This window comes from Solanum lycopersicum, chromosome 6 (genome assembly GCF_036512215.1).
Source record: "Solanum lycopersicum chromosome 6, SLM_r2.1".
NCBI classification, from domain to species: Eukaryota; Viridiplantae; Streptophyta; class Magnoliopsida; order Solanales; family Solanaceae; genus Solanum; species Solanum lycopersicum.
The window spans coordinates 30,325,810-30,397,898 of NC_090805.1; the positions used below are offsets into that span (position 1 = coordinate 30,325,810).

At 36.1% G+C, this 72,089-nt stretch overlaps 2 protein-coding genes and 1 long non-coding RNA gene across 3 annotated transcripts; all 3 read left to right on the top strand.

Moving 5' to 3' along the window:
* Nucleotides 1–5,952: 5,952 nt before the first annotated feature.
* LOC101255104 (probable magnesium transporter NIPA9) lies at nt 5,953–22,951 on the top strand. The gene is made up of 9 exons (XM_004240654.5): nt 5,953–6,188; nt 8,372–8,470; nt 8,635–8,764; nt 16,097–16,185; nt 17,234–17,290; nt 17,370–17,428; nt 19,049–19,169; nt 19,429–19,577; nt 22,513–22,951. Exons 1-9 carry the CDS (start codon nt 6,078–6,080, stop codon nt 22,730–22,732), a joined length of 1,035 nt encoding a protein of 344 aa, XP_004240702.1. The 5' UTR covers nt 5,953–6,077; the 3' UTR covers nt 22,733–22,951.
* Nucleotides 22,952–27,825: 4,874 nt separating this feature from the next.
* On the top strand, nt 27,826–33,252 carry LOC101254803 (uncharacterized). Its single transcript, XR_741862.4, has 2 exons — nt 27,826–28,529; nt 31,831–33,252. It is a non-coding gene; the product is annotated as an uncharacterized lncRNA (long non-coding RNA).
* A 26,404-nt stretch (nt 33,253–59,656) lies between these two features.
* Nucleotides 59,657–63,147, top strand: LOC138349128 (uncharacterized). Its single transcript, XM_069299147.1, has one exon. It carries the CDS (start codon nt 59,781–59,783, stop codon nt 62,790–62,792), a length of 3,012 nt encoding a protein of 1,003 aa, XP_069155248.1. The 5' UTR covers nt 59,657–59,780; the 3' UTR covers nt 62,793–63,147.
* Nucleotides 63,148–72,089: the final 8,942 nt, after the last annotated feature.

Genomic DNA, 72,089 nt, shown 5'->3' on the forward strand with positions numbered 1-72,089 from the left:
AGGTTGGTCATTGGGGAGTCGCGCCCGGACGTTTCCAACTCAAATATTTTCGTATACAATTTAGTAAACTCTAACATCAATTTCAACCAAAACAAACACGTAAAACATGCAAAGGCACAACTAAACATACAAGCACATCTCAAGGCAAATCTTTCAAACGTCATGGACATTCTTGGACGTTTGACCTCCAAACATCACCAAACTTTAGAAAATACCTCAAAACATCATTATAAACAATTTTAAGACTTTAAACCCTCATGAAACACATATTAGGATCTAACTTCACCTTAGAGGTATTACATGCAATTTATATGTTTTCTTACGAGATAGCTATGCAAATCTTAATAGTTACAATTTGCAGAAATTGACTTCATGTTTGCGAATGTAACATATACAAACTTGAAAATAAAGTCCTATAATAAAAAATAAAAAAGCAACAAAGGGATTGTCTAGATTCATTCTTGGGCGAATGCTCATAAGGGGGGCAAAACGTAAGATCCCGTACCTTTTCCCTATTCTTGCATAATATATGTGGCGTAGTCTAGCATGGTTATATGAGATGTATATGACTTTGTATCTTATATTGGATATTAAGATTGAAAATAGGTGGAAATGTCAAGGAAACATACTAAAGATTTAGGTCAAAGGGACCCATCAAACAAAGTCAATGATTAAAGAAATAGCTCGGGTAGTACTTCGCACGTTTGAAATGTTTAAATTGTCCCATACCTTGTGGACAAGCCAATGTGTGTACAACATAATAAGAATAGGTTTTTATGAGGTATTATAATAATACAAGGGTTGTCTTTAAGTTTTGAAGTCAAAGAAATTAGTCAACTAAGGTCGGCAAAAGTTATAGAAGTTTCTCTAGAAATATTTTCTTAATTTTGGGTCAAATGTCATGGATGTTTTCTCCCAATATATAAGAATTTAGAAGGCCTACCACCCATTAAATCGAAGGTCTACGAGTCTAGTTTGTAAACCACAAAACCTCATGTCAAATTGACATGGGAATAAAGAGTTATGAGGGTTTTACTATGGACTGTCGGGATAGAATCCGGGCCGCACATTACTAGAAAATAGGTCTGTTGATAATCATTGTCATAGACTCAAAAAGTGTTTCAATTGCATTATGGCAACGGAAACCGGTGTGTTGCATATAAGCCTGTTGCGATATGTCTATAGTAACGGTTTTATATCAACAGTTGTAAACTGTTGCAACACACTATCTATAGCAACAATTACTCTTTAGTCCAGGACGAGACTTTCTATGTTGCTACAACAGTTGCGAACCGTTGCAAAAAACCTATAGCAACAACTTTATTATACAACTCGGTGTACTCTATTACAACAGTTCTTCTAAACTATTGCAACAATGTTATTAAGCTATTGCAATAGACTTTTTAAATGGTAAACTATAATATAATGATAGAAAATATTAAACCAATATGTACTTCAACTAATCGTCCATATATTAAAGATAAGTACACATGATCTTGATTTACAATTCAAGAGTTAACATACATTGATGTTCACAAAAATTAAGCCTAAACATAAAAATATTCCTAGAATGTTCAAGAATTGGCATTCATTCAAGTTCACAAAATTAGGCCAAAAAGAAGAAAGCGCTGAAGCCTTTAGTTTGCTCTTGAGTTTCATGGTCAATCTCATACCCCTGTATATCTTCTGCACTTCACTTGTATATGCTCTACCTTCAGTCAGTGGTGTAGATTTCTTAAAATCTAAACCACCAAAAACAAACAAAAAATTCCATGAAAGAAAATATACTTGAGAAAAAATATACTTGCTAAAGGGGGTATTTTACAAACTACTTCCAAAATAGTTTAAAATGCAAAAACTTTGACTACCAAGTTCAACTCAGCCAAAAATTAGGATAGAAATATTGATAGTCATGCCTGATAGAAATTGCCTTTTTGAAGGAGAAAATGGCTGCATCGGAGCTACTTCCTCGTAGCTCGTTGATCGGAGAATGGAAAAGAGAAGACTAGACACTGGCCATCTCCATGCTGCTACTGGTCATCGCCGGAGCTGCTGGAAAAGAGAAAAAAAGAATAGAGGGAGGCGCTAAGGATATCGCTGGCTGCTGATGTTGTTGTTCTCTCGTCTTTGCCGGAAGAGTGAAAGAGGTGACGCTGCCTTGAGCTTGTTGTTTTCGTCGATGGAGATTGCTCGCTGGAGCTTCTGGCTATTGTTTCTCGTTGGGGGAGAAAAGGGAAGCAACAATGAGGAGGGAAGGAGAAGAGATAGCGGGCGCCGCTGCTATGCTAAAGGGTTGGGAGTGAAATTTTTTTTAGGGTTCTGCTCTTGATAGATTAAAAATAGGTAAACCAATTACTTTGATCTATATTGTTGATTTTTAAATAGATGTAAGGCTGAGATTGAATACTAGAGATCAACGGTTTGGATTTAAAATGAGGCTCTTTTATTTTAATTTTACAATTAATTTTAAAAAAAAACAACTCTTTTGACGGGTGTAGTGAAATAAGTGGAGGGAAATAATAGAGGGAAAATAATTGGCGGAACTGTTGCCATAGAGTACCTAAGGCGATAGTTTGTACAAACGGTTACAATATAAAGATACTATGATAACGGTTGCAGAACTAATGTAATGATTTAACTCTCAAAGTGTTTAATTAGGTCTAATTTTCTATTGCAAAGGTTATAACCATTGCGAATGAGTAAATATTGCAACACATATTTAATTGTTGCTAAATAATTGTTGCTACAGGCATGTTTTCTAGTAGTGGCGATTCGGGCCAGGTCAACAATATGGCATATCGACTTGACTCAATGTTTTAAGCCATGAAAATATTTCATTCTCTTCCAAACCAGAAAGAGAGATAGTTCCTATGGAGTTCTTGCATGATGAAGGATAGTTTTGGACGATTTCTACTATTAAAAGTTGTCCCGCGCCTAGAAATGAGATCTCTACACGTGGCAATCATTTTCCCCTTCTATTAATCGCATTTGGAGCTATTTTTTGATGATATAAATTTGTAGTTATTGGTGTTTATTCAAGTTTTACACTGGGTTAACTAAGGCAATCATCACATGCTTGTTTTTATGAAGTTCTACGAACATTTCGTCAACTAAAGGCCATTTGGCATATTTGCCAATTTAAGATCAATTTTGAACTGTTAGGTTCATACCAGTTGTGTATATATGGAGTTTGCAAAGCTTAGGACATAAGGAACAATTTTCGTGAATAAACTACAGTCATTTGAGCGTTCATTGGAAAGATATCTTAAGGCTAAGCTACGTCCCTCATTTTAGCACCACTCCTCAAAAATTCCTAAAACACCGAATGTGATATTTTCCTATTCTCTAGCTAGAAATACCTTCAGTGAAAGGCATTGGGATCTCAGCTGGATTATTTTCATGATTCTGTTATTTTGATATTCCATTCTTTCAAATAAGTAGAGTATTCGACAAACGTCGTTTATATCCTTGATTATATGTCCACATATATGAATTCTTATTCTTTTTATTGATTGATGTGACTTAAAATATCACTTGAGTAACCAACCCTCTTTCCCCACTAAAGTCATTATGAAATTTTTAAAAGTAACCCACGGTCTTCAAAACTCTCTAATATAACTTAAATGTTTAAACTATTAAAACACTTGTTTTTTGGAGTACCTCTTTTATGAATTATGTAGGAATCAAGTTAGGAACTAAGTAAATCACCTTAAACTTGTTAGGAATATCTGCAAGGTTAGGTTATCTTCAAAAATTTGAGTTAACTTTTCAAGCTTTTTTTGGAATAACATACGAGGCTCCACGAGATTGTTATATAATATACGAGAGTTATTACGAGGTTATGGGAATAAGACTACAAACATACCAAGATTGACAACATGAAAACAATAACTTATAAATGTTATAAATCCATGACATAACATGCTATGCATTCTACTCTCGAACTATAATTGGGAGGTATTGGACCTGTTGCCTATATACGTGTGTGTAAGTAAGCATGTCTTCAGTTGTAACCTCATCGACTAGATAATATATCTTTATTTTTTTGGCTTGTCTACCATTGTTTGTTTATCTGTTCTCATTTAGGTCGTGATCTTCAGGGTGCATGCTTCACTTTTTAGAGGTTGTACTGCCCAATCTTGTTGTCACACACTTTGGTTTATCTAGTATGTTTTATTGGGTAACTCTATCTTATAGGGTATCGAGTGTCAGTTGCTCCCCCTATTTCGGGATGTGACATATATGAACCACTTTAAGAATATATAGTTTAGATGGTAAAATTGAGGTTATATTTAGGGGTGTGATGGGTCAGTTTGGATCGGTTATTGGTCAAGACCAAAACCAAACTAACTTTATCGGTTTTAAAATTATCAAAACCAAACCAAACCAAATATAATATATATTTATCGAATTGGTGGCTATCAATTTCGATTTGATTTGGTTTGGTTATTTGGTATATACAAAAATAAAAGAAACAATTCATTCAAAATGTGAAAAGTGATAGTTTGAATGACTTAAATTACTAAACTTTCGATCACTAAATTTACTATTAATACAACTTTAAAATTCATTGCATTGGCCTAGAAAGAAGAGACAATAATATTTTCAATTTCACAAAGAATTGTCATAGACATTCATCCACATGAAATCAATAAGACAATGTTTTCATCTTGGTCATTTTTACTTTCACTAAGTAGATTGTAATGAAAATTTAATGCAAAAATATATAATATCTTTAAAAATTGTTTATAATAACATTATATTAAGTATGTATATTAATATAATCTATGTACATGATCATTAGTTACGTTCGGTTATTTCTTTGATTTTTCGAATAAAATCGTAACAAACCAAATACTATTGGTTTTCAAAAATCTAAAAATACCAAACTAAACTCACATCAAATCGATTTTATTTTATCAATTTGGTTCGATTGTTCGGTTTGGATCAATTTTTATCTAAAGCGTAAACACCCTAGGTATATTATACCCTTTTCTATTTATTCTATTTGGTATTGACAAAGGATATTTGATTTTTTTAAAATAAATAAATAAATAAATAAAAATGAGTAAGGGTAGGAGGTATGTTATTATTATAAGGCTTAAGTCATCTGCAGCCACTTAAAGTTGTCCGCATAATTCATTTAGACACCTCAACTAATCCTTGTGCCAATTGAACACTTTATTTGTTCAAAAGTCATTCCTATTAGACACAAAATGCTGACATGGCAAAAGACGTGTAATTCACTTTCTTTGAGCGCGTTAATTTATTAAAAATAATATTTTTCCTTTTTTTTCTTAATTTATCCCCCAAGTTAATTTTAAAAAAATTAACTAACAAAAAAGAAGAAGGATAGTTGTCTTCTTCCCTCTTTCTATCATATTATTCTTTCCCATTTTTATCTCTTTTTTTTACACAGCACTATCTTTCTCTCACCCTCATTGTTCTTTCCTGCTTTCTTCTTTTTTCTTATATCAATTTTCGTCTCAAATATCTCGAAGAAGTTTCATTTATAATGATAAAAAAAATATGAATAGATTTTTTTGGGCAAAAGTCTGTTAATTTTTTTTCAATTCTAATAAATAATTTCTAATGTATAAAAGATGAAGACAATGAGTGAAAATTTTAATGCTATCGAAATGAAAGAGAATGCATATTTAGCTTGAATAGACAACAATGGTGTGTCATTGTAGCTCCATTGAAGAGAAGAAAGAGATGGAGCGACACCAACACCATGAAAAATCAGAATTGGGTTTCTGAAGGAGGAGGAAGAAAGTGGGGAGGGTGGACGCTTTAATTAAAAATATTTTTTAAAAAAATTTTTAAAATACTTTATGAATTAATTATATAGAGGTTTTAAAAAATTAAATGTAATGTCACGTGCCATCATATTATTGGTAAAATTAATATGAATTTGTGTTTAAAATACACCCGTTTTTAACAGGCTTATTGTCTTAATTATTATTGTGGCAATATGCCTTGAAACTGAAGCAAATTAGGACGAAGTGAGATCTATTGGCAATTGACAGAACTCGAACCAAATAGAGCAAGCAGGAGAGGGAAATCGCGGGGCTGAGATGTGGGAATCGATTTTCCTGACCGTCGCCGCAACCGCCGGTAACAATATAGGCAAAGTTCTGCAGAAGAAAGGGACCCTCATTCTGCCTCCTTTATCTTTCAAGCTCAAGGTATATGGTATACTTGCCGCTTTCAATTCTCTATTTTGGTCATTCAATATATATATATATGTATTCTTTTTTTTTTTTTATGTTCCTCTGTTAACAAAATTGATTTTCATGAATGTACATTTTCTTTGGTGGACTGGTTTATCTGATTGTAATTAGACAGCTGATTTTTTTGGAAGGATGTTGGTTGTGGGTGACTGGTTATGTTATCCTATATTGTGTATGAATTAGTGTTTCGAATGTCTGGTGATGCTTCTGTTTCTTGGATTGTAATGTGAATGCGTTAGTGCACATATGTTAGTTGGTTTTTGCAGGGAGATTTTTTTATTTTTATTTTTATTTTTTTTTTGTGGTGAGGGGTTAGAGATTTGTCTATTAATGTAAAGCAAACTCGACTAGTTTAGGATTGAAGCATAGTTGTTGGTGTTATGATGCTGGAATGTCATTTGTGTTACCACCATTTATCATGTGATTCTGATATGAGAGATTGCTTATTGCTAACAGAAAGTGGATTATCCACATGGATTTTATGTTTACATATATAAAGTGCTTTGTTATATGTACAACACATTAACAAGCACTGAAGTTAATTGTCTAGCTTTCTTTTTATATGAAAAAGATTTTGCTCTTTCAGTTTGAATTATTTTTAATTAACTAGGATTTCATATTGCTGGTATAAACATGTGTATGTAACAAGTTTTTTCAGTAGTCTTTTTAAGTTGCTAAAGCTTTTGCCCAGTTTGTAGTCAGATGGTAACACAGATTTAGGAAGGACTCCCAAAATTTTGCAATGAATAAAAAGGTGATTGACTGATTCCACATCCTCTTCACAGAGATGACATTTATTAGTTAACATGCCTCTCTTCACAGGGCTAAACATGCTTCTCTAATGACACCCCATCCGAAATACTCTGGCTGCTTTCTTTACACTGTTTAGAAAGATAAAAAAGTTAATTTGAGTAAACTAGCCACTACTTGGATATTTGATGATGAGAATTGAAACTGAGGAACTTCATGACATAAGTTGATCAAGGATAAGTCTTGAAATTCATAATCACTGAAAAGAATAAGATAATGAATAAATTAGTAGCAAAAAGATAAATAGATATACCCTTCGGGGTGGCCCAGTGGTTTGAAATTGGGACTTCCAAGTTGGAGATCTCAAGTTCGAAACCCCTTGCCAGTGAAAGCAAGGGGTTTGCCTTCTGGGTCGAGCTCGTCTCACCAGGCTTGCCTAGTGCGAGTTACCTCTCCTATGTGGTTTGCGAGCTATTGCATAGGAGCGGGGGTTTTACCCTGTGGGCACCCGAAGGGTAGCAGCTGCGGATTTTCCTTGTAATCTAAAAAAGAAAGATAAATAGATATAGTTAGCAAAACGTTGTTAAGGAAACTTTATTAATAAATTTATTAGTGATCATGAATTGGACATCAGAAATTTAGTGTAAGAAAACTAGTTACTAGACCTAACAAAATAGAAAATAATAAAAATTAAATGTACAATAAATATACTAAATAAGAGAGAGATGGAACAAGTGTACCAAATTTCCGCAATAAGTTGAATACTTGAAAATTAGATGTTTAAATTGAATTTCAGAACTCAGACAGTAGTACAATTGCAATTGCTCACTTCTACTTTTGATTTATCAATTAAACCGTAAATAAAGAAAAAAGTAAAATTTAGAGAGCTTATTGTTGATAGCACTTTAAGAGAGAATTGAGATGGATGTTGGTAGAGAGCTGTGTGGGTAGAACGAAATGAAGAAAGAAGGGGTGGGGCATGGGTTGGGGGATGTTTATAGATTTTCTAAAGGTAAATGTGTAAATAGGGGAGGGGTTAGTTTTTAAATAAAAAAAGAAAAAAGGGGTTAATTTTGTCCGTTAGGCAACAGTGCTATTCAATTTGGACCGTTTGCCAATGGTCAGATTTTTTTTGTGAAGCTGAAAACATTATCATTATCGAGTGTGAATGCCAACTATTGTATTTGAAATAGCTGTAAATGTTCCTGTTTTTCACTATCTCTAGTATTAGGCAGACATCATCTCTTTCTTGCCCTTATATTCTTTGTTAAATTATGTTGGCCTCCATGAAGCTATCCTGCTTTCCTTTAATTTTATGAATTCGTCACATTTCTTCTCTGAAACACGTCTACTTGGAAACTGGAAAGCTTCATGATCTCTGTCTACAGGTGATTAAAGCATATGCTTTCAACAAGGCATGGATTTTTGGTTTACTTATGGATTTGTTTGGAGCAGTCTTGATGTTGCGAGCACTGTCTCTAGCCCCGGTAAGTGCATTTCCAGCAAGCTCTCTTTTATGCATATTTAGGGAATTGAACTTGATAGTTTGAAAGTAAATCAATTATTAGAGAGAACCCCATACAGAATGTTTCTTTCTTATATTGATAGCTAGAAGAATTATTCACACTTACATTTCAATGATATTCTCCAGGTATCGGTCATTCAACCAGTTTCTGGCTGTGGACTTGCTATACTTTCAGTCTTTTCCCATTTTTATCTAAAGGAGATCATGAATGCTATTGATTGGATAGGAATTACCTTGGCGGGCATTGGCACCATAGGTAATGTAAGTTCCTTAATGCTTTGCATTTTGTTAAAAGAACTAACAAGCTATGGAAAACAAAGAAGCAGTTTATTTTTCTCTGTATTGCTAAGCATGGTGTTACTGGGTAGATGGCCTTATGCATAGAGGGGGAATTCATCTATTAAGGGTGACTACTTTTGTTCCATTCGGAGGAAGTAGTTGACAAGACAATTGTGCGGCCTCACACCAGGTTTAGAATATCTGGTTCGTCAGGTTATCCTTGTTTAAGTTGGAGTGTTATTTTGTTAGAGTATTACTATTACTCGGTTTTTGCTTCTGTTGATATTTGGCATCTAAAGAATCTGTCCTTTTAAATCTGCTTTCATGTGCGTTACTTGAGCCGAGGGTCTTCCGGAAACAGTACCTCATAAGGTAGGCGTATGGTATTAACAAATTTGGCTTGGTCCAAAATTGATATGTATTATTGTTCTGGAAGGTCTTCACGTCTTATTGGTTGTAAGAAGATCATCAGTTTGTTTCTCTTTCAACTCCTTATAATGCTTTGACTAACGTGTTTATATCATCTTCTTAGTTGAATCAGTGGCTATATAGACTCAGGTTCACTCCTGTTTCCAGGGATTGAGTTATCAATATAATAGTCTTTTGTGGGATGTGGAAAGAACTCTGGCTCCCTATATGAATCTAGATGAAAGAAAGAAAAGTCAGGAGCAACTAGTGGAAAATAATGAAGAGGTGGAAGTAGTAAGAAGAAGGGGGAAAAATCCACTTTCAACTTATCAATGAAGGTCAAATTAATATCATGGAATGTTAGGGGCTTAACATGATTTCTAAAAGGGATCTCGTTAAGAGTCTAATGAGAAATGGAGTGCTGACTTGTATTGTTCTCGGGAAACAAATTAGAAAAGGACGTGGATATTATGGCAACTATGGGCATGTAGATGATGAGATGTGGATATCTTGAAGCTGAAGGTAGCAGTAGTAGCATTCTAATGCTATGGGACAGTAGAATGTGGAAGGGAAACTGATTGCAACACAATGTTATTGAATTGCCTATAGTTTTGAATCAGCGTTACAATCTTTCAAGTGGTGTCTAACAGAAGTGTATGCACCATACACCAGAAGGGAAAGGAAATTAAGCTAGGAAAAGATTTCATCATTCAGGGGTTTATGTGAGGGTCCATGGATATTCTGTGGTGATTTCAACACTAACATGCTTCTGTATGAAAGAAGGAAATGTATCACTAATTCAATGACTGACTTCTCAGACTGGATAGAAGACATGGAGCTATTCGATCCACCATTGTACAGGGGCTGATTTACCTGGTTGTTAGAGGTCAATCACTACAGTGCAGCTATGCTGGACAAATTCTTATTTTCAGTTGAATGAAAGGAAACTTCTAGGAGCACATAACAAAGGATATTTCCTAGTTTTGGATCACAACCCACTACTTTTTTTAAGTGTAGAAACTGAGAACAATAGAGCTTCTTTTATATTTGAAAAATTGGTGGTTAGGGGTCGAGGAATTTAATGATATGCCAGTCTCTGGACGGATAAGATTATCAAAGAATTCAAGTTTGATGGAAGAAAAAATTGTTGCAAATCCCTTATATTTTCTATAGAGGACATTTAATGTAATTAAGAGAATACTAAAATAATTAAAAAGTAAGCAACTGTTTGTTTGCAGTGTGGTCACAAGTGGGGCCTGAGGAGGGTGAGGTGTACGCAGACCTCACCAGTTGGGAGGTTGTTTCCTATAGATCCTTGGCTCAAAGAAATCATTTTTTAGAACATGTTCGAAAAAAGGGAGGGTGAAAAAAGCTTTAGTGAAAACATTAAAGAAATTAAAGTCTTCATAAATAAACATTGAAGAAATAGAAGTATGGAGAGCAGGAATAGTAAAGATAACTAAAGTAAACAAAACAACAGAAGTAGTAACTTTGAAGAATGATTAATGCTTATTATAATAATAAAATAGTGGTAAGGAAGCAGGAAGGTTCTCAAAACAAGAAACATGTTCTACCACTAGGACAAGAGGAATCTCGACTACTACTAACTGCCTACCCTAATCCTCGGCATCCATGCTCTTCTATCCAGGGCCTTGTCCTCCGTGAGCTGAAGATGTGCCATGTCTTGTCTAATCACCTCTCTCCTCCCTCTCCCTCTCCTTAGACCTATTACTGCCAACCTCTCAGTCTCTCTTACCTCACTGGCTATGCTCCTCCTCTTCACATCCCAAACTATCTCAACCTCGATTCCCCCATCTCATCCACCACGAATGCCACTCCCACCTTGCCCCAAACTATCTCAACCTCGATTCCCGCATCTCGTCCACCAGGAATGCCACTCCCACCTTGCCCCGTATGTATTCGTTGAAAAAAACAAAAATAAACACAAATATGATTCTAGAAGCTTCATGTTTTTCTTTGGTGAAAATAGAATTAAAACAATAACATCAAGCAGAATAAAAGAAGAATTGTGTTTCAGCCTTGTCTAGTACAAAGCAAATATAGATTCTCTCATCATAACATGGAAATTGATTCTCTTCCACTACTTCTTTCATGAACTTAGATGTAATTGTTTGTGTTGATTATTTGATTCACTTCTTATTTTTGAGTAATAAGGATATCTTTATTACTACTTAATCATGCAAAATATTGCAGTTTGTCCTTCAACAGTACTAAAACCCTATATAATCATTCTGTAGATGTCTCTTAGGACATTAAGATTGCCATAGTGGGCTTGGATACTAGTGTTTACATAAACATATTAAACAAAACGGTTTCCTCCTTTGCGGTCAACTTCTAGTTTTTCTTCAGCAAAATATGGAGGTCACACATAATACATAAACTTTATTTGTAGTGGACTAGGTGAGATCTTCCTTTGCAAGCACATGGGCTACTTCATTTCCTGTCAAAAGTTATGCCTGATCCCTGGGCTCATTAACTGCAGCATTAACAACCTGTGTTCATGGATAATATCAGCATAGGTAGTGTTGTTTTGGTCAATATATATAACTACCTCTGTGGAATCAGTTTCAATTTCCAAATTGGTTTGAGGTTTATGTATTTTTGCCATAACCAAACCTTCGTTTAGTGCCAGCAATTCTGCTTGTAGGGGGTGAATATGCACTCCCACACCTTTTGAATCCAATAATCCCAGTTTCACTGCTATTGTGAATTGGTCCTCCATTACGAATAAGCATCTTTGGCTGATTGTATCTTAGCATCCACATTTAGCTTATACCAGCCTGCGACTGGTTTATGCCAGGATACTTGGACAGCAAACTTAGCATTCTTTTTAGCCTCTTTTGCCGTTAAAGCTTATATTTTGCGCATTCAGCACAGTAGTTAAAGGCAAGGTTTGACAAGTATGAACATGATTGATATGGTATTTTGACAAAGATTCCATGTCACATATGGTAGTTATTCCATCTAATTAAGGCTTTGGGAAGGAACTTTAGGTTATTTGTTTAGCTTGATTATAGGAGATTTTGTCTGTTAGCTTATTTATGAGAGTTCTTCATCTGTTTTATTTTTGTTAATTGTATATTGTAATTAGCATCGATTGTCTTTCCTAAATTAGATATAGGACTTATTGTAATACTCTAGCTCATAGTTCATATATATATATATATATATATATAGAGAGAGAGAGAGAGGGGGGGGGGGTGAGGGAGAGAGAGAGAGGGAACTTATTTGTTTATTTTTTCTCTAAGTGATTGTACAAGATCATTTTTTTTTGGGAAAGGTAACATTTACTTCTATATATCCACAGGTATACTACATCAAAGTGTAGTTTCCCTCCAAAAATTTATACTTGCATCAGCCCTAATATCTTCTAGTTACAACCAGTCAATAACATTAAAAACATCTTCAGAATTTTCTGTTACTTCTTGCTTACACCAAAATTAATAAAGACCTAGGCAGTTTATCTTTATCTTCTGAATATTGTTGTACTTTCCTTCAAAACATCTTTGATTCCTTTTATTCCAAATTGTCCGCTAAAGGCATGCTGGGACAATCCTCCATCTCTCCTCCTCTTTTCCTGCATTTCCATTGCTGTTCCAGCATTTTAGAACTTCTGTGATTCTTCCTGCTTTTGCCCACTTGATCTTCCTCTTGTGAATGAACATCTGTCATAATTAATCTCTCCATTTGCAGTGTAAAAAGAGATGGTTGACTGTCTCCACCTGTTCTTCGCATAAATAACATCTAGAGCAAAGGTTGTGTTTCCTCTTGTTCAAGTTTTCATGTGTCAAGACTTCCACCTTTGCCAAAAGCCACGTGAAATAGTTCACCTTGTATGGGATTTTTGTTCTCCAGATCATCCTCTAAGGCCATCCTGCTTGCTGCTCTACAATGGGTCTCAATTCTCGATATGCAGATCTTACAGTGAACTCTCCCTTTCTCTCTCCTTCCCATATTCTTGCTCTTCTGTTAGATTAGTAGCCCTATCCATTGTGTCATGAAATCTTGCTATGGATGTTATTTCCCAGTCATTTAAGTTTCTTCTCAGATGTAAATTCCACTTTTGTCCTGTCCATAAGTCTGCCGCTGATGCTTCCTGTGCTTCACTTAGACTATGTAGCTCAGAAAATGCTTATTTGAGTGTCTCCTGTCCACACCAGATGACATTCCAGAAGGCCACTTTTTCTCCATTACCAACCTTACATTTTGTTCTATCTTTGACCAGTAGCCATATCCACACTACAATCATAAGGGTTGGTCACCCCTTCTGTCATCCACTTGTCCTCCATGCCATATTTTGTTGTTATTACTTCCTTCCATAAAGACTTCTGGTGAGGCAAATTTCCACAACCATTTCATCATCAAGCTCTTATTCTGCATACTCAGATCCCTGATGTTGAGTCCACCCCCTCTCTTGCTAACTAGAAACTCCTACCAATTGACCAAATGGTACTTCTTCTTATCTTCACTGCCTTTCCATAGAAAGTTCTCCTAATTGCATCTAACCTCTTGGTTACTTTGGCTGCTGTAGGAATATAGACATTATGTATGATGGCAAGGCATCAGGACACTCTTGACTAGAGTAAGTCTGTCCCCTGAGGATAGATATTTACACTTCCAATTCACGAGCTTCCTTTCACACTTTTCAATTACACCACTCCATATTCCACTTGATTTGCTCTTAGTCCCCAAAGGCATTCCCAAGTAGGTTGTTGGTAGTTCACCTACTTTCCCTCCAAGCTTGTAAGCTAAGTCCCCAATATTTGGTACTGTGTTTACAGGATAGATGAAACTTGTTAACACAGCCTCAAGAATATTTAAAATGACTCTCAAAATTAGCATGTGCTCCTTTACAGCTCCACAGAATACTAAAGTGTCATCGGCATACTGTAGATGAGTGATCTCTAGATTGTTTCTCGTATTCTCCCCCACTTTGAAACCTCTGATCCAACCATTTGCTCTTGCAGTCTGGAATAGGTTGCTCAACCCTTCCATAGCCATGATAAAAGAAAAGGAGATAGGGGGTCCCCTTGTCTCAAACCCATGTTTGATGGGAAAAACCCACATGGGTTTTTGTTGATCAGAATAGAGAATTTCTCTGAGCTTATGCAGTGTCCGATCCACTTTAACCATCTTTGACCAAAACCCATCCTTTGCATCATCTTCATCAAAAAGTTCCAATTGAGGTGATCATATGCCTTCTGGATATCCAGCTTGCATAGGATCCTGGGTTGTTTGTCCTTTTTCCTGGAATCAACACATTCATTGGCTATCAACACTGCATCCATGATCTGCCTGCTCTTGGTAAAGGCCATTTGTTGCTTGTTCACGAGCTTATGCATCACCTTCTTTAGTCTTTCAGCCAAAAGCTTATGCACCACCTTCTTACAAGATCATTTCCTGACTGCCAAAAGAAATTAGTAGCCTATGGAATCAATTTTTGTGTATGACCATCTTCAATCCACCGCTATTTTACTCTCCATTCTCTATATTTGGACAGTAAATGAATGAGCACTCCAACCCCTCTTTATTCTAGACTCTATTCTTCATTTTTAGAGAGTTGAATATTAGTTCTCCAAATTTGGGGAACTACTATTTGTTTATTTTTTTTCTTAAGTGATTGTACAAGATCAGTTTCCTGATTGCCAAAAGAAATTAGTAGCCTATGGAATCAATTTTTCTGTCCATCTCCAACCCAACTCTATTTTACTCTCCGTTCTCTATATTTGGAGCGTAAAATAGAGAATGAGCACTCCAACCCCTCTTTATTTTAGACCCTATTCTTCATTTTTAGAGGGTTGAATAGTTGGAGAACTACTATTCACTCTCTATTTCACTTTTTCAATATTTTATTATTATTTCTATTATTTTCTAATTAACATATATTATTTGCATACAATGGCATTAATTAAATATCTAACATTCAGAATTCTGTTTAAATTCAATTTAATATTTTTTAAATATATTATTTAATATATACTACTTTCATCCCGAACTAAAATATTTTAATTTTTTTCTAATTTCCATCAATAATATAATTTTATTTTTATTATTAATTTTCACTGGAAAGAATGCTCAAAATCAAAATGATAAGATGAAAATTTTAATTTAAAAATACAATACGTAACATAATAATCTAATTACAAGATAAAACACAATACAATACATAACATAATAATTAATTTATCACAACAGTAATTTAGTAATCCGGTAGGTCGGTTTCAAATTTAGCATTATTTGGAAAAAAAAATTAGGGTATGATGGTAGATGATGAAAATCTCTGGTTTGAACAATTTTTAGCTAGACATAAAAAAATTAAGGACCAAAATACTCATTTTGAACTCCGTAATGCATTAATAGAACATTTTTTGGAGTAACATAATAATTTTGAAAGTTGAGTGTTTATGTAATTGTACTTCACTTTTATTTGAATTTGTTATTAATTTGTATATTATATAATATTTTCTTGCAATTTATGTAATTTAGAAATTTAAAATAAAATATAATTTTATATTAAATAAAAAAATTAAAAAAATAAAATTTATATCACATGAAATTTATATTAAGTAATTATTTGGGGAAAAAATAGTAAGAAATGATTTATATTATGAAATAAGAAATCAAGAATGAAATAGAAATAATAATATAATATCGATGAGAGAGAAAAAGATTCATTTTTAGTGAGTAAAATAGAAAATTGGGTCGGAGTTGGTTGTCTGGAGAAACAGAGAACTCTATATTTGGAGTGTAAAATAGAGCTTAGGGTTGGAGATGCACTTCTCTTTTCTAATGGAACCTTATACCTTATATGCTGACATGTTCCATTGGGATGTGAATATCTGACAAACTTTAACTTACCACTTCTCTTTTATCTGTTCAGCTGTTGGTGCTGGAGGGGAGGAGCAGCAGGCTTCTGCTATCTCAATTTTTCACCTACCATGGCTGGCATGTGCTGTTGCAATCTTGTTTGTAGGTATCTTATTCTATGTGCAATACAAGACTTTAAGTTAGTTGCTTGAGAAGGTTTTCCCTGGTGCTATATCATTTATGTTTGGAGTGATTAGGTGCTGAGTTCCTTTTGTATATCGGTTCCTATATTGTTAATTTATAAAAAGTCCTCTGTCTACTTGTAGAATCAATCCTTTCAATGCACGTGTTTTCCTTAACCAAGAACACTTATAGTAAGCAGGCACCTAAAAAAGGGTCTAATAAATGTGGCAGTGGGAATCAACCACTGATAGTATTTTGCAGCTGATTATTTGATGATGTTGAACATCTTTAAGCATTCCCCATCATCACCCCTTCTACTCCCCCCCCCCTCCCCCCCCCCCCCCCTCTGCAGAACTCAATCCCAAACATTACTTTAGTTTGGGCGAGTTTAATAATGGTCCTTTTTCTTTACAAACGTCCTAGACATTGGTAAAGTTGATCCAAGAACTCATGCTCTCTAGAATTTTATGTGACTGATACAGATTGTTATAACAAATTTAGGACCAGTCGTGTCCTCTTTAATATTCTGATAGTTTTTCCAGCATGTGCCTATTTTAGGGACACAGGTTACCGTAATTTGTATACAATACAAATCATATTTTTCTGTCAGTTTCCTGGATAATTTGTCCTACATGAGCATGTATTTGGAATTTGATGAAGGGAGAAGATTTTATCTATCTAAATTTAGTGAAGGAGACTGCTTGGTGCTCTCTTTGGGGACCACTATTGCTGACCAACTGTTACAGGCTCATTTCTCTAATATCTTTAGAAGAGAACATTTAACTAGATTTGCCATACCCACTGGCCATTGCACTGCGTAATAACTTTCTTCATTTAAGTAAATATTCACTGTACTGCAAGGTTCTTACTTCTTGGGTTGTGTGGAATACTTTTGGATTGATTTGTACTTGTATTGTTCTTTTTATGAAATATCCACATATAGTTTTGAGCCATTAGGACTGAAGGGGTATTTAAATGCTTTTGTACCTTTTGAATTCCGAGATCTAATACTGTTCAATGGATACAGGTACTTCTTAATGGATGGCTTCGCATTTATAGACGGCAGCGTAGAGAACAAGAGCTGGTATGAGTTTTCCACTGAGTTCTTACATATGATGCTATTGAACATGCCTGATGCCATATGCAAATTTTCCCCAATGCAGATGCAATATGAAGTCATCGAGGAAATTATTTATGGACTGGAATCTGGAATTTTGTTTGGGTATACTTCTTCTCTTAAATTTATCTTTTGCTTTTTTTTGATAACAGGAGCAGCTTATTTCTTTTACATTGACCTGAAATGCAGCAGAGCCTAAGTTGCAGAAACCTCATACACTAAATGACCCTCTAATGACAGTCTCATCAATAGATGGAACTTTGTATTGATGCATACTAAATGAGAGTGGAATAGTACCAGACCCCTTAAATCACTGTAACGTCCAATAATGAGAACGGATAGGCTTGTATTAAATAATATTTGCAAATATGCCTCAGTCCCAAACAAGTTGGGATTGGCTATACGATTCCCTACTTCTTTAAGCTCATTTCATATCATCATCATATTAAATTAAAATAAAAGTAAAAAAATAAGTTAAATGATATAACAATATTAATATTTGCAGTTCCTACCAAGTCTAAAACTTATCCTCAACTAGTATATATTGCATATATGTTTTTTTTTCTTCCATTGTATCGTATGTTATAGCTAGGTCTGCATTGATCCCAAAGATTTATAGATCCTTCGAGACAAATTTATTCCATGTATTTTAAGGTCTACCCCGTCCTTTTTAGCACCTTTAATTACAATAGTTTGGCAAAAATAAGGCACCTAGGCCTTACTTAACCCCAAAAGCTAGCTAATGAGGGGAGGATTGCTCAGTCCATATAAGGAGACCTAGCCCATTCCCCAACCATTGTGGGACTTTTACCCACTCTAGCATCCCCCTTCATGCCTAGGCCCAATTGGAGCGTGAACCAGGAGCCCAAACGGGGATGAACCTGACTCTGATACCATGTAAAGATATGGCACTAGGCCTAACTCAACCTCCAATGCTAGCTCATGAGGGGAGGATTGTCGAAGTCCATATAAGGAGAACCGCCAGTCCATTCCCTAACCAATGTGGGACTTTTACCTACTGTAACAAGTTTCACACATACAGGCTGGTGCATCTGTATGTCGACTCAACACATATCCAAAACCATCTCAAGCAACCTACTTGTATCTTATCCTCAATGTGTGCTACTTACACTTTCTGGCGAATCTGGTCATTTTTAATGTTATGTAATTTGGTATGACAGTGCATCGTCTTAGCATCTGCAACACTCATCTTGGACTTTTATTAGCCCAACTTTTGCTTCCATATGACATTGTCAGTTTTATAGTTCTATAAAACTTACCTTTTGGTAGGCATCTTTCTACCACATAACACCTCGATAGCACTTCTCCACTTCAATTCAACCATCGGATTTTAATCCTAATAATACCATCTGGATCTATCATTCTGTTCTTTACATTCTCTTCAAATGGCAAGATATTATTTATTATTTAAAATCTCAAAATGCAAATTAACAACTGTCTACAGTTCTTTTTGTTGCTTGATTAGTTCTCTTATAGCTGGGTTGTTATTAACATCTATTGCAATCATATTAATTAACATGTATGTTTGATTGCGTTGAGTAAATTTCATTTGGTCTTCATGTAGTACATGCTTGCTAAGGTCATAAAGTTCCTATGTCATGTGTGGGTTGTTTATTTTCAATCTCAAAGTGTTGGTGGTTTATTAAGATGAGGATGCCCTCCCATCATAATACAGATAATGACTCTATAATATGGTTATCACAGGATTTCATCTGTGATATCAAAGATGGGATTTTTATTCTTGGAGCAGGGATTTTCCAAGTTGTTGGTGCCGATTTGTATTTCAATAAGCATTTGTTGTAGTGCTTCTGGTTTTGTATGTCAGGTACTCCTTGTAATCAACATTATTTATATCAGCTATAACCACTTACCGGTGTATATCAACATTATTATATTGTGACTCCAAACATAGCATAATCATGATCAAACACATTCTTCCCTTGTCTGATTTTGGTCAACATCACGTTAACTAGCAAACATAGATGAAGCCATGAAATCACTAAATTCTTTTTCCCTTCAAGAGAACTATCATCCATTCTATCTTATGAATGGTTTTCACCAAGTACTTCTATTCTTTCAAACAGACACGTGGCTTGAAGCATGGAAGGGCAATTGTAGTATCCACATGTGCGGCTGTTGCATCTATCGTAACAGGTGTCTTTGCTGGTATGTTTGCTTTGGGTGAACGCTTGCCTTCAGCACCAACATCTCGTCTCTGGCTCTTGCTTGGATGGTATGTATGACATGTTCATCTTCTTTGCCTTTTTGCCATTTATCGTTGGACTTATTACCATCCATTTTGCTCGTGAAGTTTCTTTGTTACAATAGAGGCAAGGCCCTCTCGTCTTGTCTCCTGATCCCATGAAAAATGGTTTTTCAAAACTTAATTACTTACTCGGGATAAAGAGGAAGATTCATTAGTTTTTGCTGAACTTGCATATGTATCTTTGTGAGAGCCTTTTCCCCCCTCTCTACTTGGATGACAAGTGGGTTTCATAACTTCACTGATCTTATCTTTATGATTACACATAGTAGTCCCTCCAATTGAATGTCTTGTTGCACTTAAAAGGATGTGGCCTAGTGGTTAACAAAGTAGGTTGAGAATCATGAGGTCTAGAATTCAAATTTGAGTGCAAGCAAAAACAGTAGGTGATTTTTTCTCCATTTGTTCAAGCCTTGTTGGATGTGCCTAGTGGCGTAGCTACATTGTCCCAAGGGTTATTAAGCGAACACCCTTGCTCGAAAAATTATATTATGTATATAGAGGTCAGATGTCACCTTATGCAAGTGTATAGGTCAGATATCACCTAGGCAAATATCTTGTACATACTCCATTTCAATTTGTTTGTCTTAAATTTCGTCGGTCTATTTAAAAAAGAATGTTCTTATATTTAGTAACTCCTTACACGAAACATCCTACATGACGTATTTAAGACCACCAAATTCAAAGGGTATTTTGGTACGTTACGTAGATCTATAATTTAAGATCACAAAAATCGAAGTCTTCTTTATTTTTTTAAATTCCATGTCGAGTCAAACTAAGACAAACTAATTGAAGTGGTGGGAAATCAAATTTTGAATAACCTTGACCGAAGTTACTTGGACTCGCCAAAATCGGTCCCGCACCCGTGTCGACACGACAGAGACACGGGTAAGGGTGTGGGATCTGTGTCAAACAAGATCGGGTGTGTTGACCAATAATTTAGAGTAAAATATTGAAATTTTGATAGCTCAAAGTAAAGATTTGAATAGATCAGAAACAAATACCTTCAATTTTTTGATAACTGAACAAATACCTTCAATTTTCTGCTATATAATGATTTATACTAGTCCTTTGTGGCCTTCAAAGGTTTTTTCTTGATAATTTAGAGTAATGTACCATCGAGGAGTTTCTAGAATCTTCGTGTGGTACCGAAGCTCTCGTGCTAAGCACACATTGGTGTATGAATTTGTGAGAGATAAGAGTTGTGGCACCGTTTTGGAACTGAAATAGGGGTCTTCATCTTTTTGTTTCACTGGCTACTTCGTTCTATACATGAATGGAGAAGAGGGGAACGTGAGTTATGGTTTTGGGTCAGATTTGGTTTGAACTTTGAACGTTGGGCTAAATTTGGCTAAATACTTGGACATGGATAATGGTCCATAACATAAATGAGATCAGTTCCTTGGAGTCTTCTTATCAAAAATAAAATCAAAATTAGAGTATTCTTTAAATGAAAAATAATATACACTCTAACTATGGTGGTTTTTTAGATTAGTTTTTTTTTTTTTTTGTCTTGATTTTTTGTTTTTCCCATCCTTTTTTTAGACTCTAACTTGAAAGTATCATTTTTAATCTTCACTCTGCACTGTGCAAATTCTTTTCCAATATACTTATCATTTTAAAGATTTTTGTCCAAAATGATAGTGATTATTATCTAGCGTTTTCTTCTCAGTATCTCATGCAAAAGACTTCAAAAAATCAGTACGAATTAATCAATCAACTATAACAGTCAATGAATTCACAAGATTATTACTTTTGATGCACTAGTGACTATGGTAATAACTATTACTACATAAAATTCAATTTTTACCATTCAAACTATGAAGTACATTTTTCAATTATTCTTACAAAATACCTCTAAAAATTGTGTAAAAAGTAAACATGCAATCTTAGAAGTTGCTTTTAATTGAAAATTGTTTATCAAACAATTCTGAAAATTTAAAAGTCGAACTCTACAAAAGAAAATTTAACAGTAAACCTGCAGAATCGAATGATGAAGTTTAAGATGGGGCAATGCCTTGTGTAGAAAGGACATTATTTCGTGTATTTTTAAATGAGTACTATAAAAATATTTCAAGAGATGAAACCTCATCAAGAGAAACGAATATACTTTTACTATTAGGATTTCTTTTGTTGACTTCTATATGTTAGTCTTGATTTTATAAAATTGTGTTTCTGTTACAATTCTTATTATGGTTTCGTTAAATATTGTTCTGTTTGATTTACAACTTTTGGTGCATGCACATCAAAAGTTTTAATTGACATCATTCAAAAGTTTGAACGTCCTTGATGAAATTCCTTGCTACGCCACTGCCTTTGTCAGTGGGAGTTAGCATGTTCTTTGTGGAATTATTTAAAGTGCACTAGCTGGCCTCAACACCAGTGTTCTCAAAAAAGAAAAATGAAATGACTTGTTTTCACGTTAAGAAGTGAGTTTCAAGATAAATGGTGAAAGCATATATCTTTTAGTGACCTGGTGGAATATGTGAACCTAATATTACCTTCAAATTCTTTTAAAATTTTAATGGGAAAAATGTTAGCATTTGAAAGAATCAATGTGGGTCATCTGTAACTTTTAACTTTTAATCTTTGTTTGTAAGTTGTTACTTTAGAAACTTTATATTGTTCTATTGTTTGGAATTTCCATAAGTACCATCATATTATTAGCGCATTACAAGGTGTTTTGAACTAAAGTACACAGCTGATTCTTTTTTTTCCTTTTTTGGGAATAAGTGCACATCAGTTCACATGTTAAATTAGAGTGTTGCATCTTTAGTGTTCGTGGTTTATATTTGTTATTTAAATGCCTTGGTCGTCTTCCTGGGATTCCTACATTTATAAGGGATTTGGAGACTTTTTGCTGTAGCAAAAGAAATGCTGTTGATATTGAGATGTTTGTGTACAGGATGTGCATCATTGTTGGTGTGATTCTGCTGGTAGCTTCAACTAGGCTGGCGAGAAGCCTTCCCCGGTCTTGGATACATGTTGTAAGAAGTGGGGTTGACAAAAACATAGGTGTTAGGCAATCTGTGGCAACACGGAGTAGAGATACTAGTCCTAGCACTGTTATCCAGGCGTCAACTTTACATCATTTGATAGCAACTCCCTCTAAAGCTAAAGCTTGACTGTGTCGTTACTCAAAAGTTGGACTTGTATATGTAACTTGAGGGCTGTTGTTAGTAATCGCATTGTATTTGGTATGTACAGTAGAGTGCAGGTTGTTTGAGGCTGAGGATTCATTCGTATACATGAGAATTGAGTGGTCACTTATTATTGTTACTCTTCTTCTTTCTGTCTCTCCAGTGGGCAGAGAATCAATGAAAATACAACTGAATTGTTCTTTTCTTTTTGCTTTGGTTTGGTTTCAAGCAAAATATAATCGAAAAAAATTGAACCAATCCAATTGTTTAAATTTGAGTTGGAAATCAAAATAAGCCATTTTTATAATAAGTAACTAAAATAAGCTTAGTGGAAAAAAAGTTTTACTATATTCAATTTTCTAAACGTTTTCCGTTAGTATCATAACGTTTATTTTTAATATATAATGGAACTTTTTTTTCCACTTTATAAAGTGGATCTTTTTATTTCACTTTATAAAAAGTTATCTTTTCATCTTCACCTTCTCTCCCTTTCCTTTTCATGGCTCCCAAAAAGATATTCACTTTGAAGATGGTCCCAATACGACAATTTGAAGAGGTCTCATACTAAACAAATCAAAATTTTGGAGTAGCACAACTTGACAACATTGAACTCATATTCGTTGCTTTAGGTGCAAAAATAGGTAATTGCAGCCTTGTACTTGTAGGGAAATTTTATCTTTTTTAGAATGTGGTTTTGGTTTGATTTACTTTCAACCTTAGACTTAATTTAGTTTTGGTTAGGAAGACATCTAAATTCATTGATAGAAAACTTTAGATTTACACATCCTATAAAAGTTTTAATAGTAACACTACTTCAAAATCATATGAAAATAAACTAATATAAATTAAGAGGCAGAATAGCGTAAAATATAAGACAAAATAAAAGTATCTATGTCATAAAGTACACAAAAATTTATCTTTTTGTCTAGCTTTAAGTTGAAACATTTTCTTATTAGTATTATTTTTTGAAAAATTATCAACAAATCTTCCATAATTTTTTCATATGGTGGATGTTATTTATTGACTATTTCTGCACCAATATGTGTCTTGACTATCAACATACAATTGACTACTGTTTCAGGATTGTAGTGTTTCAAAGCTTCCATCAACCTTGGCAACTAGGCAAAAGAACCCTCCCAAGTACCATAAACTTTTTCAAAAGCCCGCTTGCAATCAAGATAGACTTTTCTTTTACTTATTGAAATGTCATATGCTTTAAGAACGGTTGTTTGACAGTCTTTGATGGGAAACTTGAAATTAATAATAATATTAATTATCAAATAAAAAATAAATATTTCCTTATTAAATAAAAATCATCTAGGGATAAAATAGTACCTTGGCGTTCTTTCTATATCAACACGGAGGACTTAGCAATCATCTCAACATTCAAGTTGAAATGCCCTTCGAGGCACATTCCCGTATCACATGTATGTTCTTTAATGTATCTTCCAACTTTCTTCATGTTAGTATGTCTATCAATAAAAAAAGTCAGCCTAAATCAACATCTTTATTCTGCAACGCCTGCAAACAAGTCACCATGATCTTTTTGTCGATTTAATAACAAAGCACTCCCTTGCTATCTTCAAATGTAGAAGTTTAACTGTTCTTTGCAACTACTTCTTTGAATTGAATAACATGTCTTTTTCAATATAAATAGCATCATTCATGAAATCTTCTGGTTCATGCCACGTACGTTGTGATCTATACTCATCATGTGCATCACCAAAGATATCTGGACTATCCGGGAGATGATCAAGATAAGGAATTTCATGATACGAAACGGACTCATGGACATTAGTCTTGGCGATCGATTGGAAGTAAAAAAATCATCATCATCTCCGGATTCCTCAGCATTAGGCAAATCATCACTATCACTAGCTGAAGGAGAGCCGTAATTTGGAAGGTCATATCATCGATATTCACAGGATCAATGGGCTCATCTTGTGTAATATTTTCTCTATATATGTAAAAAATATATATAAATATTTGGCTCATGCAATTAACTTACTCAAATTAAAAAAATAAGTGTTAGACATAGCGATAATCATCTGCATCAAAAGTAGGCGAGACATGAAAATTTGAGGATGTCCCAACATTTTCCGTCTTTTCAAAGTGTGAGGACTGACCAAAATAATTATTTAGTCCATAACTTGGAGCAATATCCCTATCTTGCTGAGGTAAACCACTACAAAATATATAATAATAAGAATAATAAATAATATAAATTAATAAATAATTGACAAAATCAACAAACAATAATCGAAATATAATAATTGAGCATTACCGATCACTTTCATTGATAGTTTCGTTTAAATCAAAATCATATCGATCGGTAAGAATATTTTGATAATGTGTCATTTTAGGAAAATCAGTAGATTGAGTTATTCGAAATCCATTAATGCTATTACGATTTTCTATTTAGGAATGGACATCGACTGATAAAGGAGAACGTTGTTGACTAATCTTAGTCCTTCCTAACATAGATTTCAAGTATTGTTAAGTTTATTTGATCTGTATAGTCATTTGGAACCCTCAAAAAGTCGGTCAACGGTTCATCATTATTATAGATAATCCACTCTCCAAAATTTACTTGTCCTTATGATAAAAACGAAGTAGAGTATTTTCCGACTATAATCAAATTATAATCTGTATTGTTATACCCATTCTTTTATAAATTGATGAAATAAATTTATGATATCGGACATTAATTGGATATTTAGCATTGTGTTTGGGAGGATAATAAACGGTATTTCATGTATAATTTCGTCATTCCAATAAAATAAAACTTTAGCTTTAGGTGTAGAAGACATTTTTTTAGATCGAAATGAACAAATATAGAAGACTTTGTTGTAGGTGCTATCAATTATATATAAACGTCCTTAAATAGGAATTGAAAGATTTTTCAGAATAAAAAAATAAAAATACATAATGAAGAATTTTTTTCCGTTTTAATGACATATCAAAATCAATATAATTTATATGATAACACTGAAAAACCTTCTTCAAGATGTGAAAAATATTTTTCTTATAAAGTGTGATAAAAATTCCACTCTATAAAGTGGAATAAAAAGTTCCACTTTATAAAATGAAATAAAAAGTTCCACTTTATAAAGTGGAAGAAACAACTCCATTTTATAAAGTGTAAGAAAAAGTTTCATTATATATTAAAAATAAACATTATGACACTAACGTAAAACGTTTAGATTATTGAATATAGTGAAACTTTTTCTTTCACTAAGCTTATTTTAATTACTTACTAAAATAATGACTTATTTTGGTTACTTTTATATTTTCGTGGCTTATTTTGATTCCCAACTCTTTAAATTTGCACTTCATTAAAATATTCGATCATAGATAAGTTGTTCCTTCTGTTTTGTTTTGTTTGGTTTTGGTTTTAAGTAAAATATAATCGATTTTTTTTTAACCAAACCAATTGTTTAAATTTGCACTTCATTTTAAAAATATTCTACCATAGATAAATTGTCATTTATCAAATTATTGTTAAATATCTTCATAAAAATTATAAAATATTTGGTCAGAGAAAATCTTATTTAAAGATTTAGGAATTCTAATATATATGATAGGAGATAAATGATATATTATTGAATGATCAGGTTGTAGATATTTTGTGCTACAAAATAAATCTAGCAAAAATAGTGTTCATTCATTTAAATAAAATTCTTTAGACATAATTATTCTCCAAACCTTAAAAAATAAAGGAAGGTTGTAATCTGATAACCAAATGGAACAAGAAATTATACATTATTTGTTTTTTAGGTCGATTGTCTCTTTTCTTATGTTTTATAATTATTTTTCTTTTCTTTTTTTTTTTTAATCTTTCTTTTGTCTTACGTTTATTTTTCTTTTCCTTCTTTTCTTCTTCTTCTTTTTTTTTTTCTCTTTTTTCCTGTGTTTTTTTCCTTTTCCTTCTATTTTTTTGTTTCCTTCTTTTTTTCTTTTCTGTTCATGTTTTTTTTTAAAGTATGAAAATATAAAATTATTTATTTATACATAATGTACTCTTAAATACAAAATTTATCTTTAGTCTCGAGGGATATATAATATGTCTGAAATTTTATAAGATACACTATAACTCTTGCTTTAGAGGCATTAATTAGCCCAGACTTTCAAAGAACAAGTTACATCCTATGTGCAAAAGTTGTTGGTCTTGATTTATGAGATGCTCTATTAAGTCTTGTTTTAGAGGAAAGACTTAGACCAAGAATTTAACAAGTTATGCCCCACAAGCAAAACTTGAAATTACTGCAGTGTGTCTTGATTTATCATATGCTCTGTAACTCTTGCCTCTTAGCCCAAGGACATTCAACCAAGAAGTTAAGCCCCAAGGACATAATTTGGCAATATAACATTGTGTCTTAATTTATAAGATAAATCTATAACTATTGCTTAGAGGTAAGATCTGTGTTGAGATTAATGCAGTTTTGATGATTAACATAGAAAGATAAAACACGTCAGTCAACATGGTTCAAAGGTGCACGATGACAATTAGCAATTGAAGTTGGAAAAACTTTTAAAATGAATAAAGACAAGAGTGCAGAAATAAAAAATGTATATAGACATTCAATTTTTACCGACCTTCAATCTTTTCGGGAATGTTATTCGATTAAAAACTATTTTAAAATATATTTTGAGTTTAGAATTTTAGTCGATTTTGTCTAAAATTATATATTTTAGTATGCTTACTTTATAAAAATTATTGTAAATATTATTAAATGTTTTAAAATTATCGATAAATTTCGAAATAATTATTTCATTCAAATGTTTTAAAATTATGAAAAAATAATATAATATATGTAATATTTTAATTGTATAGCAATTCCTTAATTTTACCCCAAAATCATTTAAATCTTAGCCTATTTGTTCTAATTCTTTTCAATTCTAGCCCATTCAATTTTAATTTTTTTCAATAGTAACCATCCTTTCATTTCAATTCTAGCCATTTTATTGCAATTTTGGCCAATCCAAATTAAATCCCATATGATTTTAAGATTTCATCCATTAATCTGGAGCTTCTATTGTTTGAGATTGAATATCCACCCCTCATCTCTTTTAAAATTAACAGTTGAGATTGAATCCTCTTATTTCTTATGTTAAAACTAAAAGACGATTAACCCTAAGTTTGTTCTCATTCTCTTCCTCTCCTCTCTCACTCGGTTGCCTCTCCCCCTCTCTATACTCCTCCAGCTGGTGAAGACCGGCGGACCAGCAACAACTTTGGTGAGGCTAGCAGCCGTTGGCCGCCTCGGCTTCTTCCTCTTTCTCTCCCTTCTCCCTCCCTCTTCTTATCTTCCTCTCCAGGCGAGGAGCAGTAGCAGCCGATACCATCGGCATCTTCTGCAGAAACTACCAAACAGACCGCCGGTAGCAGCAAATGCGAAGGCGTAACTCTCTCTCCACCTTCCTCTTCTTTTTTATTCTCCTCTCTTTGCTGGACCACCACCACCACCAGTGCAACGAGCAACCCAACAACATCAACAACAACAACTCCAGTGAAGGAGGAAGTTGCATGAGGCCAGTGACGACAACAGAAAACAGCAATGTCCCCAACCAAGCGAAGCTCTGACAAAAACTGCCTTCTCCACCAGCAGCTCCGGCCATGGAACTTCAGTGAGGGCCGAGTTTAAATATGAAGATGGCAGATCTCAACAGATCCGTCCGGATCCGTCATTTCTCCCGCCATGGAGCGCTTATCCACTTGGTTTTTTCTGTGTTCGGGCCTATATCGAATCAAATTGGGTCTTCACTGCTGATAAATAATAAGGTATAACCGGTTAGTTTCTCTCATTACTTTAAATCTTATTTTTGCGTTATGTGCACTATGTATGATTGACATAAATAAAAGGAAACATTCGGGTTAGTTTCCTTATCCCTCATTCCGATGTGTGATTTCAGATGACCCATTTGAATTTGTATTTTGCTGTGAATGTCTTCGTGTCTTTATCTATAAGTTATTATTATGCTATAATCTTGGGTTGAGCGGGTTTTGTTAAATTGGTTGAACTCGATCTTCTAGTTGAAGAGTTGTCGAGAGATGAGTTTATTGATTTTTGTATTTTTAAATTTATATTTATCATTTATTTTGATTTGTAATATTTGTATAACTCTCGAATATTCTACGAAATAACTGGGAATCTCTTAGGGGAGGGGAGGAATACATGCTAATTGTTTACTTTTTCCTTTGATTTAATTTACTATTTGTGATCGTTAAATATAATGTCTGTATCCATTAACCACATAACGTCGTAAATAAATTATTTTCACCTAAAATAATTGGTCTAAACTAAACTTTTTTCTGTCTATAAGTTTGTTCTTTTGAAATTCGAGATCAGTCAGTATGCTTTAAATTAATTCAATTTATGCTAAATTTTGGATGTATTTATGTTATAATATTTATGTCATTCTATATTGAGATCCATGGCTATAATTAGTTATGTTTTAGCATTTTTAATTAATCTATTTAGAAAATTTAGGCATGTTGATCAATTTTAAACTAATTGGACCTAATAGTTTTAAATGTTAAAACCAGATTCTTATAATTTTAGCATGCTAACTAATTCGAGGTTTATAAATGCTTGTATATACATACTTTTAGCACGTCTCATGACATAGAAATCATGCTCATAAGGTTCTTTAACTTGCATATTATTTGGGTTTAGAAAATTATGCCTATAGGTTCCGAATATTATTATATAGAAAATCATGTCTATAGGTGTAATAATATTCTCGGCATGTTCACATTAGATACAATGTCTATAGGTCTTAACTAACTGATTAAACAAATTGCTTGTTAAAATCATTGTTCTCATAATTTTCAACATGCCTAAAAAATAAGATAAACCTATTGCATATTTTCTATCAGTCAAATTAAGTAATAACTATTTCCAGTATACTAGAATCATCTAAAATGATTCGCTTCAATTAAATATTGTTCGAAAAGTTGTTTTGTGCATTCTGCACTGCCAGTCAAATTAAGTAATAACTATAAAAATTTTCTGCATGCAACTTTAAATATTTGTTGTCCAATTTAAATCCGCTCAAAAATAATTTTACATCATAAAACTAATTAGTTATTGCTCTAGCATGTTTACGCATCTGTGAATATATTCTGCCACCTTTTAATAATTAATCAATCAATAAACTTTTCTCCGCATGTAATAGTATTTTTGCCCTTCTAAAATAAGATAATAATTATCTTCTGTCCTCTTTGATTTCGTAAGTATTGTCATACTTTCTTTGTATGTTCGTTTGATCACACACTTAAGCATAAGCATGATACCTCCACTAATTACTTGTGCTAGTAGCATGTACAATTAAGATTTAGAGTCCAATATGAGATTTACATGCTAAATGAATGTCCTACATATTTGACTTGGTGCTTAGGAGAGCCATATATATATATATATATATATATATATATATATATATATATATATATATATATATATATATATATATATCAGTCTAAACCATTCTAATAGTAGTTCAATGCCTCTTGGGGATGGTAGACACCTTTTAGGATGAAATGCATGTGGTGATGGGGTAGGGATTGTTGGACCATACAAATTCATCATCGACTCCTGCTTAAAGTGACAAACCTTGGTTTTGTCTATTCCTTTACGGAAGATGATAAAAAAGAAATAAAATAAAGTTTAGTGTTGATCCGTAAAGTCCCTTATAGTCATCCTCTCCTTTTATCCCTTCATTTGTTTATAATTATAATTACTTAGGGGTAGCTTAAATAAAATATAAAATTATTTATTTATTTAATTGTGTAATTTCTGTGTCCTTGCTTATCTCTTTATTAATTGTTTAGTATTTATTTTGTCGTCTATCTTATCATCTAGTCTTGCAAGCCTAATTAATAAATTTAAATAATAAGGTAGCTTTAACTGTTTAATATTATATATCACCTAGCTAGCATGTTAATTAACTAAATAATAATAAATGAAGTGACCGTACTTGATTTTTGTAACCCCCACATAAATTGCATGAGATATGATCGGCGCCTACATTTGTGGACTTCAAGGGATGCATAATACCTTCCTCTTGAGGTAATTTAAATTGTTACCCTGATCTTTGATTTGTTGACCTTAGTTAGATTTTAGATAGGTTAGATAGGTGCCCTAACACGTCTTAATTTGTTAGGTGGTGACTCTTCAAATTCAAAAATCTCAAAAGAGTTGTTAGGTCGTGCATCATGTCCGCTTTGAGAAAAAATGGGGTGCGACAGAATGACGACTATGCTGGAGATATTAATTTCTACCAATACATGTTTCATGCTGTATGTGGGGCTTACTATATTAAGTCACTTCATTGTTTGTTTCAGTATTACCATGCTAAATTGTTATTCGCTTTCCTTGAAAACTTGCTTTCCCTATATATTATACTTTCCACGTTCCACTCCTTTCCTTCTTCCTTATTTGTTTATTGTCATGTTTCACCCTTTTCTTTTTCTTATTTGTTTACTTGCATGCTTAATCACATACTCTCTTTCCTTATTTGTGTGATTCTTCAATATGTTTATATGTTTACTTCCCTTTACTTATGCATGTATGTATTTATTTATTATCGCTTTTATAAACTGCCTATGCATTACTTCTTTCCACCTAAATACTATATGTTACTGCTTTGAGAACTAACATTCTGCTCATACTTCTCCCAATTGGGACCCTCTTCTTTTTTTTTTACTGTATGTTGTGCCTTTGCACCTCTCAAAACTACTTCACTTTTCTTAAAATACCTTTTATAGAGATTCGACATATTTGTGGATAGAACAAATAGTTTTATTATCGGAAAACCACGAGCCTTCTCGCATAAAATTCCTTTCAAGTCCGCGTCAAACTAACTTTTAGAAGTCCTAGTTAGGTCATACATGTTGCATAAGCTCTAGGTGGTTTGACACTTGGTGTCAATCCACATAATTAGTAGTCACCCTATCGTCTTATGGGTTGCAATACAATTTAGACAAATTGCATATTTATGTGTCAGCGTGATCATAATAGTTAAATCAAAGCCAACTTTGTCAAAATAGAGTTTAAAGTCGTTTGTTGTTTTGTTTGTAGAGTCATGGCCTATCCTCATTTCCCCAACAAACAAATGGTGGTCAAAGTGAATCCTACCCTGAAGGTTTGGTGGAAGGATATTTAGAGAAACCGAGAGTTAGAGGCAAATGACCTGCTAGGTGGCCTTACCGTTTTGATCTCCATCTGGTCAGATTTTCACCTGATCAAGACATTGTTGAAATTTTGGGACTCTAAGAGGTTAGTTTTCAAATTCAAGGACTTTGATCTAACCCTAACAATTGATGATATTGGTGGGTTTCTGGGTCTCCCATACAAAGAACGTGAAATGATTGTGCCACACAAGCCAACGCCAAGGTCCTTTTTGAAGCAAATTGGCCTGCATCATGATCCAAATTTACTTTGTACGAAAATGGGATGAATTTCTTTAGAATTCCTGTATTCACGTTTTTGAGACGAGGAAGGCCATAAAAACATTCACTTAGAATTTGCTTGCTCCCCTGCAAAATGGGAAAGATACCGCCTTAACTCATTCGTCGTCACATTATTAGGCTCATTGATTTTCCCTATGGAAAGGGAAAAAATCCAAACAAGCTTATGTTATGTGGTCCGTATGTTGGCTCGATGTGGGAAGACCATATTCCCATGATACTTTCGGAAATTCTAAGAGCATTTACCGCACTAAGGCAAAAGGTACTTCGAGGGGCGTAATTTTCTGTTGCAACTTTGGGCTGTTGAACACTTCTACCAAAGTGACAATAGGGTAGAAATTATTAGAGGGACCACGGGGAATAAAATTATCACTCATTCCTCAAGTATGACATTTTATTTCCCTTGTAGGAATGTAAAACTGGTTCATGTATTTCAGAGAGCGCTCAACCATTGAAATCCAATGGAAGAATTATTGGTTAAAGCCTCATCATGTCATTTTAAGGGGTAATGAGCTCTACTTTATCTAGCTTATTGGTTTGAACTGTGTGCAACCATATGTACCACTCCGAGTCCAACAATTCGAACAAATTCAAATGATACCTCTGCGATCCCATATAGGCCACCATGGATATGACTTTGGGCCAGAAATACCGCAAGTGAACACCATACTAGGAAGATGGGAAAGGGTGGTAACTATCAATGTTCAAGAGCATCGACCCTTTTGCACACCTGAATATACGTGTGGCTTCTGGAGGATGCATAACATGCAGATCTAAGCGAGGAAGGTCTTCCAAGTTTTGGTAATGAAAGGGAAAGAAGATGGGCTCACAACCTTCTCAACAACAATTATGATATCACCAGAGAAATGAGGCAGCAAATTATGACTAACATTGAAGACCTGCATTGACTGAAGTTTCTTAGAATTTTTTTTCCCATGTTATCCCTAGCCTCTAGCTTATTTCTAGTTTTGCTTTAGTCTGATGTAATAATTTGAAATCATTCAATATGTGAAGATTGTTTTTTATTTCTTAACTCTAAACTCCTATTGGAAAATAAGGCTTAAATTTTATATTATGCATCAAGTATGTGTTGTGTTAGGCCTACCTCTGGCTCAACGAGACTCCTTGCACTTTAGGGCGAATATTTCTAACAATGTGTTGTTATTATTATATTGTATTAATCCCCTCACATCGTTCTCTGTTGATTCTATTGTTTTCCCCATTACTAAGGTTCATCTGTCCTTCATTCTGGCACATACACGATCAAAAGGGACCCTTCTCATCCACAAAAACAAAGCTGTGTAGATAAGGTTAAAATGGTTGATAACAACAACACCAACGAAAGGACAGAAACATATGAGGAGGGGAAAATTCCAAGTGATCTTGTCTTGAGACTTGAACGTAAAATTTTGGAATTGGAAGAAGAGGTAGTACATATGTGCGATTTGGTAAAGTTGTCTATCTCTCTCGATACTTAGTTTGGAGAAAATATAGACAATCCTCCTGAAACTAACCAAACAACCATACCACACAATACTCAATTAATATATCCTGATCCGAACTCACTCATCCAAATATTATCCCATCACTTCACGTCCAAAATACTCAAATCCCTTTTTACCACTACCATCAACAAACTAAGAAAACCATTCCAGAAACAATTCCAAATGCAAACTCTGCACACACTCTTAGAAACAACAACTTCTATCCCATATGTGGAAACTGCTCCTGTGATCCATGACCACCATGGATCAGAATCCTCCCAAAATGAAATTCTAATAGAAACCCTGATCGAGAGATTATATAGCCTTGCCAACATGGTGAAGCATGTGGAAGGAAGCAAGAGCTTAGGAGGATTGAGCGATGATGATTTGTGCATGTACCCCGATGTAGAATTGCTTGAAGGATACAAGCTTCCAAATATTGAAATGTTTAATGACATTGGAGATCCCAAATCCCACCTGCGAAATTAGTGCGACAAGCTTGTAAGGGTGGGGAGAGATTAGAAGATACTCATGAAGTTGTTTTTGAGTAGTCTCACTTTGGAGGCCCTGTCCTGGTATATTGAACAAGACCCTCGAAAATGGGTTGAGTGGGTGGACATGGAAACTGATTTTATGAACATGTTTGGCTTTATCGTAGAAAATGCTCTTGATTGATTCTATATCCAAGGTTTGAAGAATAAACCCAGTGAATCCTTCAGGGACTACACCACAAGATGGAGATCTGAGGTGGCTAGGGCCAGACCTCAGATGGATGAATCTCAGATAAAAGACTATTTCATCAATGCCCAAGAGCCACAATATTATAACAGGATAATGCTGGTGGCTTAGAAGAGTTCTGCTGAAATTATCAAATTTGGACAAAGAATTGAGGAAGGTTAAAAAATGGGACTATTATCAACCTGAATTATATCCCTCAACTCCACAAGCTATATCTCCCCAACCCATGCCACTTTCTTACAAAAATACTCCTCCTTAGTATTAGCAAGATTCATATCCTATCTATAATCCCAGCTAACATACTCCACCACCCACTCAAACACAAAACTACCGAAATAGACCTTCTTATGAAAAAAGATTGATCTACCGTGATCACACAGTGTTTTCAATGAATTTTGCTCAAGAGTTGTGTGTTCCTAGAGCTCTTTTGTTGTAGTTTTAACGTGTTTTATGTCTTGTTTTTCAGGAAAGATGTCCAAGTTTGAAAATGCACAAGGCATATAGAAAAAAGTGCAGATTTGCGACCTACGAAGGCCATCGATGGACAGTAGGTGTTGACAATTGATGGTAGTTCAAGGCTAAAGGAGAAGATCAGGGAGATTTGACTAAGTGTAGAACCACGAGAGTAAACGATGATCCTTATATTGATCAACGGACCGTACTGGTGAACTATCAATTGGTTTAGTGAAGGTTCTAGTACCTGACTTTTTCAAGATTCTATGTATGGAACGACAGAAGAGCATCGATGGGGTGTAGATGAATCGACGGACCGTATTGCTGGTACGTCATTTGATTTAGAGAAGGTGTTGGCCAGTGAAGAAAAATTATTCCAAGTATGGACTGACGAGGAAATCGATGAATCGTCGTTCCATTGACAGTTCTACAGCGAGATCTTTGTTTGAATTCGTGTTTTTGGACAAAACTTTTCTTATTTTATTTCTTTTTATTTAGGACTATGTTTTCTATAAATAGGGGATTAAAACCTCATTTTTTGGGGTTAGATACTTTTGGTATTATTTTATTTTGCGTTGGAGATTGTTGGTTGCAAACTTTTAGCAATTAATCGATTTATGGATTCTTGTTGAAGGATTTTTCTTGCAATTTTTAAGTTGAATTTCTGAGTTTCTTCTTATTGTGAAGTAAGTTCATGAATTCTTTCTTAAAAACCATGAATTGTGATCTTGCTTGAATGGGTAACTAAATCCACAACTAGGGTTGAGGGAAACATGGATAATTAACAAAGTAAACCTAGCAAATAAGTAATTCTCAAATAGGTTCTTGCATGTTTTGATAATTCTTTCGTTTAGAAGTCTTTTTAATGAGTGCACGCGTTAGATTTCGCCTTATTGCTACTTGCCGTACCAAGAAGGTAGGAATAAGAAAAGAATTATCAACATAAATTTAGTGTGATAATATCTAATGGGCTAGTGTCGATTTGTGCAAAGTAATAACTAAGTCATACATCAATTATGCTGTCTAATATGAGGCAAAGGTAAGGGTTAGTAGTTAATACACACATAGCCAGACCAAGGTACGGGATAATTTTTTTAGATGTGGGACCAAGGATTTAGAGATACATAACTTACCACTTTACATGCAAAACACTAGGGAAGAATTGCTATTGCTAGGAATACGACGTTATACACCTGTGGGGAACTTATGTACCGTAGTTAGTCTCATAACCTGATAAAAATTCAATATTTACTTTTGCTTACGTGTTAACTTAGATTGATTAAGGAACTTGTTTCATAAACCCCCCAATTAGTTAATTGTTTTTTGGAAAGACTTTGTCTAAATAGACGTGAATGTGAATTGAAGTTAAGTCTAAACCATTTTCATTGTTAGATCGATCCCAACTTGTTAGTTGGGTTCTCAACTTGATTACGATCGCTTATACTTCTTTAGGGAAGTGTAATTTGAGCGTAAATTTTGCCGCCGTTGCTAGGTAATCTTGCTTTTAGATTAACTTTAATTATGTTTTTGAAATTAGTCAATGGTTTCTTGATTTTACTTTTTCTTTTTGTTTTTGTTTCTTTTAGATGTAACTCTACTGTATGCCAAGTACACGATGACGAGGAGAACCACTCACTCCATTCGATCCAGAACATAACTGTACATTGAGAAGGATGAAAAATCAATAGATCCCAGCCAATCAAGGTGATGGAGTAGACCGGCAGCCTCCATTACTAGTTGAGGCACACAATAAGGCACATAAACAACTGAGAGAGGTTGTGAGACTAGAACCTCCAGCAGCCCTACAACTTCAGTATTACAATAGGGGTAACATGAACATTTTAGATTCCGATGGACCTCTTGTCCTACCCCTTCTGCCACCTGAGCATACATTTGTGGTGACTAGTAGCTTAATGCAGATGCTCATTGCGAGAGGTTTATTTTTGGGACTGCAATCGGAGGACCCACATGCCCATATAGCTAAACTGGGGTCTGTATGCAAAAGTTGTGTGGGTAGACCAAACTTGGATATGAATGTGATTGGGTTCCGAGTATTTCCTCTATCACTGACAGGAGATGCCACCATATGGTTTACTGAGCTACCCTACAATTCCATCTACACTTGGGATCAATTGAGAGATGTGTTCTTAGCAAGGTACTATCCAATGTCCAAAAATCTCAATCACAAGGATAAGTTGAACAACTTTGTGACATTACCTGGAGAGTCATTGAGTAGCTCTTAGGATAGATTTATTGCATTCATGAGAGGTGTCCCAAACCACCGCATGAACGATGAGTCACTGATAGATAAAACAGTGCTAGACACTATTATCGGTGGCTCTTATTGGAATGTACTATGCTTAGATTACAGAGAAATTGGAGAAGAGATCTCGCAACAACAAGTCTTGGAACACTAGAGAGTCGGATACTGGGAGACACCTTTGGATACAAGCTACAAAAAACCCAACAGCAGATGACATGCATGAAGAGTTGGCACATATGAGAATTGAGCTTGGGTTGGTCTTGAAACATGCGAGTGGAGTTGCAAAGAAGGTAAACGCGGTGAACTATTGACCAAACGGCCACCGCTGGTAGATGAGTATTATTATGATGAGGATGACTATGCATTGAATGATTAGATGGAGGGTTTTCGACCAAACGCCCAAGACTCCAATCAGAAAAATTGGCTCCAAGGTCATGGAAACCAAGGTTGGAACTATGGTAACTATAACCGAGAGTGTCAATATGTCTGAGATGGGAATTACAACCGTGATAATAACTTTAACCGTGATAACTATTGTAACAAAAATGATCGGAGTGGGCCCTATGTTCCCCCTCAAAATTGTAAAGTTGCTCCTAGGGACGGTGGAATTAGTATGACACGAGTTGAGGATATGATGCAGAAGATGATGAGGTTTGATGCTAGTGATGAGAATGTCAAGGAGATGAGAGGTGACCTAGCTAACATGCATCTTGAGTTACAAATGGCTCAATTGTCACGACTGTGAATGCACCCCAACCTGGCATTCTTCCTAGTAACACTATCTAGAATCCTAAAAATGATGGGCATTGCATGACAGTTACTACTCGAGGGGGTAAGCAAACCATTGATCCACCCATGCCGCCCGTAGCAAAAGGTGATAAAAGAAAAGGCAAAGAGGTGGTAGAAGCTAGTGGAGAGTTGGTGGACAAAACGGCGAAAGAAGCAGAAATGTCTCAGAAAGTGGTCCCTGTTCCTAGTCCTCCACCACCATTTACTCTGAGATTAGTGAAGAAGACTGAAGATGGTAAATACATGCAATTTATCACTTTGTTGAAACAACTTTCCATCAATGTCCCTTTGATAGAAGGTTTGGAACAAATGCCAGTTATGCTAAGTTTATAAAGGATATACTGACTAAGAAGAGATCAGTGAGTTTTGAGGATGTTGTAGTGCTATTGCTACAAAGTCTCTTGTGCAAAAAAAGAAAGATCTGGATGCCTTCACTATCCCATGTACTATAGGGTTACTACACTATGCTAAGGCACTATGTGATCTTGGTGCGATCATAAATCTCATGCCTATGTCAATTTAAAAGAAGTTAAGCTTGGGTGACCCAAATCCTACTACGGTGCGGTTACTGATGGTCGATCAAACTGTGAAGAGGCCCATTGGTATACTCCATGACGTGCTTGTGAAAGTGGAGTCATTTATATTTTCGGTCGATTTTGTGATTCGTGACTGTGAGGTTAACTTTGAGGTTCCTATTATTCTTGGGAAATTATTCCTTGTCATAGGGAATGCATTGATTGATATGGAAAAGGGACAGATGAAGTTTAGATTGAATAATGAAGAAGTAACTTTCAATATTTGTAGGTCCATGAATCAGCGTGGTGAACTCCAAATGGTATTTGCTATATCCTACAGGTGGAGAGTGTATCGAAAGTGCACATCGAGGAGCGACTAGGTGTCGAGGCACTAGTGGCAGTGATTATGCATTTTGATAGTGATGGTATTGAAGAGTATGATTTTTTGGTGGATGCACTTGAAGAAACGAATATCAATCAAAACTGAAGAAACTAAAGTTAGACATGAAGCATCGCGAGTCTCCACCCGCAAAACTATCTATTGAGGAGACCCCAATATTAGAGCTTACAGCTCTACCACCTCATCTGTGGTATGTGTTCTTGGGTAGAGATGACACTTTGTCGGTGATAATGGAAGCAAATTTGAATGAGCGCGGCATTTTTTTCCACAAAATCAAACTCATGCCATATCACAATCCAAGCATTGAGCACCAAAGAAGGTTGAATCCACCCATGCAATAGGTAGTGAAAAAGGAGATCATTGAGTGGTTGGATGCCGGACAGTGCGTGCCTTAAAAGGGTGGGATGACAGTTGTACCTCATGATAAGAGCGAGTTTGTTTCGATGCGGCCAATTATCGTATGGAGAGTTTGCATGGACTATCGTAGGTTGAATGCTTGGACTGAGAAGGACCATTTCCCCATGCTATTTATGGATCAGATGTTAGACAAACTCGCAGACAAAGGGTAGTATTGTTTTCTTGATGACTATTCGGGCTGCAATCAAATCTCTATTGTCCCTGAGGATCAAGAAAAGACCACTTTCACTTGCCTTACTAGGACTTTTTATTTCAGAAGGATGTGTTTGGGTTATGCAATGCAACGGTCACCTTCCAGCATTTTATGATATCGATATTTTGTGACATGGTGGACGAAATTATTGAGGTGTTCATGGATGATTTTTCTGTGGTTGGTGACTCCTTTGATCGATGTTTGAGTAATTTGGCTGAGGTGCTCAAAAGATGTGAAGATTGTAATTTGGTACTTAATTGAGAAAAATGCCATTTTTGGTGAAGAAAGGTATAGTGTTGGAACATCACATCTCGGAGAAGGGGATAAATGTTGATTGATCTAATGTGGAAGTGATAGAGAAGCTTCCTCCACCCATTTCTGTAAAAGGTATGAGAAATTTTCTTGGACATGTTGACTTTACCCGGAGGTTTATTAAGATTTCTCAAAAATTGTACTCTTTGTGCAAACTTCTAGAGAAGGAATGTAAGTTCTATTTTGATGAATCCTGTCTGAAAGCAGTCAGAGAGTTGAAGGAGAAGTTGGTGTCCACATCCATATTTATTTCACCAGATTGGAGTGAGCCATTTGAGGTGACGTGTGATGCTAGTGGATTTGCACTTGGTGTGTTATTGGGACAAAGAAAGGATAAAATCCTTTATCCAATTTACTATGCCAGTAAAGCTCTAAATGAAGCTTAGAATAACTACATAGTATGCTGACCATTTCGCTTTGAGGTATTTGATTGCTAAGAAGTTTACGAAGCCAAGGTTGATCCGATGGGTACTATTGTTACAAAAGTTTGATTTTGAGGTTAAAGATAAAAAATGGACTAAGAATCAAGTTGCCGGTCACTTGTCTAGATTGAAAGATGAAGCTATGCGGGAGTTAGGAGAAAATGCAAAAATTGATGATGCATTCCTAAATAAACATGTATTGGCTGCCTCTTAGGATTTGATCCCATGGTTCATAGTCTTTGTGAACTATCTGGCGAGTGACTTTGTTCTGTTGGACTTGACTTTCTATCAGAGGAAGAAGTTCATGTATTATGTGAAAAAATTTCTTTAGGGATGATCCTTATTTATACCAGAGTTGTGCTAATGGGATTATTTGCCGTTGTGTACTGAAGATTGAAATGTTGAGTGTTTTGGAGGCATGTTACTCCTCGCCTGTGGGTGGACACCATTGTGGTATTCCAACTACACATAAAATCTTGCAGTGCAGGTACTATTGGCTAACCATTCACCAAGATGCTCACGAGTTTGCCAAATCATGTGATCAATGCCAACGAGATGGAGGAATTTTGAAGAAGCAAGAAATCCCCGTAAATCCTATTCTGGTGATTAAGTTATTTGATGTATGGGGCATTTATTTAATGGGCCTATTTGTGAGTTCTCATGGGATTAAGTATGTACTTTTGGTGGTCGACTATGTGTCAAAATGGGTGTAAACAACTGCGCTTCATAACAATGAAGAAAAGAGTGTCACCGCCTTCTTGAAAAAGAATATCTTCTCTAGAGTTGGCACACCTAAGGCCATTATTAGTGATGGTGGCTCTCACTTATGTAATAAATTGTTCATAGGGCTTTTCGAGATGTATGGTGTTTGCCATAATGTGGCTATTCCTTACCATCCATAGATTAGCGGGCAAGTTGATGTGTCCAATCGTGAGATCAAGCAAATTCTGGTGAAAACGTTAAATGCTAATAGAACGGATTGGTCAAGGAGTCTATATGATGCTTTGTGGACCTATCACACTACATACAAGACATTCATAGGTATGTCTATGGAATGTCGTTTGATCAACATGCCATCGATGGACCCCATCGTCTGCATCAATATAAAAAAGTCTAAATCTTAAACGATGGAAGTGGATTACGGTCCATCGATTGATCAACGGTACCTTTTCACATTCGTCGTTTCTTTCAGACAACCTATTTTCACTAACTTCTAAAATAAATCTAAGTGTTAGACGATGGAGTATACTACGGTCCGTCGACTAATCGATGGACCGTTCTACACGTCCGTTGTTTCTATCTGAGAAGTCAGACTTTTTTCCTAACTCGAATAACTCTAAGTGTTAGAGGACGGGTTCCATCGACGGACCATCGATGGTGTCTGTCAATTTGAATTTTCAGCACAGAACTATGTTTTTTATTTTTCAGATTGTCTTTGCCTGGTGTGTTTCAAGTGTGTAATAAGGCTGAGTTGAGACTAACAATTACTCTATAGGTACCAATGGCACCCAAAAAGGATATCGTCTACTCAAAAAAGGCAAATCCAATTCGATTGCCCCGTCTCATCGGATGATTATAGAGTCCGACACCGAGAAAAACCCGACATATGTCTCTCCAGGCTCCACAACGCCAATTGTAACAAAACGAGTAACTAGGGTACCCTCGGAAGGTGGTTCTCGGCGTAGTCTCTACCTCCTAGTCTGATGAGGAGCGCACACTGACCGGTTCACCATCCGGGGCTGCTTCTAGTTCTGAAGAAGGCTCAACATCTATCTCCAAATCTAATTCCTCCTTCGAGTTGGCCCAATCTTATGGGTCACAAAAGGCCACTACTTCTATTTCCACCTCTCATGAAGTCATTGGGTCGGAGGACCAAGACCACCAAGCCTCGTCTGATGAGGCTTCTATCTTAGCTTCTGCACCTCCACCCCGAGTAGATAATCCCGCACATATTGCTGAGGAACCAAACTGATGGTTCGTAGATGGTCAATACTAGGTGTACAGGGATGCAAAAATGTTGAATGAAAAGGTGGTTATGACCCAATTGGTGACAGCGGAGCGTCGAGTTCTCACAAGGAGTTTGCACAAGGTCCCCGAGGTGCACAAATGGTTTAACTTGCATAAGTTTGAATGGATGGCTCGGAGTCTGGGCACTTACTGTGAGGAGATAGTCAGAGAGTTCTACGTTTCCTACATAACTACACTATGAGGGTCCCTACACAGGTGGGCGAGACCTGCCAAACATGATCCTCCTACATCTACACTAGTCTGAGGCTGTAGGGTTGATATCCCTGAGGCTACCATCCGCCTTTTCTTATACGGCCCCTCCACTAGCCCACATGTGACACAAAATACTAGTGAATATGACTATAGGTGATAGGTGGTACAAATTGGTGAGTTTGGTTGGATTGCTGAACAGTGAGAGGCAACCAAGAAGTGATTGGCCCAATACCTGACGACTGATGGTGAGAGGGCAGATTGGGTGATAGACCCCCGAGGGCTGATCAAGAAGGCTACCCTCACTTTTGCAGCAAAGTTCTTTTGGCTACTGGCCAGGCACATGTTATCGCCCACACAAGAGGATAATGTTGTCACATGGGATGTGGAGGCGTTGGTAGCAACTTTGGAAGTAGGACTAGAGATTGACTTTGCTCGAGTGCTGATATTAGTGATTCATGAGAGGGACTTCAAAACCTCTACCACTTACCCATTTGCTTATCTTACTTTTCAACTAGCAGGGATGCCGGAGTGCCAATTTGGCACTGTGACACACTCCGCAACCTGACAGGGATAGTAGAGGGCCTAGGATTGAGATGCCTCCATTAAGTGAGAACTTGGAGGACACTTAGAAAATGTTGGGAGACCCTTATCAGAGAGGTCTCTGACCATCATGACGATCGTGCAGGACGAACCATCGTAGGTACGACGGTCCGTCGTAAGAGTCCGTCGTAGGACACTTAGAAAATGTTGGGAGACCCTTATCAGAGAAGTCTCTGACCATCATGACGGTCGTGCAGGACGGACCGTTGTGGGTATGACGGTCCGTCGTAGGACACTTAGAAAATTTTTGAGAGACCCTTAGAAACAGGGTCTCTGACAACAAGAATGGTTGTGCAGGACGGACCGTCGTGAAGACAACGGTCCGTCACAGGCATCGTTGGGCAGGGGTGCTAGGGCTTGTGCAATGGACCCTACGACGGTCCGTCGTGTGTGCGACGGGCCGTCATCGGGGTCTCGTTCTGAGTTGCAGTGTTAGAACTGGGGGTACCCTACGCATCCCCGATGAACCCACATGGTCTTGTAGTGTTGTGGACCTATATGTGTCTATCCCGACGACCTAGCAAACTACCAAGGCAAAATCACCTATGCCTAGGGTTATCAACATGACACATACGAACATTTTGAGCCTAGGTTTAGACATAATCATATAGAGGAAACAGTATACGACAAAGAACTAAGCTAATACTAACTACAAAACCAAAATGCAAGATAGATAAGTATAAATGTAGAGACACATACCTTGGATTTTCAGTCCCTTTTCTATCCAGCACTTCAAAGTCAAATTCTTGCAGCAGTAATACCCAACGAATCAGCCTTGGTTTCACATCCTTCTTCGCCATCAAATATCTCAATGCTGAATGGTCAGTATGCACTATAACTCTAGTACCTAGCAAATAGGAGCGAAATTTCTCAAAATCAAACACTACTGCGAGGAGTTCTTGCTCAGTCACTGTGTAGTTCTTCTGGGCTTCATTTAGGGCTTTACTAGCATAGTGAATTGGGTGAAGGATTTTGTTTCTTCTCTGTCCCATTACTACACCAAGAGCCACCCCACTAGCATCGCACATTACCTCAAATGGACTGTTCCAATCCGGAGAAATAATGATAGGCGCAGACACTAACTTTTCTTTTAGCTCACTGAATGCTTTAAGACAGGATTCATCAAAGCAAAATTTACATTCTTTCTCCAGCAATTTGCACAATGGGTGTGCAATCTTTGAAAAGTCTTTGATGAATCTCCGATAAAAACCTGCATGCCCAAGAAAGCTTCTCACACCTTTCACAGAGATCGGCGGGGGAAGTTTCTCTATTACCTCAACTTTAGCTCGATCAACCTCTATGCCCTTTTTTGAAATGCGATTAGCCAACACAATACCCTCTTTCACCATGAAATGACATTTTTCCCAGTTTAGTACCAAATTGCAGTCTTCACATCTCTTAAGAACCTCAGATAAATTGGTCAAGCACCGCTCAAATGAATCACCAACAACAGAGAAATCATCCATAAAAACCTCTATAGTATCTTCCACCATGTCAGAAAATATTGACATCATACATCTCTGAAAGGTTGCGGGTGCATTGCACAACCCAAACGACATTCTTCTGAACGCAAAAGTCCCATATGGACAAGTGAAAGTGGTTTTATCTTGATCTTCTGGTGCAATAGAAATCTTATTATACCCTGAATACCCATCAAGAAAACAATACCACCCTTTTCCGGCAAGTCTATCCAACATCTGATCTATGAAGGGCATAGGAAAATGGTCTTTTTCAGTCCATGAGTTCAGTTTACGGTAATCCACAAGCACTCAGGTAGTCCTACTCCTTATAAGATCAGTAATGCCAATTATAAAAATGCCCAGCGTGATAGGAAGCCGTGTGATAAGTGTGGCCGTTTGCATGTAGGTGAGTGCTTGGTAGGTACTAGTATCTTCTATGGGTGCAGCAAGAGTGGGCAATAGTTAGGAACTGTCCACAGATGAGTAATCAAGCCAGGATCGATGCTTAGCCTCGGCCTAATCCTACTGTTGCAGCCGAACCTCCCAAGAGGAACATATTCTATGCTTTGTAAGGTAGAGAAGAGCAAGAGAAGTCAACTGATGTGGTCACTGGTACGTTGCATGCCTTCTTTTTTCCTGTGTATGCATTGTTAGTTCAAGGATCCACTTTGTCATTTCTTAATATTTTAGTAGCTTGTAAATGTGACTCGCTTCCTGATATCTTACATGAACCACTTCTAGTTAGTACTGCCATAGGAGACAGTGTTAGGGCAAAAAGAGTATATACAGACTGCCCAATAAATGTTCTCAATAAAGTTACTCATGTTGACCTAATAGAATTAACCATGTTTGATTTTGATATAATTTTGGGTATGGATTGGCTTCATAAATTCTACGCTACCATAGACCATTGAAACAGGGTAGTAAGGTTCCAGTTGCCAAATGAGTTAGACTTGAAATGGGAAGGACGTGGTTCAAATCCAACAAGCCAAATAGTTTCTAATCTTAAAGATAAGAAGATGTTATCTAAGGGGTTAGAAGCCTATGAGAACCTTTCTTACGAAGAGGTTTCCATCAAAATTTTAGATCACCAAGTGAAATGGTTGAGGAACAAGGAGGTTGGTACCGCAAAGGTGTTATGGAGGAACCACCTTGTTGAGGGAGAAACATGGGAGGCCGAGGCCGATATGAGATCCCGTTACCCTCACTTGTTTAGTTCTTGAGAGCAAATATACAATTCCTTAGTCCAATTTCATTAATGAGACTCTAAATCTTAGTGCATTAGGCGGTTTTGGTGTTCTAAGTCCATAACTGTGTGCCTTAACACTTGCACAATATGATTTAAAATGAGTTCTTGCTTGCATTCATGTTGCTATTTTTGTATAGCGTAGACATGGTTTTGTGTTGCATGAGCTGTGATGTGCATTAAGTTAAGTGTAATTGCGAAGGAAGTTCCTTAATCTCAAATATGAAGCTTCAGATAGGCTTGAGTAATATGCATCGTCCAGAGTAAGTGTGAATAAGAAATTCACAATGAGTAAAGTTTCAAGTATGTTAATATGTTTTAGAAATTACCCTCTTTGATTTAAAATGATGTGTAGTGTCATTCGGAGACAAATGTTCCTAAGGGGGGGCGGGATAATGTAACATTCAAGAAAATATACTTGTCTAGTAAAGAGTCTATTAAGTTTTAAGAATAGGTATTAGGGTAAATAGGCATCCCAATGCCCAATATTAAGAAATATTAGGCATAGTAAAAAATATTGGCTTAAAGGGTGTTAGCCAAATTGCTAAGTATTAATGAGCTTGTTTAAGAAATATACCCGCAATAAAGACCCTTAGCTAAAAACATATGTTTCATAGTATTTGATAATAGATATGAGGCATCCATGTGTCAAGCCTAGGAATCATAGTACATGACCAATTAAAATGGGCATGTAGATTATGCAGTGCCCAAGGACATAATGAGGATCCTTGGGACAATAAGTAAACATTCCAAATGAACAATCAACAATAGTTAGTTAGGAAAGTACAAGCAACACATGTGCAAGCACATGTGAAGAAACAACCAAGGGAGGGGACCAGCCTAATCGAATTTGGTTAGGGTAATTAGGGGCAGGCGTGCACAAGGATCCAACCATGTGGATCCTAACTATCTAAAAACCTCTAGACTCTGAAAAACTGACCTAACTAGATAACTAACCTAGGAGAAACAAAAAAAAACCATCTAGTGCACCCAACAACCTAAGACTTAATTGGGTGACATTGACCTAGTACATAACCTAGGATGGTCCAAAAGGGTTTGTTATGGTCTTAATGACTTAGGGGTATTTTAGTACTTACCCTAGGTTCCTTAAATAATTAAATTAAGGAAAATTCCCAAACAAGACCAAAATTCTTAGGAAAGAAAATTTCAGATTTGACTAATTAAATGTTTTCCTATGTTTAGTCAACTTAGGAGGGGCGTTTTATTAATAAACTAATTAATTTATTTGATATACTTAATTAGGGTAAGTTAAATGATTCAAGATCATTTACTAAGACTTAGCCTCACGTTCAAACACAAAGAAATTCACGACGCAAAATAGTGAACAAACAAAAAGGAAAAAAATAGAAAGTTTCTCTCGATTCTCTTAAGCGATTTCAAGGTTTTCTTCAAGCTTTCGTGCAAGGTGATCTTCGTAGAATAAATTATACATAAATGTATGGGTTATATCTCCTGGAATTCTTCCTCCAATAAGCCTTTCAAACATTTTGAATTCATGAATGTCGAAACTAGGGTTGTTCCCAATGATATTGTTGAACGCCCATCTCCCTAGTTATCCTTGTATTCGATTCTACAAGTATATAGATTTAATCTCGAACATGTTGTTGGTATGTGGTTATAACTGATCATTATGTGTAGATTCTTGATTTATTGATGACTTATGAGGCCTATATACTTGATTCTTGTTATTAGGGTATTGGTTATATGATATAAACAATGATGTAATGCTTAATTGTGTTCGGGAATATGAAGTTTGTTAAATGTCGATTATGAAGTTAGCTACTGTTAAATGTTGACTTGCTTAGGTTGAGGAGATCACTAAAGTACCTTCATGGAATAAATTGATATGACTAGTGATAACATAGTGAAAATTGTTTACGTGAAGGTTTGGTTTATGCCAATAAATTGGCTAACAATACATTGTCCAAAAAGTTGAATGAAATTTGCTTACAATGCTACTTCAATGATTTGATGAAAAAATTGCTAATTACTAAGTTAAACCAAATTAATCATGACCAATGTAACTTCTAATTCATAACCAAGGGTATTCCAATCATTGGGACAAGTCCCAACATACCCTTTCCAAATGAACCTTGAATATAAGTAAGTACATTAAACAAAGTTTATAAAGTTCATAAAGAGTGGTATAAAGCTACCAAATGATATTGAACAGTATAAGGTGAGTAATAACATAATAAAAAGCTTAAGAATTATTAAAGTGACAAGAATGATGTGTTAAAAGAAGTGAGACAATTCTCACTCGCTCCTAGAAAAATATGTTAAAGATACTCACATACGAGGGTGTGAATAATTGTGAGGCAAGTCTCATTAACACCAAGATGATAATGTAAGGTTAAATTCACATTTCATCAAGTAAATAAAGGGATGAGCGGTTATCCAAAGAGTCAAGTAAACTTCATAACTTGAAGCAAGCTTCCATAATGTTTGAGTCAACTCTAAAAGATGTAAAGAAAAAAAGGTTGACCAAAGCATAGACAGACTAGCAATGAGCTTGTGATAGCACATGTAAGCCTGGTGAGGCTACCACCAAGGTGGATAAGTAGTCTCCATATGTCTCCTAGTCTTCGAACTATGTTGCCAGCATAGGAACAAGCCAGTGGATTCCACCTAAGAGAGCTAGGTATGATGTGGTTTCACTTTGGCCGGTGAAACCACTCTTTCTTGGTGTGGGGTAGACACTGAATTTCATGCTTAGCTCACATGATCTATGTCGGTTAAATGCTCAAAGAAAGTATTCATTTAACTTTAGCCGTGAACCGCCTCTTTTCGGTGTGGGGAGAACACTGGACTTGGTATCACTTTAGCCGGTGAACCACCTCTTTTCGGTGTGGGGCAGGCATTGGATTTTATGTTAACTCACATGATCTAGATTCACTTTGATCGGTGAATCACCCCTTTTCGGTGTGGGGCAGACACTGGATTTCATGTTAGCTCGCATGATCTTAATTCTAAAGATGTCCTTAAGAAATCAAGAAAGAAAGAAGAAGAGATGTATGTTCAAAGTGAACTAAGAAAGTGAGAGCTTAAGAATATCAATCATCAGTGTTTGATAAGAATAAAGTTTTCAGCAAATAATGGGCAAAACCAATAATGACCTCTTTTATCATGAAAATGATCATATCCAAACAAGATTGTCTTTTAATGATTTCTTATATTATGTAATGAAACACATAATAAGCATAACCAATAAATATTGGCTTAATAAGATTTCATGCCCAATTTGTACTTAAATCATTTCCTTCGTCCTTCGAATTACTTACATGATTCATTGAAAGTATGGGACTACAATGAATCATTGCAATTGTAAGTAAAACATAGGCTTAAAGGAGATCATTTAAGGACACAACAACAATAAGAAAAAGACCGAAAAATAAACTAAGTACAGAAAGATGAGCTCTCAGGTTTGGGGTATCAAATTTCAAAATTTTCGCTCGAGTTGTTCTAAAATTATGTTCATTATTCTAAAGTCTTGTGTTTATATAAAAATGAGTTGTATTATTTGAATGCATCAAATTACGTCATATTAATACCACAATTCACAAATAATGAATTAAGAAAGACTAGTGATGTCACTTTTCTTAAATGGCGTGTTGTTATAGGAAGAACTTTCCTTGATCAAGCATAGTACTTATGTGTATGTGTGCATACACTCATACTTAGTACAAGTGTGTACTAACCCTATAGTATTATTATCTTTATAGGTGCAAGTTAGAGAAAAGGCTTAAGACTCATCGAAGTAGTTTGGATTGTCGATCTCAAGACTTTGGTAGGTCCTCTTTATGTTCGAGGATGCTACACTTATCTATCTAGCTTATTACTTTAGACATATCTAGTGGATGTTGTCCCTACCATTTTTTTAGACGTTTATTTCGAAGCTATGTATTAAGTCTGTTTTGGCAAACTATTATATTATATATTGATCTTTTGATTTCAATTGATTCATCAATTGTAGATGGTTGTTTTAATTTGAGATCATTAGAATATTATTCTATATAGTAATCATATGAAGTCTATGTATACTTCACTATGTTTTAAATTTTTTAAATTTTCTGCAAATTTAACTATATAATTGTGATGAAATCTAAGAAGAGGTTTGTCTGCGACCTCTGAGAGGTTAACGACGCCAGTTGCATTCGTATTCCAGCATCCAGGTGTGACACATATAATTCAAGACACATATGAAACATGATCTCTCAAAAGGTCATGCATAATTAAGGTAATTCATAGAAGTTCAAACACACTTATTACCCTTCATAAACCTAACATAAAAGGGTTGACAAACCTCAAACTTGACTAGGAGAGAAAGGAAAAAGATAAGGATATCGGGACATTATATCGGCCTCGGTCTCACAAGTAGCATTTTTCACAAGATGATTCTTCCAAAGAACCTTATGTAAGCTATTGCCTTATTCCTCAACTTCTTCTCTTGCTTGTCTAAAATCTCAATCGGGACATCTTCATAGGAAATGTTAGCATCAACTTGTAAGCATTCTAGAGGAAGGATAGACAGCGGATTGCCTATGCACTTTTTGAGCATTAATACATGGAACACCTGATGCACCGGAGCCAACTGAATAGGTAATTTAAACTAATAAGAAACACTTATGATGCATTTAAAAACATCATACAGGCCCACATACTGGGACTAAGTTTCCTTTTTTTAATCAAACCTCTCAACCCCTTTCATGGGTGATATCTTCAAATACACCAATCCTCCTACCATAAATTGAAGGTCCCTCTTCCTATTGACAGCATAAGATTATTGCTGACTTTGGGCCGTCTTCAATCTATACCTTAGGAGTTGTAATTTCTTCACAACCTCATAAATTGCTTCGTGACCTATCATAGCAAACTCACCTAACTCAAACCACCCGACCGGAGATCGACATCTTCTCCCATGAAGGGCTTCAAAGGGTGCCATGGAGATACTTGAGTAATAGTTATTATTGTAGCAAAATTCAATCAATTGTCGATGGTCATTCCAATTACCCTTGAAGTCAATGACACATTCCATCAACATATCTTCTAAGGTTTGGATGGTTGTTTCCGCCAAACCATCCGTTTGTGGATGATATGTGGTACTAAGTTTCACCTTAGTACCAAGCCCACTTTTAAATGCTTTCAAAAAATAATAAGGAAATTGAGTACCCCTATCTGAAACGATAGACAGGGGAAATCTATGCATTCTCACACTGTCCTTAAGATACAACTTAACATTCTCTTCCGTCGAATAAGTAGCTTTGAGAGAATAAAATGGGCTAATTTGGTCAACCTATCAACAATAACCCAAATCGAGTCATATTGCCTTCGTGTATGAGGCAAACCCACGACGAAATCCATATTGACATCTTTCCACTTCAATGTGGGGATAGATATATCTTAAGTTAATCCTCTAGTCTTTGGTGGTCGGCCTTGACTTGTTGGCAATTTGGATATTCGGCCACAAATTCTGCTATATCCTTCTTCAAACCATTCCACCTATAGATCTCTTGTAGATCACAATATATTTTGGTGGCACTCGGATGAATGGAATATCGGGAACAATGAGCCTCTTCCAAAAATTTTCTTATTAAGTAATCCACATCCAAAATGCACAACTTACCTTTATATCTAAGTACCTCATCCTCCCTTGGGAGAAGGAATCATTAGTTTTTTGAAGAACCGATTCCTTCAACTCCATCAATAGAGGATCAAGATGTTTCTTAGATGTAACCTCAACCACTAAATATGATTCAAAGTTATGATGAACAATGAAACCCCCTTTTGGAGAATCTTCAAGTCAAATACCCAACTGGGCCAATCTATGCACCTCTTTTAATAACTCTTTCGTACTATCAACAACATGGGCTACACTACCCATATAAATGATACTCAAAGCATCCACAATCATATTGGATTTCTTGGGGTGGTAAAGAAGACTCATCTCATAATCTTTCAAAAGCTCTAACCACCTTTGTTGTCGGAGGTATAACTCTCTTTGGGTGAACACATAATGGAGACTATTATGATCGGTGATATGCTATCACTTTACCATGATGCATGAAGAAACAACCCAAACCTATTCGAGAAGCTTCAAAATACACAACAAACCCTTCGATACTCTCCAGTAAATTCAAAACCGAAGCGGAGGTAAGCTTATATTTCAACTTTAGGAAGATTTTCTCATATGCTTCCGTCTATTCAAACTAAACTTTCTTTTGGATTAGGGTAGTCAACGGAGACACGATGGATGTGAATCCATCAAGAAATCTCCTATAATACCCGACTAAACTCAAGAAACTTTGAATATCGATGGGAGTTAGAGGTCTAGGCCAATTTTAACCCACTCAATTTTCTTTGGATCGGCCTAAATACCCACACTAGATACAATGTGAAGAAGAAAAGCCACCGATCTTAGCCAAAAATCTCACTTACTATATTTAGCAAATATTTGATTATCCTTGAGGACTTTCAATACTATCCTCAAATGACCCACTTGCTCATCCTCACTCTTTGAATATACCAGGATATCGTCAATAAAGAAAAAAACAAATAAAACAAGATAATTCCAAAACACCATATTCATAAGGTCCATGAAAGCCTCTGAGGCATTAGTTAGACCAAAAGACATGACTAGGAACTCATAATTACCACATCTTTTTGGAAAGTCATTTTAGGAATTCCAAATCCTCTAATTCTAAGTTGGTGATACCCCGACCTCTAATTAATTTTCAATAAGTAACTCGTCCCTTGGAGTTGGCCAAACAAATCATTAATTCTAGGGAGATGATACTTATTATTTATAGTGACCTTGTTTAATTGTCGGTAGTCAATACACATTCTAAGAGACATATGTTTCTTTTTAACAAATAATATCGGAGCGCACCATGATATGCTTGGTTGTATAAAACCCTTGTCTAGCAAATCCTTGAGTTGAGCTTTTAATTCTTTCAAAATCCCCCGGAGCCATCTGGTAAGGAGAAATTGATATGGGTTTCGTATCAGGTATCAATTTTATGCCAAATCTATTTATTGTTGGGGAGGAATTCCTTGTAATTCATCCGGGAAGACTTCCAGAAAGTCCTTCACTATGAATACCGACTCTAAAAGAGGACCCTCGAACCCAAGGTCCTTGAATCTCACAATATGATAGAGACATCCCTTAGAAATCATCTTTCAAGATTTTAGACATAAAATAATTTGATCTCTAGGGATTGAGTTTCCCCCTCCCCTTCAATTCTAAAACGGGTTACATTAGGAAAGTTGAATTTAACTACCCTTTTCCTACAATCAATTGAAGCAAAACAAGCATGTAACGAATTCATCCCCAATATGACATCAAAGTCCAACATATCAAGTTCTACCAGATTAACTAATGTAACTCTATTGGGCAATAGTATGGGAAAACTCGTATAGACTCTTTTAGCAACAACGGAGTCACCCACCGTGGTAGAAACCGAAAAGGTTCAACTAATACATCAGCGAGAACATAAAACTTCATAGTCACTGAAGGACATACAAAATATAAAGTGTCACTGGGATCTAGAAATTCATAAACATTAATTGAAAATACTTGCAACATACCGGTAACAACATTGGGAGAATCCTCCTGATCACCCCTAGATTTGTGAACATAAAAGTGGTTCTTCTTAGGAGCATCAGAATTAAGACCACTTGTTTGTGCTTGATTACTCTCCCTTCCTTGAGTCTTGGCCATGGGATAATCCCTCACCAAGTGACTACTCTTTCCACAACCAAAACAATTCTTCATTCCCAATAGACATTTACCCATATGTTTCATCCCACATTTGGCACAATTAGGTTACTCACTTTGTGAACCACCACCTTTTCCCATTGAGGTTTAGTGTTAGACACCCTATCCTTATTATCCTTTGAGAAATTTGAAGTACCTTGTTTGGAGAATCTCTTTTTAATCTTTGGTTTGTCTTGGAATTCAAACTTACCCTTAGAAGTACCTACATCATAGGGACTTTCCCTCTTGCATCCCTATTATTCCTCTTAAGCCTGCTCTTTTCTACTTATTGATCATGCACCATCAAATGAGAAAGGTCCATGTTGTCATGAAGAATCGCCTCACGAATCTTTTCCACAAGATCAACAGACACACCCGTAACAAAATGGTTCATTTCATCTCTAGGATTAGACACCAAAGATGAAGCATACATGGACAAGCTGATGAATTTCAAAGAGTATTCTTGAACACTCATACCTCATTGATGAAGTTTGATGACCTCTTTCACATTTTATAAATCGATAGATATAAATAAATTGTTGTGTTTATTAAATTCATATTTATAGTAGCATTTCTAAAATATAAGTAGAAAGAATTTTGCATATGATAATAAGGATAACAACTATAATTAAAGCAAATATCTTGCCCTTATCTCTCCACTCAACTTCACTCTTCCCTTTTCTTATTTTGATCCAAAAAATTTTCCAAAAAATTAAAAATTACAAAACATCAAAAGTTCTCCTCTAAAATTTTTAAACCCAATTAAATAGCTTATTCCCCCTCCCACTTATGAAAAACCTAAAAACCGTTTTTCCTCTTCCTTTTCCTCTTCCCACGCCATTTTTCATGCTCCTCTTCCTTCACCCTTTCTAATCTCAATTTTTTTTTTCATTTTATTTTTGATATTATGCGAATATTTCTTTTGTAGGTTTTACATGGACTTCTTAAAGTAGATGATATAATCTTTTACAATATTAATTTTATTTTAATATTTATTTTTTACTCAATCAAATACTCTAAATTTTCTATTGTGTATAGGTTTGAGAAAATATTGAACCACAAATAATTTATCATACGCAATTATATTCTATACTAGGTAATTTGTCCGCGCTTGGCGCAGTCATAAATAAGAATTGTATTGAACTTGCAAATATTTTTTTATTAATATTCATACATTAAAAATAATGAGAAAATAGGTTCTTAAAAATTATTAGCAATATTCAAACATGAATTTGATTATTTATCATTATTACATAACGCAAGGACCTCTAATGATTGAATTATTCATGAAATAATAAACCATTGGTTCTTTAATCGGCATTAAAAGGGTAATAAAAGAAATAGTTATGTTGCATAAATTATACATTTCATATATATGTCTTAAGAGAAAATTCAAAAAAATTGTTAATATATTCAAAAAAGAAATAACGCTTGAACATGGAAGCAATTATAACTTTTGAACTTGCATAACGAGTTTCTTCCATTGATAAATGAGAAAATTCATATTTATGTAAAAATAGATAATACGTGAGTTTATATAGCACTTTTAAGCTATAAAATTTAATATAGAATATCAAAAAATAAATTCTTGGAACTGAGTATAATATTTTTTACACAACGAATATAAGCACTATATGTGTATATGTTTAATATAACCGCAGAAAATAACTTTGAATAAGGATAAGCAACAGAGTTTAAAACATGTTCTCAAATATAATAATTAATATCATATGCATAAATGAATGAGTGTAAGAAAACATACCAGGATATGTAAAAATAGAATGAAATAGAAAAGAAATATAAAGTCCACTGAATGCACAATGTCCCCTTAAGAAAACTATTGCTCTCTGATACTAGAGGTAACCTTGCAGGATGAAACAATTTTATTCACTAACTTATTTTTTTTTTCACTAACTTATTAATACGAAAACATTGGTGTCAATGAGTCAATCAACAGAAGAAAAGTACGTGAATGTTTAATTTTGCGGATGTAGAAGAAGAATCTCATATATTTAGTTATTTCAAAATGAGAGAGAATCCCTCTATTTATAGATAACAAAAGGTACTGTCAACAAATGTTTATTTCTCCTTATCAGATATGTTACAACTATTTCGAAAAGTTGCAACACTTTGGAAAGTTCACAACCTTTCATAAAAGTCACAAATTTTCATAAATTCAAAATTTTTCATAAAGTTGCAACTCTTCATTATAGGTGCAACTTTTCATAGAAGTCACAACATTTGAAAGAAGCCGCAACTCTTCATTAAAGCCACAAATTTTCATAAAAATCACAACTTTTGATAAAAGTCGCAACACTCCATTAAAAGTCACATCTTTTATTGAAAGAGGAAGACTGGGTTTGAAAATAAACAAATTTAAAATTAAATTCTTGGTTATGGTGACGCCACATACGCGGGCCTAGGATTCTCTTTTATATAAATATACGATATGATATGTTTGTTGCAAGAGATTTTTGTCATGACTTGAATCAATTAGTATTGAATTGAGTTTTATATTTTTGTCTAAATGTAATTTATTTACCTAGGTACTAATTTAATAATTGGTGTTGAATTTTAAGATTTATATCTACCTATTTTAAGAAATTTAAAAATTATTCGTTAGATTACTTGTTTGTTTACTTTGTATTTTGTTTTTGTTTTCATTTTCTAAACATTTTTGTGAAAAAGAAATTATGGAAGACATACTGTCTCTTTGAAATTTTGAATCATTATCTTTTTGGTGCTATAAAAAGGCGTATTTATGAAAAAAGAGCGTAGAAATGGAAAATTTTGAACAATATGATGCTGATTAAGATAAAGTACAATTGACGACTGTGGAAGGAGATTGGAGAGAGAGGGGAAAATTATATAGCTTTGGACTCAAATAAGATTACAATAATTGTATATTATGATTATTCTCAAATTTGTAAAATGTAATTTATGTAACTTCAGAATTATTTTGAAATCCCAAAAATGTATTTGGGATAAATATCATATAGTTCTTTTACCAAGCTTTTGGAAAATCCTTTTATCTGTTGTAAATAAATTGTTTGAAATCTACCTTTTGTCTATATTGTAAAAAATATTGAGATTATTAATGCTTATAGGCAATGCATTTTCAATTGTCTTAGCAAATTAGAATGCTATGGAAAAGAGCTTGAGTTCTAAGGTCCGTGAAAAAACTATTTTGTAACAAATACTTTTATTTTATAGCTATAGATTTTCTAGTTCATAGCTAAATATAAGTATTGCTGCCAGAAGATAAAAAATATGATATAGCCACAAATTTTGAAATTTCATACCAAATAAATGAAATAATTTGCCACAATAAAATGAATTGTGTCTACAATATAAAAATTGCTATATATTTAAGTTGTAACAAATGATCAAAATTATCTGCCAAGTAAATATTTCCTAGCAAACTTTTTTATTATCATAGCTACAACACAATTTTTATTTGTAGTTATAAGTATTAGTCTTTTGAAGCGGACCATGTAAAGTTTGTGGCTATGTTTTAGCCTTGAATGTTATGAAATATATTTTATGGCTAAAGTATTTTAAAGTATTTCTCTATGAAAATTATCATATCACCTACAATGTGTTTTTTAGAATTAAGTGCATTTTCTTGTAGTTGGAAGACTCAACTCTTGGCGTGATTTATTGAATTCGATTTAAGTCAAGTGATCTCCTAAACCTTTTATTCTAGAAGAATTCTCATGCTTCCTTCATTGCTTGTATATTAGGAGTAATGAAAATGAGGTGAAGGGTTTAATTGTCCACTTGATATATCTAATTGAATAATGAAGGGTTGAACTTAAAAAGGCTTTGAGATGAACATAAGGATTTGAATTTCCTCATTGTGACCCTCTTTCATTGATTGATAAAATACTTCAAAGCATGAATGTGGACTTGAATTGTATAATCTGTTGTCTCTTCCATGTTGTGTGATATTTCTTGTGTACATTAATTTTTGAACAGTCTGATGAGATAGGGATTGACTTATGTTGCCTCGGTCTTTGCGCATGAGATATATTATGCAAGGTCATTTCTTGCATGTGATTTGATATAAAGCATATGTGAGATGGTTCCGTGTAACGACCTGTTTAGTCGTTTTGAACAGTATATTTTATTTCTGGAAAAACAGGCTGAGGCGACGGACCCCACGACGGACCGTCATGGGCACGACGGACCGTCGCAGGGTCTCGTTTCAAAACACTTAGAAAATCTAAAATTGGGTACCGAAAATTGACTCTCTGAACTTTGTAACGAAATGGCAGGACGGACCGTCACATGTGTGACGGACCGTCACAGACTCTTTGGTGGAAATTGAGTCTCTGAACCTTGCGACGACCTGCAAGACGGACCGTCGCAGGCACGACGGGCCGTCACAGGCACGACGGGCCGTCACAGGTTGCGTAATCCTAGTCTGGGTCGGATTTCTTTACACGTTTTAAGGGACGTTTTGGACTATTCCTACTTTAATTATAAAGTTAGAGGGTTAAGGTTAATAAGTTTAATTACTTGGGGGTTATACGAGGTAACCTTAAGTTAATTAGTGGGTTATTATTGTCATCTTTTATTCTTAATATATACTAATTAGGGTAAAAGAAAGAGGGTTTTGAATAAAGAAAATAGAAAGAACAAGAGAAAGGGAGAGAAAGTCGAACGAGAAAGAGGAGAAACGAAGAGAAACAAAGCTTGGGAAATTGCTTGCTTGAACACTAGTCTTCGGTGGAGGTAGGTTATTGTTTCTCTTACGATATTCGTAGTAAACTCTTAATAGAGAATGATATGTATTGATAATATTGTAAACCCTGCTATGTGCTTAATTGTATGCTTGCATGAATGTAACTATATAATTGTTATTATATAAGCATGATGAAGTTATTGAATCCCAAATCTTGTAAAAACCTAATCTCTTTTTAATGATGATGCCTTGGTAAGGGAGAAGGCTTGATGAACTAAAGTAATGAGATTGATGATGCCTTGGTAAGGGAGAAGGCTTGATGAATTGATAGAATGAGATTAGGGGATCGGGTGTCACGAACTGACACGTAGAATTAGGGGATCGGGTGTCACAAACCGACACGTAGATTAAGGGATCAGGTGTCACGAACCAACACATAGATTAGGGGATCGGGTGTCACGAACCGACACGTAGATTTAGGGGATCGGGTGTCACGAACCGACACGTAGATTTAGGGGATCGGGTGTCACGAACCGACACGTAGATTTAGGGGATCAGGTGTCACGAACCGACACGTAGATTTAGGGGATCGGAGTGTCACGTTCCGACACGTAGATTTAGGGGATCAGAGTATCACGTACCGACACAAGAGGATTAATGAATATGAGGGAGCGGAATGTCACGTACCGACACAAGAGAAATAAAGACAATGAATCTTGAAAGATGTTAATATACTCAATCTAATGAACATAATTCCCAAATGAGTATGGTATTGAGGCTTGAGTCCTCATGCGTGAACTTGACGGTAATTGTTAATGATATAGTACTTGCTGTTGCTACATGTTGAGTGTCATAGTTGATTTTATGATATTACTTGGTATATATTGATTTCTATTTTGAGTTGGCCGATGATATCTACTCAGTACCCGTGTTTTGTACTGACCCCTACTTTTATGTTTTCTTCTTGTTTATTTGTGGAGTGCAGCAAACGTGCCGTCATCTTCGACTCAACAGTAACTCTAGCCAATCTTCATTACTCCGGATATCAGGGTGAGCTAATGCTTCTAGCTGGGACTGGATCTTCCTCTTCATGTCTTGATGCCTTGAAGTTCCGGCATGGACTAGCTTTTATGTATTTTTAGCTTCTTAGAATCTCTTAGATTTAGTAGTTTGAAGTAGATGTTCTTGTGATGATGACTTTCAGATTTTGGGGATAATAATAGTTATTGATTTTATTAATGAGTTTAAGTCTTCCGCATTACTTTCTGTTGATATTATATTGAAATGTTAAGGTTTAGATTGGTTGGTTCGCTCACATAGGAGGGTAAGTGTGGGTGCCAGTCGCGGCCCAATTTTGGGTCGTGACAAACTTGGTATCAAAGCATTATGTTCGTTGGTCTCATCACACAAGAACGAGTCTAGTAGAGTCTTAAGGAACGGTAGGGGGACGCCTTTACTTTTCTTTGAGAGGCTATAAGACTCTAGGAAAATTCCATTCTTTCTTTCTTTCTTTCGTGCTATTACTTGGGTCCAATTGGTATCTAGGTGATACAAATTGGTATCTGACCATCTTCACTCTATTTCGCAGATGGTTAGAACTAGAGCAACGACTGCGCCAACATCAACATCGGCAAGACAAGAAGCGTCTGAGCCAGCCACTGGGGCTGTAGCTCGAGAAAGAGTAGCGGCAAGAGGCCGTGGTAGAGGTCGTGGGAGGACGTCCTCTAGAGGAAGAGGACAAGCACCTAGCCCATCTGATACTAGGGCAGTGAATCCTCCACCGACTGAGGAAGTGGTAAGAGAGGGTGAGGAAGGGGAGAATGAACAAGTGCAAAATGAGGAATTGCCACCCCAACCTACCCCAGAGATGATCAATCAGGTTCTCGCTTATCTTAGTGGGTTGTCTGATCAGGGTCAGGCCCCTCCAATGTTTTCTGCACCAACACCTCCGGTTTCAGAGGTACAACATGCAGCCACTATGGCTCCTCGTATGGATGCCTCATTTGACATGGGCACGTTTCCACGTCTGACTACTGGGCCTATAATGACAAATGATCAGCATGAACTTTTCAGTAAGTTCTTGAAATTGAAACCTCCAGTCTTCAAGGGTGCTGAATCTGAGGATGCTTATGATTTTCTGGTTGACTGTCATGAGCTACTACACAAGATGGGTATAGTTGAACGGTTTGGTGTTGAGTTCATGAGTTATAAGTTTCAAGGGAACGCCAAAATGTGGTGGCGGTCACATGTTGAGTGTCAACCAACAGAGGCACCACCTATGACTTGGGCCCCATTCTCTAACTTGTTTATGGAGAAGTATATCCCCCAGACTTTGAGGGATAGGAAAATGGATGAGTTCTTGAGCCTAGAGCAAGGTAGGATGTCGGTCAATGCATATGAGGCTAAGTTTCATGCACTATCCAGATATTCTACCCAACTTTGTTTTAGTCCACAAGAGCGGATTCGTCGTTTTGTGAAGGGGTTGAGGTTAGAGTTCCGGATTTCAGCCTTACAGGTAGTGGCTACGGCACAATCCTTCCAAGAAGTGGTAGAAGTGGAAGGAGTGAGGCTAGATGAATTCACCATGACATCGACATCAAAGAGGTTTCGAAAGGGAGGTGAGTTTAATGACTTTTACTCTAGAGGACAGGGTTCAGGAGGTTACTCAGTTCGACCAATTCAGTCTTCGCTACAGACTGTAGTTGGGGGTCCACCTCAGACCGGTCAACACTTCTCTGAGAGACCTATGCTTGACTCTAGAGAGTGTTATGGGTGTGGGGAGACTGGACATATTAGGAGAAATTGTCCAAAAAAGAGTTATAGACCCCCAATGGCTAGAGGTAGATGTGGTCATGGTAGAGGCTGTTATTCTGGAGGACGTGGTGGTCGAGGTAATGGTGGTCACCAAAATGGTCGAGGTGATGGGCAAACTGGAGACACTACATCACAACATGGTAGGGTCAATGGACAGACAAATGATAGGGCCCATTGTTACACTTTCCCTGGGCGGTCTGAAGCGGAGGCATCTGATGCTGTCATCACAGGTAATCTTCTGGTTTGTGATTGCATGGCGTCTGTATTGTTTGATCCTGGATCCACATTTTCTTATGTATCTTCCTCATTTTCTAATGGTCTAAATTTACATTGTGAATTACTTGATATGCCTATTCGTGTTTCTACTCCGGTGGGTGAGTCTGTGGTAGTTGAAAAGGTATATAGGTCTTGTTTGGTGAACTTTGTGGGGAGCAACACTTACGTAGATTTAGTTATCTTAGAAATGCATGGTTTTGATGTAATTTTGGGTATGACTTGCCTATCTCCGCAATTTGCGATCTTGGATTGTAATGCTAAAACGGTGACGTTAGCCAAGCCTGGGACAGATCCGTTAGTGTGGGAGGGTGACTACACTTCCAATCCGGTGCGTATCATCTCCTTTCTTCATGCTAAGAAAATGGTTAGTATAGGGTGCTTAGCTTTCTTGGCACATCTCAAGGATAACACTACCCAAGTACCTTCGATTGAGTCGATTTCGGTGGTCCGTGAGTTTCTGGATGTGCTCCCTGCAGATCTTAGTGGTGTGCCACCATATAGGGATATTGACTTCTGTATTGATCTTGAACCGGGTACTCGCCCCATTTCTATACCCCCTTATAGAATTGCTCCCGCGGAGTTAAGAGAGTTAAAAGCCCAACTTCAAGAGTTGTTGAGCAAAGGCTTCATTAGACCAAGTGCATCTCCTTGGGGTGCTCCGGTTTTGTTTGTGAAGAAGAAGGATGGGAGTTTTCGGATGTGCATAGACTACCGGCAGTTGAACAAGGTAACCATAAAGAACAAGTATCCTCTTCCTCGCATTGATGACTTGTTCGATCAGTTACAAGGTGCTTGTGTCTTCTCTAAGATTGACTTGAGATCCGGTTATCATCAATTGAAAATACGAGCAACGGATGTGCCAAAGACTGCTTTTCGAACAAGGTATGGGCATTACGAATTTGTAGTGATGTCTTTTGGTCTTACGAATGCCCCTGCTACGTTCATGAGTTTGATGAACGGGATTTTTAAGCCATATCTGGATCTCTTTGTGATCGTATTTATTGATGATATACTGATATACTCTAAAAGTAAGGAGGAACATGAGGAGCATTTGAGAATGGTATTGGAAATGTTGAGGGAGAAAAAGCTTTATGCCAAGTTCTCTAAGTGTGAGTTTTGGCTAGATGCAGTGTCCTTCTTGGGGCACGTGGTTTCTAAGGATGGAGTGATGGTGGATCCTTCTAAGATTGAGACAGTGAGGAATTGGGTAAGACCTACTAATGTGTCAGAAATAAGGAGCTTTATTGGGTTAGTTAGCTACTACCGCCGATTTGTCAAGGGATTCTCTTCTATTGCTTCCCAACTGACAAACTTGACTAAGCAAAATGTTCTATTTGTATGGTCGGATGAGTGTGAGGAAAGATTTCAGAAGCTCAAGACTCTGTTGACTACTGCACCAATTCTCACCTTGCCAGTGGAAGGTAAGAATTTCATTGTCTATTGTGATGTATCCTATTCGGGTTCGGGTGCATTGCTAATGCAAGAGAAGAATGTGATTGCTTATGCTTAAAGACAATTAAAAGTGCATGAACGTAACTATCCAACTCATGATTTGGAATTGGCCGTGGTAGTGTTTGCATTAAAGCAATGGAGACACTATTTATATGGGGTTAAGTGTGAGGTCTATACGGATCATCGTAGCCTACAGTATGTCTTTACTCAGAAAGATTTGAACTTGAGATAGAGGAGATGGACGGAACTACTGAAGGACTACGACATCACTATTTTGTATCATCCGGGGAAGGCGAATGTTGTAGCGGATGCTTTAAGTAGAAAGGCGGGAAGCATGGGAAGTCTATCTCACTTGCAAGCTTCTAGACGCCCATTGGCTAGAGAAATTCAGATTCTGGCTAACGACCTTATGAGATTAGAAGTAAATGAGAAGAGAGGATTTTTAGCTTGTGTGGAGGCAAGATCTTCCTTCCTTGACAAGATTAAGGGAAAGCAGTTTAATGATGAAAAATTGATCTGGATCCGAGATAAAGTGTTGCAAGGAGAGGCTAAAGAAGCGACAATCGATGAGGAAGGTGTTTTGAGGATTAAGGGAAGGGTATGTGTACCCCACGTCGATGATTTGATCAACACTATTCTGACATAGGCTCATAGTTCAAGGTATTTGATACATACGGGTGCAACCAAGATGTACCGTGACCTAAAGCAACACTTTTGGTGGAGTAGAATGAAGCGTGATATTGTGGATTTTATCGCCAAATGTCCAAACCGTCAACAAGTAAAGTATGAACACCAAAGGCCCGGAGGAACACTTCAGAGTATGCCCATTCCTGAATAGAAGTGGGAAAGGATTGTAATGGATTTCGTGGTTGGTCTTCCAAAGACATTGGGAAAGTTTAATTCTATCTGGGTAATTGTTGTATGGTCGGACGAGTGTGAAGAAAGCTTTCAGAAGCTCAAGACTTTGTTGACTACCGCACCAATCCTTACCTTGCCAGTGGAAGGTAAGAATTTCATTGTCTATTGTGATGCATCCTATTCGGGTTTGGGTGCAGTACTAATGCAAGAGAAGAATGTAATTGCTTATGCTTCGAGGCAATTAAAGGTGCACGAATGTAATTATCCGACCCATGATTTTGAGTTGGCTGCGGTAGTGTTTGCATTAAAGCAATAGAGGCACTATTTATATGGAGTTAAGTGTGAAGTCTACACGGATGATCGTAGCCTATAGTATGTCTTTACTCAGAGGGATTTGAATTTGAGACAGAGGAGATGGATGGAACTACTGAAGGATTATGATGTTACCATCTTGTATCACCCAGGAAAGGCTAATGTTGTGGCAGACGCCTTAAGTAGAAAATCAAGGAGCATGGGTAGTTTAGCCCACTTACAAGTTTCTAGACGCCCATTGGCTAGAGAGGTTCAGACTCTGGCTAACGACTTTATGAGGTTAGAAGTCAATTAGAAGGGAGGATTTTTGGCCAGTGTGAAGGCAAGATCTTCCTTTCTTGACAAGATTAAGGAAAACAGTTTGATGATGAGAAACTAAGAAGAATCCAAGATAAGGTATTGCGAGGAGAGGCTAAAGAAGCACAAATCGATGAGGAAGGTGTTTTGAGAATCAAGGGAAGGGTATGTGTGCCCCGTGTTGATGATTTGATCAACACTATTCTGACAGAGGCTCATAGTTCAAGGTATTCGATACATCCGGGTGCAACCAAGATGTGCCGTGACCTAAAGTAACACTTTTGGTGGAGTAGAATGAAGCGTGATATTGTGGATTTTATTGCCAAATGTCCAAACTGTCAACAAGTAAAGTATGAACACCAAAGGCCGGAGGAACACTTCAGAGAATGCCCATTCCTGAATGGAAGTGGGAAAGAATTGCAATGGATTTCGTGGTTGGTCTTCCAAAGAAATTTGGAAAGTTTGATTCTATTTGGGTAATTTTTGATAGGTTAACTAAGTCTGCTCACTTCATTCCGGTCAAGGTGACTTACAATGAAGAGAAGTTAGACAAACTTTACATCTCGGAAGTGGTGCGGTTGCATGGGGTTCCACTCTCCATTATATCAGATAGAGGTACGCAGTTTACTTCTAAGTTTTGGAAAACATTGCATTCGGAATTGGGTACTAGGTTGGACCTTAGTACTGCGTTCCATCCTCAGACCGATGGTCAGTCTGAGCAAACGATTCAAGTGTTGGAGGATATGCTTCGTGCATGTGTGATAGAATTTGGTGGTCAGTGGGATAGCTTCTTACCCTTAGCAGAGTTCTCCTACAACAATAGCTATCAATCAAGCATTGATATGGCCCCATTTGAGGCACTATATGGGAGAAAATGTAGGTCTCCCATTGGGTGGTTTGATGCATTTGAAGTTAGACCTTGGGGTACTGACCTTCTGAGGGAATCGTTAGATAAAGTGAAATCTATTCAAGAAAAGCTTCTAGCGGCACAAAGTAGACCGAAGGAGTATGCAAATCGGAAGGTTAGAGACTTGGAGTTTATGGAGGGTGAACAAGTCTTGTTGAAGGTTTTGCGAATGAAAGGGGTGATGCGGTTTGGTAAGCGAGGTAAACTTAGCCCAAGGTATATTGGTCTATTTGAAGTACTTAAGCGAGTAGGGGAGGTGGCTTATGAGTTAGCCTTGCCTCCAGGGCTGTCCGGAGTGCATCCGGTATTCCATGTGTCAATGTTGAAAAGATGCCATGGGTATGGAAACTACATTATCCATTGGGATTCAGTTTTGCTTGATGAGAATTTGTCTTATGAGGAGGAACCTGTTGCCATTCTAGATAGAGAAATTCGCAAGTTGAGATCAAGGGAGATTGCATCCATCAAAGTTCAATGGAAGAATCGACCCGTTGAAGAAGCCACTTGGGAGAAGGAGGCAGATATGCGAGAAAGATACCCACATCTGTTTACAGATTCAGGTACTCCTTTTCGCCCTTATTTTCCTTCTTGTGATCGAACGGGGACGAACGATGGGTAAATTGATATCTATTGTAATGACCTGTTTAGTCGTTTTGAACAGCAGATTTTATTTCTAGAAAAACAGGCTGAGGCGACGGACCCCACAACAGACCGTCATGGGCACGACGGACCGTCGCAGGGTCTCGTTTCAAAACACTTAGAAAATCTGAAATTAGGTACTGAAAATCGACTCTCTGAACTTCGTAACGAAATGGCAGGACGGACCGTCACAGACTCTTTGGTTGAAATTGAGTCTCTGAACCTTGCGACGACCTGCAGGACGGACCATCGCAGGCATGACGGGCCGTCACAGGTTGCGTAATCCCAGCCTGGGTTGGATTTCTTTACATTTTTAAGGGACGTTTTGGACTATTCCTACTTTAATTATAAAGTTAGAGGGTTAAGGTTAATAAGTCTAATTACTTGGGGGTTAAAAGAGGTAACCTTAAGTTAATTAGTGGGTTATTATTGCCATCTTTTATTCTTAATTATATACTAATTAGGGTAAAAGAAAGAGGGTTTTGAATAAAGAAAATAGAAAGAACAAGAGAAAGGGAGAGAAAGTCGAACGATAAAGAGGAGAAACGAAGAGAAACAAAGCTTGGGAAATTGCTTGCTTGATCACTAATCTTCGGTGAAGGAAGGTTATGGTTTCTCTTACGATATTCGTAGTAAACTCTTAATAGCGAATGATATGTATTGATAATCTTGTAAACCCTGCTATGTGCTTAATTGTATGCTTGCATGAATGTAACTATATAATTGTTATTATATAAGCATGATGAAGTTATTGAATCCCAAATCTTGTAAAAACCTAATCTCTTTATAATGATGATGCCTTGGTAAGGGAGAAGGCCTGATAAACTAAAGTAATGAGATTGATGATGCCTTGGTAAGGGAGAAGGCTTGATGAATTGATAGAATGAGATTAAGGGATCGGGTGTCACGAACCGACATGTAGAATTAGGGGATCGGGTGTCACAAACCGACACGTAGATTAGGGGATTGGGTGTCACGAACCGACACATAGATTAGGGGATCGGGTATCACGAACCGACACATAGATTTAGGGGATCGGGTGTCACGAACCGACACGTAGATTTAGGAGATCGGGTGTCACAAACCGACACGTAGATTTAGGGGATCGGGTGTCACGAACCGACACGTAGATTTAGTAGATCGGAGTGTCACATTCCGACACATAGTAGTAGGGGATCAGAGAGTCACGTACCGACACAAGAGGATTAATGAATATGAGGGAGCGGAGTGTCACGTACCGACACAAGAGAAATAAACACCATGAATCTTGAAAGATGTTAATATACTCAATCTAATGAACATAATTCCCAAATGAGTATGGTATTGAGGCTTGAGTCCTCGTGCGTGAACTTGACGGTAATTGTTAATGATATAGTACTTGCTGTTGCTACATGTTGAGTGTCATAGTTGATTTTATGATATTACTTGGTATATATTGATTTCTATTTTGAGTTGGCCGATAATATCTACTCAGTACCCGTGTTTGGTACTGACCCCTACTTTTATGTTTTCTTCTTGTTTATTTGTGGAGTGCAGCAAACGTGCCGTCATCTTCGACTCAACAGTAACTCTAGCCAATCTTCATTACTCCGGATATCAGGGTGAGCTAATGCTTCTATCTTGGACTGGATCTTCCTCTTCATGTCTTGATGCCTTGAAGTTTCGGCATGGACTAGCTTTTATGTATTTTTAGCTTCTTAGAAACTCTTAGATTTAGTAGTTTGAAGTAGATGTTCTTGTGATGATGACTTCCAGATTTTGGGGATAATAATAGTTAGTGATTGTATTAATGAGTTTAAGTCTTCCGCATTACTTTCTGTTGATATAATATTGAAATGTTAAGGTTTAGATTGGTTGGTTCGCTCACATAGGAGGGTAAGTGTGGGTGCCAGTCGCGGCCCAATTTTGGGTCGTGACATTCCAGCTAATGATATAAAGTTTATGAAAAATGGTCCCGACTATTGCTTTTATATAAAGCCAATGAGAAACGGTTCCAAGTAGTAATATTGTGTGATAAGAAATGTTTTTGGCGAGATATTTATCTTTGTGACTTTACGTATTTGATGCTTATATGTATCTTTTTTTAAAGTGTGATTGATTTACATATTATGTGTGAGTGAACTACTTGACATTGAGATCGGCGTTCTTGATTTATTTGATTGTTAAATTGCGAATATTGAATTGTGGATATTGGTCCTTGTGAGCCGCATACAATTTAAAATGTAATGTTGGGATGATTTCTTGTCGGCTGTAGTTTGAAGAATTTTATTGGGGTGTAAGCGATATTCAATTTCTTGCTAGATACCTAGTTTATTGGATTTCTTGCTAGGTACCGTGATTTTTGTACTCACATTTCTTCTAGGCTTGTATAGGTACCGAGTCCTTGATAGTGTGATTGCTCATATTCTCTTTTCTACGGCTTGTTGAAAGACTTAAAAGGTAGTTGGATGTAACCCCGACAAATACTACTTTACACTTCTTTAAGGTTTGATGTATTTTAGAAACAAAGACTGAGACTTGTACTTATTTCATAATATCTCACTTTATGTATTTAGTGGCCTGTACATGTGAAAAAAAAGATTTTAGGGGAATTGTTTAGAATTAGTAAATTTTCCTTCTTTTTCTTGTAATAGCTTTATGCTTCTGCATCTCTTTCATTTTTGTTGGGTTGGTGGTGACTTTTCTTGGTGGGGAGATACAAGTGTCATTACGACTATATTTTTGGTTGTGACAAATGGTATCATAGCTCAAAGTTCGTAGGTCTCACATGTACAAGGCATGTCTACATAGATTCTTCAGAATTAGGACGGAGACATCCATACTTATCTTCAAGAGGCTATAAATCTTGCTAAGAAACTTCCCTTTTTTTCATACTTTCTGATCGTATAGTAGCAAAAATTAGAGGTTGTGCTTGTACAATGGCACCAGCCCAAGAGAGAGCTAGAAGGGCTTCTCTAGATCGAATGTTGAGGTTGTCAAAGACCAAATTCCTCTCAAGTTTGGAGCTCCATTGTTTCAGGAGAATTTGTTAATGATGTTAGGTATGCTGAAGAACTTCTCTTAGAGTGGTGCGATATGTACCCATTTGGTTCTCATATGAGAGTAGGAGAGCAGATCCTAAATCAACAGCGGGTTACATGTATTCAGGATCATTTAGATCAGCCACATATGGTTCCAACACCGCTTGTGGGTGTTCATATTGCTCCTGAGGTTTTTCTGACGATTGCTAAGCTGAAGTGTTATGAGAGGATTCTAATGATAAAACGCCCCTATTTCAGGTGGTAAGAGTGAGGATGCTCAATGAGTTCCTGACTTTTTGCGATGATATGCTTGAGGTAGTTTGTATGGATTCTTGTGGCGTTGGATTTGTTACACTGCAGCTTTGTCGACACGCTAGAGAGTGTTGAAGGATTTTCGTGAGGTCTAGACATGTTGGATATTCCCCGTGGGAGGACTCTTGAGAGATCTAGACTTGTTGGATCTTTCTCTATTGAGTGGGATGCGTTCTCTAGTGCCTTCCGGTATCGATTCATTCCTTAGAGTGTGAGGGAGGAAATTAGGTTGATGTTCAAGAGCATGACTGAGGGATGTTTGTTTAGGAACGCATATGAGGCCCATTTTCTTTAAGCTTTCTAAGCATGCTATGACTATGTCTGGGTGAAGAAAAAAGTGTTTGCAGGTTTCTCGGATGGTTGAATTTCTCTGTCATGTCTTATGTTTTTGGAGAAGTCAAAGAGGCGGCTTCCTTCCAGTGAATTGTGATAACCACCAAGGAGGTGGAGTTTATGGTGTTAGAGGGGTTTGGGGAGCCTAATATGTCCCATACTTCTAGTAAACTTATTGGTGCCTTGTTTAGAGGCAAAGCAATGCATAAAGGTAGTATCTCCTTTCAGCATCGTGGATTGATTCATGATTCTATGCAAACAACCGAAAGTGGGCTTTTAACCCGAGGATCTTATAGTTTTTGCTAAGGTGTCCATGATTGTTCATTTGGTATGCACTAGAAGTTATTTGTGCATAAATCTTTGTTTACTTTTGGGGATCGAGGTCATATGATGCGATTCTGCCCTCTACACACTCATTTAGCACCTCAACATTTTTATCCAGCTGCTCCTGCTTGGGATTGAGCTCCTTCGGCCAGTGTTTGGGGCAGAGTTCAATCCAGTAGAGGTGGTAGGACTTTTGGAAGAAGAGCTCCAACTCCACAAGGTGAAGTTAGTGCCTTTCCAAGGAGGCCTCAGGCCGAGACTTCTGATGTTGTGATCATAGCTACTGATACATTTTTATAACCATCAATTTCAAAATATACTAATGATTATGGTATATGATAATTCTTCTAATCCACATCCATCTAATTTTTGCTTTTTTTCTTCATAGCTCGGTACACTATTTTTATAGTATACAACTCTAAAGAAGTACTCGTCTTCTCAGCATGTTTTATTTGAGCAGAAGCGATTTATATTTTCTTCTAAACTTTTCTTTCAGTCGAATTTGAAAATTGGGATGGAGAATTATTAAGATCTCCATCATTTTTGTCACCAACTAGATTTTCAACTCTAATAGGTTACTAGATACAAACGATATATCAGGACAGAGATGGGTACAATTTTTATTCTAATTGTGATCTAGCTGCAGCAGAACCTTCAAAAACATTTTTACACCAATAATTAATGAGTAGAGGTGAAGTGAAGTTTTCTTTCTAAACATCAAAATACCACCAATAAAATATTAATATAACAAAATGCTAGTAATTGTTATTAACACATACTAGTTCAAAGAGAAAAATAATTCTGTTTCATTATGAAAAGAGAGGAAGAAAGTTTATAGGGAGAGGAAACAAAGTCACACAGAGAGAAAAACAATGACGAGTGATCATTCTAAAGCATATTAAATAACTTAGAATGGTATAAAATTATCATGCAGATCTAATTTGTGTTGATTTTTTCAGATCCAATAAGAAGCTTTAACAAAGAAACAAATGGACTTATTGGGTTGAATTTGAATAATTAAGATTAATATTTGAAAACAAACACACTGAATGGATTGAATATGAATGATTCAAATTCAAAACTCCATTAAGTGCAAAAACAAATGAATCGTTACTCTCCTTTCACATAAGTTTAAAACATATAATTATATTTTTATTATTGCTATAACGCATCTATAATTGCAGACATCAATTTAGAACAAAACATTGTTTTCTCCATTTTATTTTCTTCACCATTACAAAGGATGTTGTGTGTTAGTGCTGAGTACACACACACGTTATTTTTCTTCACATTGTCTAGTTGATTGCACAATTTAATTAATGATCATTTCGTCGTCTTGTTTAATAATTAATTTACAATAAAATATAATAAAAATATTACTATTTAATATAAAATTTGGTGGAGGGGCAAAAGGTAATCCAACTTTGAAGGTTGGAGATTCCGACTTTTAATAATATATATGATATATTTGACACATACTTTTTTTGTGACTCTTGGACTAAACATATAGGCCTAACAAACATATTTGTGTTTGTTTTCTCCATTTTGTTCCTTTATTCGTTAAAGTATGCATTTTATTTGTGTTTTGCACTTAAAGCCCCAACATACATCAGAACTATTTTGCACTTATTGACTTTGATTACACTAATTTCTATTTATTTTATATGCGGATGGGCAAAAAATGTCCCTTAACTATTAGAATTTGTATACAACCACCATGCATCCATCTTCCAGCCACCAGATATCTTAACACCAATCTTTTGGCTCAATAATATCCTCGATATTAAATATTTCTCTCATATTTGACCTTATTTTTACAGCTCACCTAATGTAAAATTAATAAATATGTACTCATTATATTGCCTAATCAGATTGGTTTAAATTTCAATCTTCTCTAATACATTGATATATCCTTAAAATATGGTTTGTTGAAATCCGAAGCTACTTGAAGAATGCACAAGGGATCAAAGTAAACAAAAATAACTTCAAAAGTTTTATGATAGAAAGTATGTTGAGTCTTATGGTGTCATTATGGGCCATTGATATTGTAATACCTTAGACTCGCAAAAATAAAAAAAATGTAGATTTCCAGAATCTGGTGTCAGAACCAACGAAACAACAAACAGACCGTAGGTAGTACCCGTGGTTTAATCCTAGACTTAGGGGAATTTCAAAATCTAAAGATGACACCTATGGACGTGAACCATGGACCGTAGGTTTGTTTCGTCATTGAAGTCCAGAGTTTTATCATCACTAAACCCCTACCCCCTACAGTCGGCCAGTATGGTCCGTAGTTTGAGCTACAAATTGTAGGTCTTATTATAGATGAATCTCAACAACTAATTAAAGAGAA

Excerpts from the sequence above, each read along its gene's own strand:
- LOC138349128 (XM_069299147.1), top strand. The coding sequence starts at position 59,781 with ATGGTTAGAACTAGAGCAACGACTGCGCCAACATCAACATCGGCAAGA.
- LOC101255104 (XM_004240654.5), top strand. The coding sequence starts at position 6,078 with ATGTGGGAATCGATTTTCCTGACCGTCGCCGCAACCGCCGGTAACAAT. Across the intron at positions 6,189-8,371 it reads CTTTATCTTTCAAGCTCAAG|GTGATTAAAGCATATGCTTT; the intron begins GTATATGGTATA and ends CTCTGTCTACAG. Across the intron at positions 17,291-17,369 it reads AGCGTAGAGAACAAGAGCTG|ATGCAATATGAAGTCATCGA; the intron begins GTATGAGTTTTC and ends TCCCCAATGCAG.